At 44.6% G+C, this 71,652-nt stretch overlaps 3 protein-coding genes across 3 annotated transcripts; 2 read left to right on the forward strand and 1 right to left on the reverse strand.

Moving 5' to 3' along the window:
• Positions 1–6,048: 6,048 nt before the first annotated feature.
• Positions 6,049–37,545, forward strand: TSEN2 (tRNA splicing endonuclease subunit 2). The gene is made up of 12 exons (XM_072127089.1): positions 6,049–6,193; positions 9,343–9,541; positions 9,898–9,979; positions 10,533–10,569; positions 12,249–12,720; positions 15,735–15,812; positions 15,898–15,948; positions 17,925–18,063; positions 23,157–23,193; positions 26,394–26,505; positions 36,942–37,035; positions 37,454–37,545. The coding sequence occupies exons 2-12, from the start codon at positions 9,356–9,358 to the stop codon at positions 37,507–37,509; spliced, it is 1,344 nt and encodes a 447-aa protein (XP_071983190.1). The 5' UTR covers positions 6,049–6,193; positions 9,343–9,355; the 3' UTR covers positions 37,510–37,545.
• Positions 37,546–37,881: 336 nt separating this feature from the next.
• On the reverse strand, positions 37,882–48,316 carry MKRN2OS (MKRN2 opposite strand). Its single transcript, XM_072127090.1, has 5 exons — positions 48,154–48,316; positions 43,129–43,662; positions 40,613–40,662; positions 38,438–38,600; positions 37,882–38,101 (listed from the first exon to the last, which is right to left on the reverse strand). The coding sequence occupies exons 2-5, from the start codon at positions 43,617–43,619 to the stop codon at positions 37,882–37,884; spliced, it is 924 nt and encodes a 307-aa protein (XP_071983191.1). The 5' UTR covers positions 43,620–43,662; positions 48,154–48,316.
• Positions 48,317–51,575: 3,259 nt separating this feature from the next.
• Positions 51,576–59,691, forward strand: MKRN2 (makorin ring finger protein 2). Its single transcript, XM_072127011.1, has 8 exons — positions 51,576–51,772; positions 53,562–53,690; positions 53,975–54,147; positions 54,833–55,143; positions 55,473–55,687; positions 56,569–56,679; positions 56,776–56,920; positions 58,136–59,691. Exons 1-8 carry the CDS (start codon positions 51,747–51,749, stop codon positions 58,280–58,282), a joined length of 1,257 nt encoding a protein of 418 aa, XP_071983112.1. The 5' UTR covers positions 51,576–51,746; the 3' UTR covers positions 58,283–59,691.
• Positions 59,692–71,652: the final 11,961 nt, after the last annotated feature.

Below are 71,652 nucleotides of genomic sequence, written 5' to 3' on the forward strand. Positions count from 1 at the left end.
CCATTTCGAAAGGAGGTGGCAGGCGATTCTATGCTATTAGTGACATCTTGTCATCCTCGACAAATAGTGGGCAACATCCCACCTGGAGAACAAATTAGAATAACATGGATTAGTACAGAAGATGTCACTTTTGAAAACAAACCCATTCTAGTATATAATAGATTGAAGAAAAGAAAATATAAACAAAAAGATTCAGATAGAGCAATGGGAAAAGTGAAAAACATGTGCAGGGAAGATCTATTGGCACCACGGAGAACTATAAATGACAATAAAACTAACAGAGATTCCAGCCCAATAGTATTGGTAACAACATACAGTGAACTATTTAAAAAAATTAACAATATCATAAAAAAATACCTACCCATTCTAGAACAAGATAAGGAAGTAACAAAATGCATGGAGGTAGGCATAAGATACAGTACAAGACGGGCACCAACTATAGGCAACCAAATATATCCAGGTTAATTTTGTAGTACGGACAACAGTCAAAATGTCGATTACACATGGCTACAATTTCCTGGAAATCATAAATGTAGGCATTCTGTATGCAAAGCGTGCAGATCTTTGGATATTGGGGACACTTTTTTGTCCTTTGTGACAAATAACAGCAATAATATTACATCATATATTAACTGTAACAGCTCGTATGTGGTGTAATTCATAGCACTACATGCAGATGGCAATACGTAGTTTGTACAACTTGTCCACTTAAAACAAGAATACGGAGACATTTATTAGATGTATCTAGCACTACTGTTAATGTATCTGCCGCCTCCAGACATTTCCGAGAAACGCATGATAAGGATGTATCTACTTTCAAATGGAAAGGTATAGAAAAGGTCTCTGGGCTGCCTAAAGGAGGAAATCATGTCAAGAAACTTCAGAAAAAAGGGAAGAACCCTCATGAGAGAGAATCATATAGGCCTATATCGCTGTTAAAGACCGATATTAAGATTTTGGCTACGGCACTGTCGCTGAGGCTCCAGGGAGTAGTGAATGGATCAATCACTCCTGTTGTTTAATTTGGAACGACTCTTTATGAATATTCAATTCAACCAAGGGGTTGGGAGCCGCTCCATCCTGCCACTGGCAGGGTGGAGTGGCCTTTTTTATGGACAGTTATGCACTGGATGGGTTTTGGTGATAATTTTATTTCTTGGGTTAAATTACTTTACAGTGACCTATGGCAAGAGTTATGGTAAATGGTAATGTTTCGGTGGGTTTTCAACTTAATAGAGGAACACGTCAAGGATGTCCACTTCTATTTGATTTATTTATTGAACATCTGGCTTGCTTAATTAGGTCAGATCCTGACATAGTAGGCTGTGATGGGAAGGTGGACAAAATCTTACTTTATGCTGACGACATTCTACTATGATTGGGAGAATCCAATAAATCTATTCCTAGGGCCATTAAAGTAATACAGGATTTTGGAACCAATTCAGGGCTAGAAATTAATTGGGGTAAGACAGTGTTGCTCCCGTTAGATGGAACTAAGGTCGATGAGAGAAATGATCTTTTAGTATTGGACCCACAGCAGAGTATGAATTATCTTGGGTTGCAGATATCGGCGCATATTGAAGAATTCACTGAGCTTAATCTCATTCCCCTTAGAAAATATCTATCTGGACTAAACTACCTCCATCAAAAATGAATAGAATTGGCTTAATTAAAATGGTGATTTTGCCCCAATTATTGTACGTTCTTTGTGCATCCCCAGTGTGGATAGAAGATAAGCTCTTTCGATTGATAGAGAGATTATTAAATGAATATCACAGGAGGGCATAAAATGTCCCTTTTTGAGATATTAGAAGCTGGGCTATTGGGAATGAGAGGATCTAGGAGGACACCAATGTACTATCTAATAAATGAGAGCTGGAAATGTATCAGGAAGATCAGTATTAGAGCAAGTGCATTAATCTGTACACCGATTTGGTATAATTGTAATTTAGAGGAATTTTTTAAACTCACAGATACACAGATATGGGAGTCGTTGTGTATCACCAAAGTAGAACACTTATTTAAGAATGGGGCACTGATTCCCCTGCATGAACTACAAAGTAGCTATCCTATGGGGATTAGGTTTGTTTTTCACTGCATGCAAGTATCGGATGCTTATAAAAAGTCCAAAGATAAAACACGATTTATTGTTTCCTACAATACTCCGGAGGACCTGGAGGAAACCCACGCAAACATGGAGAGAACATACAAACTCTTTGCAGATGTTGACCTGGATAGGATTTGAACCCAAGACCCCAGCGCTGCAAGGCTGTTCTGCTAACCACAAAGCCACCGTGCCACCCTAATGTTTAGATCCATTACCCCTTGAATGCCTCTGTTGTTTGAGGATCCCTATCAGGGATAGGTTAATGTTGAGGGTGAAACAGTTTGCCCGTAAATGTTTGTACTGGTGCAGAGGAGAGCAACCAAGATTATTAGGGGATTGGGGGGATTAGAATACAATGACAGATTATACAATTTGGGATTAGTCAGTTTAGAAAAAAGACGACTGAGGGGAGACCTCATTACAATGTACAAATACCTGAACGGACAGTACAAGGATCTCTCCAAAGATCTTTTTATACCTCGGCCTGTGACCAGGACAAGGGGGCATCCTCTACGCCTACAGGAGAGGCGATTCTACCATCACCATAGACAAAGGTTCTTTACTGTACGAGCAGTGAGACTGTGGAACTCTCTGCCGCAGGAGGTTGTTATGGCGGACTCTATGTACATGTTCTGGAGAGAAAAAATATCACGGGTTATGGGGATAAAACATTTATTTAATTCTTAAAGGTTGGACTTGATGGACTTGCGTCTTTTTCCGGTCTTATGTACTATGATGATACTGTATTGTATTGTATTTCATTTTCCTGTATGGTAATTTTACCTGTTACAACTAATAACAATAAAATCGAATATGGAAAAATGATTTGTCCCATTCACTCACATGTGTTAACTTGCTTCTTTTCTATCATAAGTTTTATATGGATAGGAATGATTTTATTATTTCTATGTTTTTATATGTATTTTTCTGGGTTAACATTTATTTTTAGAATGTGGGAGCTATGTTCTAGTATTAATCACTGCTGAGTGAATAGCGAGCAGTGTTCATGAATTGGATACGTAAAGCAGGCAGGGCATTTTCTTCACCTGCACACTTGATCAGAAGGCTGCACACTGAGTATAAGTTAGCTGAGCATCTGATCGTTCATATGTAACCATGATTAAGTCTTTTGGGACGAAACGCGTTGGTTTTACTGTGTCCATACCCACAAGATTTTATTGATGACTGAATAAAGTTAGATTTGTTTTAATACACCCTTGTGGACGTGCTAGAGTTCCTGCTTTTCTACATCCATTAAGTGGATGAAGGAAACATGCTGTTTTTAACTAATAATAAATATTGTTTTATTTATATAGCGCAAACAGATTACGGAGCGTGGCACAGAGCTTACCAAATCAGTCCCTGTCCCCAATGGGGCTCACAATTTAATGAACCTGCCAGTATGTTTTGGAGTTGTGGGAGGAAACCGATGGACCCGGAGGAAATCCACGCAAACAAGGAGAGAACTTACAAGCTCTTTGCAGATGTTGACACTGGGACTACACTGTTTCCCCGAAAATAAGACAGTGCGGCCACATTTCTGTAAGATTTTCTGACTTTTCGGGGATTACGCTGCTGGGACAGGCATTTAAAAGGGCATTGTGTCGCACATGATCGGATTTTGTCGCAATCGCGCTGGATTTCATGCAACACAAATCGGGGGGCGGGCCGTTGGACGATCCAACGGATTCAGACAAACCGCAGGATTTAACTTTAAAATTGTGTCGCAAGCCAAGCACTAACATGCACCAGGAAGAAGGTGAACTCTGGTGGACCTGAGCGGAGAGTGACACATGCAGGATATCGGGCGCACAATCTATGTGAAACGCGGCAGAGTTCATCCTCGTTGGACATTCCGAATCGGGGAACGCGCAGAGACCGGCTAAGTAAATGTGCCCCAGTGTCTTATTCTGTGTTATTTTCCATGAACAGAAATTCACAATTATTCTTGAACAAAAAAACAACAACATGTATTACTATCCTGCTATCACAGACATGAGCATATACTTCTGAATTCCATCATGAAAGTCTTGTTACTCTCTGCCCATGTACAACAATCTCTGGTACATTTTCAATCCTGGTATTTACGCACAAAAAAGAAGATTTTTAATTTAAGGACCATTATGTCAACAACTTCTCTAATATTCTTATAACTTTAAAAACATTTCAAAAAAAAATTTCATGCTAAATTTCTTGTGACTCCATTTCTTTTTGAATCATTGGCCCCAATCTCCCATGTTTAGCACTTTCCAGTAATGACCCCTTCGTGTCCGAGTAGCAGCTTGCGGCATTAATTTTATTATATGAATTCTACACCCAGGTCCCAAACCCTTGTAGTATCTAAAAGATCTACAAATAATAACGTATGGAGTGGGAGGAGAAGTAGAAATGACTGCCGCTAGGTCTTATTTTAAGTGTAGTCCTAATTTTTCCAAGCTTGAAAAAAATTGCCCTAGGTCAGTGGTGGCGAACCTATTGCACGGGTGCCAGAGGTGGCACTCAAAGCCATTTCTGTGGGCACCCAGGTTGTCACCCCAACACAGAGTTTGCCAGATACGACTCGTGATCCATTACAGCCCAGGACACGGCATGCTCACCGCCATTTTAAATTGACATCCTTCACTGCCAGGACTACAGGAGGAGCAAGAAAGTGTGGATAGAGATGGATTGTTATTTGAGCTCCTGTTCTGGGTCCCCTGATTCTTCTTCTTCAGGGGACCCTGGAGGGAAGCTACAATCCAAATTTCTCCATCTTTCTATTGTATTGGTGAACTCTGGTCACCAATATGATTAAAACCTGCGATAGAGAAGGGAGCAATAAGTTACTGCTTAAATTGTCTTGTTGGCACTTTGTGACATATAAGTGGGTTTTGGTTGTAGCTCGGGCACTCTGACTCCAAAAGGTTCACCATCACTGTCATAGGTCTTATTTTCAGGGAAACAGGATAGATAAAAACTAGATTTTAAATAGAATAAAAGACAATTCCAACTGCTCCATTAGTCTGACGGAGCGACAAGGGGTCCGCACTGAGACCCCCACTGATCAGCAAGTTAGGCCCTAACCCCTTTAATGACCGCTGTATTTGATCGCTTGGTGCCAGAGGCCTAATAGATAACTCACAGGGACATATAACGTACTACATAAGTAATGATCTCAAGTAAGTGTCCCCTGTGGGACAAAGTGGTATTTAAAAAAAAAAAAAAAAAATAACTGTAGTCTAAAAAAAAAAGAATTTGCTCTCTCCTAGAAAAGTATGTATCCCATACAAAAAAAAACTGGAAAACAAAAAAAAAAAAGATGTCTAAATTGACATTTTGTAATTACCCATCACTCAAAAAAATTATATTCATAGCGACCAAACAGTCTGTACAAATAAAATCTACAGGTCTTGACAACTTGACAAAGGTTATAAAAATGACGGCGCTTGGAAGGTGACGACGCAAAATGTTCTTTTTTCCTTAAAAAAATATATTTGGTGTCATTGTATGCGTGCGGACCCAGAGAAAAAGTTTTTTTGTGTAATTATTGAGGTTCGATAATAGAAGGGTGAAAATTTTTATTGCCGCATTTGTAATTTTTTTTTTTTAATGTTTCACAGAAAGGGTTAATGAAAGTCCACCTGTGTAGGGTATATGAGACCCCCAAAATTGTGCTACAAAACAAAAAAACCAAGATTGCATACAACCATTAGCGACAGAAAAATACAAATTTAAGGCATTGATGGAAATAAAATGAAAATATCCTGAGCGTGAACGTGGAATAACAAGTGCTAGGGTTGTGTAGTGGGAGCTTTCCAGGCACATACAGAGGTGTGAACATGGGTCAATACTTTGGAAAAGACTTTTGTTCCCCTCAGTCTCTCACACTGGACACGTGAGCAGGTGAAGATCACTTCATATATAAGTCATAAAATAATAGTATATGCTGAGGATTACACCAGCGCACAGGGCAGGAGAGGCTGCACATGTGCTACAAGAGGAAGCGGCTGCGTCTCTGCACAGGACACACGTCATAGTCACATGACGGCTGTGGGCGTGGCTCCACCGGCTGCACGTGGTGCGGAGCTTCCTGACTGCCGTCTATTGGTGAGTGATACAGCGCCGCCCGTGTCCACATGTGTAATGGTAGTGTGGGGAGAGATCGGTGGTCAGACGTGCACTGTGACCCGCTAGCCAGTGTCTATGGGGCTGACAGAGAGCGGCGCGGAGTACAGCTATTCCCCTCAGCCCCAGAGACATTGCATGGAGCCACAGTGATGATCGTGCAGCCGCTGAGCGATTGTCGCCTCCAGGTCGGACAGTCTGAATGGACAGAATCCTGCCAGGGATCATTTCCTATAGCAGTGATGGCGAACCTTTTAGAGACCGAGTGCCCAAACTACAACCAAAGTCCACTTATTTACCCTGATGTGCCAATGTGCCATTTTAAGCAGTAACTTATTGCTACCTGTTCTTCCACTTCTTTAATTGTATCGGCCACCAATACAGTTGAAAAAAGGAGGGCAAATTCAGACTATCATTGAAGCTTCCCTCCTGGGTATCTCTGTACAGGAAGAATGTTAGGTCCAGCAGGATAAGCTCCAAAGATAATGCAGTTCTGTCAGCACCTTCTCACTTTTCAAGTAGTTCCAAACAGCCAATGAAGTGTCGCTGTAAAATAGTGCTGAGAGCAACATCTTATAAGTTGCCTGTGACTGTGGGAAAATTTAATGGATTTGGTCCTGTTTGGTGAACTCTGTCCTGGGCTGATGGCCTGAGTGCCCACAGAAAGGGCTCTGAGTGCCACCTCTGGCACCAGTGCCATAGGTTCGCCATCACTGTCCTATAGGATCTGGCTATGTCACATTAGGACACATTGTAATGTCATATCATCTAGAATAAAGTCATTACATTATGGATTAATTGTGGGGTGAAAACGTGCATAAGACGTATGGAGAGAAAGGAGAAATAAATATAATTTGTCTCACTAATGATGTTTGGTGACTATTAATTACATATTCCTCCTATACATTAGTAAGTCAGCCAGTCGTCCACACGTTAAGTTTTGCAGATGCAGTTTTTTGATGTCCAAACCAGGAATGAAGTGAGAATGGAAGAGGAGCAGCTTCTCCCAATGATATGTTCACCTGTTATGATCCACACCTGCTTTTGGCTTTAAAAATTGCATCTGAATGTGTGGACCCATCCTGCGCGTTCACACGTTCCGCTAGCGTCATGTGCATAACGCGACGCTATCGCACAGGGGGCAGGGCTCGGGCCAATCGCATATGCGTTTACCAGGAAACGCATGTGATTGACAACCCGATCGCCCAGAGCGTTTTAGTCGTGTTTTCCCAATTATCTTAATTAAAAACGGATGCGATTTTTTTTTAAAAAAAGTTTTATCCCGGGGATCGCCGGCGGCTTTAAAAAAAATGGCGGCACAGTGACGTCATTGGGGAGCGGCGATCCGTCACCATGACAGCCTCCGGTCTTCCGAAGACCCGAGGCTGTCTCGTTTTAACCCTTTCATTACAATGTGCTATAATATGGCAGTATAAAGTACCCTAGGGAGTCTGAAAAATAGTAAAAATTTAAAAAAAAAGTTTAAAAAATTATAATAAATAAACAGTAAAAATCATAAACACATTAGGTATTGCCGCATCCGAAAATGCCCGATCTATCAAAATATAATAACGATTTTTCACTGCACTTAACCCCGTAATGGAAAATAGCGCCCAAAGTAAAAAATGGCACTTTTTTGCCATTCTGAAAAAATCAATAAAAAGTGATCAAAAGGTCGTACAGTCCTAAAAATAATACAATTGCAAACGTCATTAAAAGTTGCAAATAAACACCCACAGCTCCGTACAACAAAGTATGAAAAAGTTATTGGCGCCAGAAGATGGCAAAAAAAAAAAAATGTACAGGTTTTAATTTTTGTAAATGTATGAAAACATTATAAGACCTTTACAAATTTGGTATCCCCATAATCGCACGACCCAAAGAATGAAGTAGACATGTCATTAGGGATGCACAGTGAAAGCCTTAAAATCCAAGCCCACAAGAAAATGGCGCACATGCGTTTTTCACCAATTTCACTGCAATTTTTTTCCTGCTTCCCAGTACACGGGATGGAATATTCAATACCATCACTATGAAGTGCAATTTGTTGCAAGCCGTCACACAGCTCTTTGCGTGTAAAAAATTAAAAAGTTTTAGATTTTTGAAGGTGCGGAGTGAAAAATGGAAATGAAAAAATAAAAAAGGGCCTGGTCCTTAACTGGTTAAAGAAAAATCCAGCTCTTATTTATGCAAGATGTTTTATCCAAAAAGTGTAACATTTCGATCCACTGAGGGATCTTCATCAGGCACAGATTTTTGGGATGTTGTGTGGAGGAATTTGTGTTCTCCCCCTAGGGAGTGTCTTTTAGCGGTACTATTCTCACTCTGTGTCTGCATCACTGGTTGAATCATCTTATGTTACTCCTTTTATACTAATGCCTGATATTTATGATTGATGTACTTGTGGATGTCGCCTTGTGTATGTTGTTATATTTTTGAAAATGAATTCTTTATAAAAAGCATAGAAGTATCCACCGATTTTAGTTTGAGAAACTCGCTCCATTAGTTTGTGGATTTTTGTAGTGGACTGAACTAAGAATCGCTGAGCTCAGCATGTCCATTCTGTTCAGTCTGTTAAAAGTCTGCCTGGGAAATCCTTCAAATGCATGGAGCCAGTTTCTCAGACCGAACTCACTTGTGGGCATTGGGCATAAAGATTTTGGCTGAGACCATGCAGAGATTGTTTGATTGCGGGTGTAAAGGAGGTCACTGATCGGCAGCAATAGCCGCAGACCACCAACACATTTTTCTGACTCAGCAATTGCCACGGCACTGGAACTGGGAGATGAGGCAGGGTTGGAATAGTTTAATTTTTTACTTTTGCACTTCCCCCAAAAAGGGTTTTTCTGAGGGTGGCTTCACACGGGGCTGGGTTTGACTGCATCAGCATTTCCAGTGAAACACATACGATTGGTAACCAGCACCCAGTGTTTTCCATGTACACAATGCAAAACACCAGTTGCTTGTTGGCTATCGCATGCGTCCCATCCCAAATTTTCTCCAGATACCGAAATTTGCATTGGTCCTAACAGGGGGACATGTTTGTAGATATATTTCCAGCCCTGTGTCCATTCATCTAATTCTTTATTGTATAGTTTTATATAGTAATGTTTCATATTCTCTTCTTTCAGCAGGGGGAAGACAATGTCTCAGGCCACATTTCACGCTCCCAGGAGGAAAAGGAAGGTCTACGAGTCTTACGAGTCTCCCTTTCCCATCCCTCTATCTCATGATTGTTTTATGAAGGATTTCAGGATCTGTAAAGGAGAAGTTATTAACAATAATGTCATTGTGAGGGATATGGAGGACATAGAGCTCCTGTATGGGAAGGTGAGTATATTCTTGTTATAGGGGTGGTACTTATCTATGGATAGGTTATTTAATAGTATTAGTACTTGAAAACCCCCTTAAAGGAGTTATTGGTCATTTAGAAGGTGATTAGCACTCCTCAGCCTATACCTATGGGAGCTGTGTCCGCATTGGGGTCCTGCAGCTGATACAATACAGGCAGGGCTCTGTGCTTCCAGCTATGTCCTCAGTGTGGTGGCGCACCTACACCACTGCATGCAGCTGATGGTGGGTCTTTTGAACCCCACCAATAAATTATTCTATATATTCTAAAGTCAAAACAAGCTGCATGACTTGGAAAATCCATGTAACAGTAAAACTGCCATTTGTATCTCCAGGGATATTTTGGGAAGGGGATTTTGTCCCGTAGCAGACCGGAGTACAACATTACACAGGAGGAGATAAGGGGGCGGTGGAAAGGTAAGCGGACCTGTACTGTATTTTTGAACAAAAATTCTAAGGGCAATCAGGGGCGCACCTGCCATGAGACAAGTTGAGAACTTCGCCTCAGGCGGCGCGCCTCCTGCTGGGCGAGGGGGGCGGTATCGTGTGGCAGCAGCTGCTACAGGGCTGCCCGCCGGCACAAGAACCCGGCCAGCTGCCAGAAGGTCAGCCATCAATGCAGCCGCCTGCCGGCACAAGAAACTGGCCGCCCACAGCCACCCGGACACCAAAAGAGCAAGTAACTTTCTGTATTAACGTTATATATATGTGTGTATGGTGGTACGCTGTATGCAATTTGCGTTGCTTTATTCTCACACCAAACCAATATGATGGATCTGGTCCTGACACTCCCTAATATATTACATATATGAAGTGGGGGGGGCGTCTCTCTATAGCTCGCCTCGGGCAGCAGAAAGGCTTGGTACACCCCTGAGGGCAATGTATAAAATACATACGCAAAAACTGCCGTTATGATTTGCCCCAATAGAAATTGTTATTGGTATTCTCACACAGATCTTCTCTTTTACAGATCCCAAAATTAAACTTCCAATCATTTCATCCAGCAAGTAAGTATTTGCTAGAGAATATTTTATTACATTATTTTATAATTTGGTTATGTTGGGTGCTGTCCTGGGTGCATGTTAGCGGTTGTCAAGCGACACATTTTTTTTAAAAAAAATCCCACGTTTTTTCCGAATCCGTCGGTTTTTCCGAATCCGTCGGGTTTTCCGATGGCCACGCCCTTCGATTTCCGTCTGCATTCAGAACAGACTATAATATTGCAGACCCCAGTGCAGATAATAATACTAGAGACTCCCAGTGCAAACAAAAATATAAATCCTCTCCCTTTCTAACTCCTCTTCTCCTCCCTGCACCATACTGCAGCTTCTTCTCTCCTGCTCTGTGTCCTGACGCCGGCACATAAAACCAGCATCAAGAGTCAGGAGAGGACCCAGGAATAGTGAGGACTTCTCAGCTACACTCGCCAGCTTCCTGCACCAATGAACACTTCCATCAGTTGTGGAAGCGCTCTTTGGGTGCGGACCACAACTCATGGCTTGACAGGCCACACGTGGGCTATCAGCACAGGTCGTAGAACCCTGTTCCAGGGTTTTAGTTGAGATGAATGTGGTTGCTCTTTATGTACATGCTCAGGAGTGAAGCTCCTCTACTATAGATTAGAGCAGTGATGGTGAACCTTTTAGAGATCGAGTGCCCAAAATAAGACCCAAAACACACTAGCTTTTCCCAAAGTGCCAACACAGCAATTTAGGCAGTAACAAACTTGTGCCGACAGAAAGGTCTCCGAGTGCCATCTCTGGCACCAGTGCCATAGGTTCGCCACCACTGGATTAGAGCAGTAAGGCAATGGGAAGCAACAGCCGCATTTCTCTCAGTACTGCTAGAGTGGCCAAGAAAGCAGGACTGTGGAGCTGAATTTAGAGTCGGAGTTAGGGAAATTGAGAAGTTAGACTTTGAGTTGGAGGTTTGGCTTATTTATTCCACGCCTTCGCTTTTTTTCCTCCCAGTATACTGCATGGAATGTTTAGTGGAATTTATTACGCAGAAAACAATTCCTCATAAGGTCTGTAAACAAAAAAAGTTTTGTGTTTTTGAGATGAGGATACCAAAAGGGAAACAAAATAGTCCAACACTACCAAGCCTTGTACAATAGAAGACATTTTTATGGAGTATTTTTTTCCCGAGTAGGTCACAGATTTGCATTCTCCATCTGCACTCTATTGACTTTTGTGTGGGATGGAGGATAACCTGCAGTCTGTTTACAGGGCGCACTTTAACAGAATTTTTACGGAATCCAAAGGAGAAAAGACGCACTCCGTCTTCAATTCAAGGATTAATTCAAATGTGAATACAAATCAACGTTACATGTAGCTCAATGTAGCTCAAACGCTGCTTTTCTTCTTTGGATTCAGTGGACCTTTGGGCCAGACCCTTCTAAGCTTGCACCCATACTGGATCTAATCCAACCTCTCACGGTGCCGCCCTTTCTGTTTGTTCTCTTAACAGATGTTTAGATATCGTTGTCTTGATCACTGGGGTCCTATTGGGTAGGGGATTGTCCATAATATAATAACCACTTTAAGTCCGAGATGGCTATGCCAAAGCCATGTTGTGGTATAGCCAGGGTTAGATTGCTTATCCATAGAAAATTCTTGCTGTATTGATGGCAAATTTATGTCCTCTTTTTCTTTAATATCTAATCTCTAATTTTATATAACTATAGATATCAGCATCATGTAGAGTGGGCCAGAGAACTTTTACAAGGACAAGGAATGGACTCAAAGTCTATTAACAAAATACTTGAAAATTACACCAGTCCTATCAGTCTGCCAGAAGAAGAAAAGACCATCAATTTGGAGGACTCCATAGACAACCAACAGCCGGAATCTGCTGGTAAATTATCTTCTACTAATAAAGACCACATGGCTCGAGAAGGAAATCCTGAATATGATCCTTTATCCAAATATGGCCCAGAGGATCCTGAGGACAATCAAACATGCACTGAAATAGACCAAGAGGCTCTTGAAAAGATGCATTGCCATAGACATGATGACCTTATCAAACATTGTGGCTGTAAGCCAAAAAAACAGACTGATTCGGAAGGAAGGAGTTTTTTGGAAAAAATGGGGAATGAGTATGTCATGGTAGAAGAGGAAACTGCACCGGAAGCTGAAGAGACGGAACAAGAAAGATGTGTAAGGAGTATTACATCTAAAGTTGTCTAGACACATTTTAGCAGTTCTGACTAAGGTGTATGGGTAAGGGGGGTTGACTTGCCAAATATTGGCAGTAGAGAACGGCTATGGGAATGTGTGTCAGCCAAATTTGACTGAACTGTACTAAGAGACAAATCTGGCCTAGACATGGGTCGAATTTCACTGATCAAACTCTGCTGGACAATTTGGCCCACGAGGTTAGTGTTCTTCACACACCAGTGATGAAGCTGTGATCCAGCCTAAACATGAAGTTGGCAAATATATTGATTACTAAAGCCTTGTAGCTTGGTAATGGCCGTGTGGTTTGCCAAAAACACGTGTCCATTAACAATCAACAAGGAGTTTACAATCCTGCTATGAGCACAGTGCACCAGTCCGGATGTAGTCCCCCTACATCAGCTCAACAGGCTGCTTTGTATCTACCATATTTTTGGACTTTAAGGCGCACCGTATTATAAGGTGCACCATCAATAAATACCTGCTTAAATGTCTAGGTTCATATATAAGGCGCACACGGATTATAAGGATGAATGACCAGTAGGTGGCAGACCTGTGCACAATTCAAGGCAGCTGTTGTCTGTAAGTACGGCTCATATATGAGGCACAATGGACTATAAGGCGCACCTTTGATTTCACCTTATAGTCCGAAAAATACAGGACTTTCTTATGTAGCAGACCAGACACTGTACACTCTTGAACTGAGATTTAAAGAAATACAGTGGTGGAAATAAATGTTTGATCCCGTACCGATTTAGTATGATTTCGTAAGTACAAAGATTGGAGAGGGCTGTCATTTATTTTTTTTTGTTGTTGGTCACTTCAACTGTGAGAGACAGAATCTAAAATACAAATCCAGTAAATAACATTGTATGATTTTTAAATAATTAATTAGCATTTTTTTTGTATGAGATAAGTATTTGATCCTATAGAAAAACAGAATGTAATATTTGGTACTGGAACAATGAAGGTCAGACGTTTCCTGTATTTCTTGACCAAGTTTGCACAGACTGCAGCAAGGATTTTGGCTCGGTCCTCCGTACAGATCTCCAGATCGTTCATGTTTTAAAGCTGTCTCCTGACAACATTGAGTTTCATCTCCCTTCAAATATTTCTGATTGGGTTCACGTCTGGAGACAGGCTGGACCACTCCAGGACCTTGAAATGCTTTATACCAGTGGTTCTCAACCTTTCTAATGCTGTGACCCCGCAATACAGTTCCTCATGTTGCGGTGACCCCAAACCATGTAGAAGAATATTGTATTCGTGCCAAAAAATGCAATAAAATCGTGGCTCCGATGGCTTTAGGCGACCCCTGTGTTTTGATCGTTCGACCCCCGCCAGGGTCGCGACCCACAGGTTGAGAACTACTGCTTTATACGGAGCTGCTCCTTAGTTGCTCTGGCTGTGTGTTTTGGGTTGTTGTTATACTGTAAGACCCACCCACGACCCATCTTCAATGCTCCTACTGAGATAAGGAAGTTTCTGTCCAAAATCCTCTAATGCATGGCCCCACCCATCCGTCGTTGTGTCCCTTTTGCAGAAAACCACCCCCAAAGTGTGATGTTACCATCCCCATGCTTCACGTTTGGGATGGGTTTTCTTAGGGGTGTGCTCATCCTTCTTCCTCCAAACCCAGCAAGTCAAGTTGATACAAAAAATGTTTTATTTTAGTCTCATCTGACCGCATAAACTTCTCCCATGCCTCCTCTGAATAAACCAGATGGACAGTGGGGAGCTTCAAATGGGCCTGGACATGTGCTGGCATGAGCCGGGGGACCTTGTGTGCTCTAAATGATTTTAACCCCTTAAGGACGCAGGGTATTTTCGCTCATTTCTCGCTCTCCATCTTCAAAAATCCATAACTTTTTTCATTTCCGTGTACAGAGCTGTGTGAGGGCTTATTTTGTGCATAACAAATTTTACTTTCCTGATTTGTTATTTATTATTCCATGCCCTGTACTGGGAAGCCCGAAAAAAAATTCCAAATGTGGAAAAATTGAAAAAAAAAAAACGCGTGACATTCTTGTGGGCTCAGTTTTTATGACTTTCACTATGCGCTCCAAATAATACAGCTACTTTATTCTTTGGTTCGGTGCGATCGCAGTGATACCAAATTTATACAGGTTTTACTGCGTTTTAATACATTTTCAAAAATTAAACGAATGTGTACAAAAATAGAAAAAAACATTTCTGCCATCTTCTGACGCTAATAACTTTTTCATACTTTGGTGCACGGAGCTGTGTGAGGGGTCGTTTTTTGCTAAATGAGCCGACGTTTTCATTTCTAACATTTTGAGGACTGTGCAGCATTTTGATCACTTTTCATGACATTTTTATGTCATGTAAAAAGGTGTAAAAGTCGCGTTTCAGACATTTGGGTGCCATTTCCCGCTTCGGACGTCACGCCGCCAATAACCGTTTTTATATTTTGATCAGGCATTTTGGGACGCGGCGATACCTAATGTGTCTGTGATTTTTACTGTTTATTATGTTTTATATCAGTTCTAGGGAATCGGGGGTGTTTTGAACTTTTAATATTTTATAAATTTTTTTAACTTTTTTTTTCTTTTCTTTTTTTTTTTTTTTTTACTTTTTCTTAGACCATCGCAGTATACCATCACCACTGGCTCATTGTAATGAATAGGCAGAAGCCATTCAGCCTCGGGTCAACTAAAGACCCAAGGCTACCATGGCAACCGATCGCCGCCCCCCCAATGACGTTCGGGGGATAGGTTGGCGGCACCCAGGAGTCGAACCACAAACAGAGTGTGGATAGAGTATAACATCAAACTTGGTAGAACTTCTTAAAGTGATGTCATTCTGCTAGGGTATGCCCTATTATCCGTTCACCCTACGGGACAATCTGCAGCTTTTTATCCTTAGGATTGTGGGGGTCCCAGTGGTTGGTCTCCAGAAATAAAAGTTATTGCATTTTAATGTCTTTTTTCCTTTTTTTTTTTTTTTACGTTTTTAACTGTACTTCTATTTTTTAGGAGAGAAAGAAATTAAAATTGGTTTGTCGGCGGAATCCGTTCAGGATCTTTGAGTACTTGCAGCTCAGCCATGAAGAGGTACATTTAATTTTTAATGTTTTATATATAGAAATTCAATACTATTACAAATCAATAATCTTTGCCAAACAATTTGTCTGCTTAGGCCTTCTTCTTGGTGTATGCCTTGGGATGCCTGTCCATAACCTATAAGAAGGTAAGGTACCATATATTCATGTGGGGGAGATTTATCAGAAGTCTCTTAGAGCAGAACTGTTCTAGTTCCATGGCAACCAATCAGAGCTCAGCTTTCATCTTCTCACAGCTGTTTATAAAATTAAAGCTGAGCTCTGTTTGGTTTCCATGGGCAACTAGAACAGTTTTACCTCAGAAACGTATGATAAATCTTCCCCATAGTCTTTAAAACATTGGTTAGGCTACATTCACATGAACGTTTGCTCCTCAAATACCAAGAATCCGGTCAAATAAAGGACTTGTCCTATATTTTGTGACTCGGTCCCGTTGCGGGTAGACTCCGTTTGCTACTTACTGTACTATACCTGTTTGGAGGATGACCACACATGGGTAGCTATTAAAGATTGGTTTGTGGTAGATAAACCCTTAAAGGGATTGTCCACTTCCAGCAAATAATTGATATTGTTTTTGTAATGAGAAGTTATACCATTTTCCAACATACTTTCTGTATCAATTGCTCCACAGTTTTCTAGATCTCTGCTTGCTTTCATTCTATAGAAAGCTTCTGTGTTTAGTTCCAGTGGACAGAAACTTACCCATTGTCATATGATGTCATACACAGATAGGACAGCAAGCAGAGATCTAGAAAACTGTGAGGAATTACTACAGAAAGTATTTGGGAAAAATTTATATTCTTTGTGTAATGAAAAGTTATACAATTATTTGCTGAAAGTGGAGAACCCTTTTAAGGGTTAATCTATCACAAATTTAAGTGGTAAATTTCCTTTAATAGATGTCCATGCATGGCCCCTCTCCAAACAGTGGGAAGACACTGAATAGTTAAAGGGGCATTCCCATGAAGACACGTTTCTTATATGTACTCAGCACAACAAAATAACACTCTAATTCACTGTTATTAACAAACATACAGAATTTAACAGATATAAGTCCAACCTGTCTCTATCAGTTCTGCTGTTCACAATTTCAGTTGCCTCTAGACACAACCCTGTAACTTCTGACTTGGGGTCGGGCGCCATATTGGATTTCTGTGTGAGGCGGTGCTACTGAGATTTCTGTCTCTGCTCTGTAACTGTAGCACTGCCCCCTGTAGTACAGGACAGAGCTCACTCACTTCCTGCCAGCAAACGCATCGATAGGAAAGAGAAGATGCAAACTACAAGCAGATAAGTTATCTGGGGTAAGGGGGGCAGGCACATATCTGTGAGAACAGAGATGTAGCAGGGCTCACAGTGTAAAAGTCTGTCAGCCTCTGTCCGTCAGCCTCTGTTTAATAGCCATCTCATTTATCTCTGATCTGTCTCAGCTCTCCTTCTATGTATTAATACAATGTCAGAAGCCAGATGAAAGTGTAAATACACCTGTGCCCTGATAATCTAACCACACTAATCTAATCTATGTCACCCCACAGAACTAGATGTATCATAATGTGCCTGCTTAGAGAGTCCCCGCTCACACCCTCAAATTTTGCACTGACCAGCCAAGGGAGTGATGGGGATAAAGTACCCTAAGTAGTCTAAAAAAAAAAAAAAAACTTAACAAAAAAATTTTAAAAATAATTTAAAAAACTTCAAATCACTCACTTTCCCTACAACTGATATAAAATTAAACATTAAAAATTCTAAACATTACGATAATATATAGTAAAGTTATTTGTAGTGGTGCATCCTGTAACCAAAAAAAACACCCAATGTCTGAAACACAACTTTATTTGTCATTTTCAAATTCATCGCAATTAAAATAAAAAGAAGTCCAAAGGATGTACCGTCCCGCAAATGGTTCCAGTGTAAAGTATGAAAAAATGAAAAGATCAGAATATGGCCAAAAAAAAAATTTTTGTAATTTTTTTAAAAACATAATAAAACCTATATAAATTTGGTATCCTCGTAATAGCACCAACCCATAGAAAGAAACTGTGCCAGAACCAATTATTCAGACTGATATTTGTATCCTTTTTTTTTTTTTTTTTTTTTTTTTTAGGAACCTTTGACAATATTAAAATTATGGGAAATGTTCAGTGCAGCACAGAAAAACTTCAATACACGCTATATGGCATATCACCACTTCCGAAGCAAGGGCTGGGTGCCTAAAGTGGGTCTGAAGTATGGGACAGACCTCTGTAAGTCAGTACTGCCATTACTACTATCTACTAATATCTCTTTCAGCGGCTCCAAGGACTGCCCTAGACTGATCTGGTGGCAGGGTCTATTCCGAAGCTGTAAATCTAAAATATACTGCAATCCAGTAGTAATGCAGTATATATTGTATGAGTAATCAGATCCCCCTGGGGTTGAAGTCCTCTAGGGCAGCTGGTCCTAGGCCGCGGGGTCCGAAAACTTTAAACTTGGTGAAGAAAAAAAAAACTCTGTACTTTCCTCTAGCACTCCTCTTCACCCCTCAGCTCCGGCTTCTTCTGTCCTCTGCTTCCCGGCACGTCTATGCTGTCTATGCACGGCCACATCATAGCGGGTGCGTGCGTCAGAGAGCATAGACGTGACTCTGCCTACAGTGCCGGGAAGCAGAGGACAGAAGAAGCCGGAGCCGCAGGGTGAAGAAGAGCGCCGGAGGTAAGTGTTTACTTAACCCCTTCCCGACATTTGACGTAATAGTACTGCATCGCGGGAGGTGCGTTCCCGCAAAATGCAGTACTATTACGTCAAGCTTCTGGCCCCGGCTCCTGAACGGAGCCGGGGCCAGAAGCTGCGGGTGTCGGCTATATGTTATAGCTGACACCCGCCTCTAACACCCGCGATCGGAGATTTCTCCGATCGCGGGTGTTAACCCCTAACACGCCGCGGTCATTTAAAGTTAATGTTAGAGGCATTTAAAGTTATTTAAATGTGAATCGGACCCCCCCGCGGCGCTTACCGGGGGGGTCCGCTCCTCCGATCGCAGCCCCGGGACTGCCGGTGCCCGGGGCTGCGCGATCCTCCTCTCGGTGCCGGGTCCCTGCCTCCTGGCAGGACCCGGCTGTAAGACACTGGGCATGCGCAGCATGCTCAGTGTCTTACATTACACAGTGCAATGCATCTGTATTGCACTGTGTAACCTGTAAAAAAGCTTGAACAAGTGATCAGAAGATCACTTGTTCAAGCTAAGATGTCAGTAAATGTAAAAAAAGTAAAAAATAAATAAATAAAGGTTTTTTACAGTAAAAATAAATAATAAAAGAAAGTGAAAGTACCCCCAAACACCACATTTCCCTTTACACAAGTAATAAAGTATAAAAAACACTAAATCACGAAAAAACCCCACTTATTTGGTATCGCCGCGTCCGTAACAATCTGTACAATAAATCCTAATCATAATTGGACCCGCTCAGTGAACGTGGTAAAAAAAAAAAACCAAAAACTTGCCAAAAATTAAAACTTTTTATCAAATTGCTTTACAAAAAATGTTCTAAAAAGTGATCCGAAAAAGTTACAAGCACCAAAATGATACCAATAAAAAGAGCAACTTGTCACGCAAAAAATAAGCTTACAACCAGCTCCGTAAACCAAAAAATACTATAATTATGCCACTATAAAAATGGCAATACTAAAACAAATGCAATTTTTTCTATTCTAGTTTTCCTTCAATAAAATTGGACAAATAAAAATAAAACTATATAAATGAGGTATCACCGTAATCGTAGTGATCCGTAGAATAAAGATAATATATTATTGTTATGCTACAGTGAACAACCCCCCAAAAAAATGCTAAAAATCCAAAACAAGAATTGATGATTTTATTTTCCTCCACACGTAAAAAGTTAATAAAATTTCTTCAATAAGCTAAAAACCCACTAAAATTAAGGTTTTTTTTACAGTGCATCTCGTCTCGCAAAAATAAGCCCTTATTTGTCTAAATTGCTTAAAAAATAAATAAAGATTGTATAGCCTATTCCCAACGAGTGTTGTTATAGAACGGTACGGCGGGTTGTGACTTTCCAACACCGGTCAGGGTAAGACGGCGGCTGTTCACTAATCGGGGTAAGACGGTGGTTGTTCCTGACAGCCATCCATCCTGCCCCATGGACCAGAAGGGTTACGTCCCCCCCACACACCCCCAGTTTATTATCGCTGCTATTGGCTCATCAATTCAGACGAGCCAATAGCAGCGAATTTACTTATGACGTCAGTAATACCGGTCACCATGTCTGTAGACACGGTGATCGGGGCAGGGTGGCGGCTGTTCCTGACAGCCACCAATTTTGCCTTGCGGTCCAGAGGGGTTTTGTTGCCCCCCTCTGTCCATGTTTGCCGCTATTTGCTGGTCGATTTGGTCCAGCCAAAAGCAGCAATATTCGTCACAATGGGCATCGCTAGGGTGAATAAGAGCAACACTTGGTGATAATTTCCCTACTAAAACGAAGATTTGGTACAAAAGTGCGGGCCGTGTACATTGTACAGATTACGCTGTACAACTCTTACGTGCTGTTCCAATGTGCAGGTCCTGCCGTATCATTTCTCCGTTTTCAAGAGGAAGATATTAGGAAACTAATATTGGGACAAGAAGGACGGGCCCCAGTACCTCTGGTTTAGATGTTCCTGTGTTTTGCCAGGACAGCATTTTCCCGGTGAATTCTGCTGCTTCTAAAGGTAGGACTCAATAAAGAGTCTGTTCCAAAAGAGAAGTTAGGATGGACACTACATACTAAGGATGGACACTATATACTAAGGATGGACACTATATACTACTAATAGACCTGCGACACCTCCAGAGTGACAAAAGTTTAGTTGGTCCCCTGGTATATTCTACCTCCTTATACACTAGACATTCACAATTCACGCCCAACCTATTGTGAATTAATTTCGGTAAAATGAATAATTGTAACAACTGTTATGTCCCGTTGCTCCCTATACCCCTCGATTATCTCATAAGGGGCGCCACATAACGGGCACTGAACTCTCCAGAAATAATTGCAATTTCCATCTTGGACTCCGTTGCACATCATATTTGGAAACCACCTGTATGTTCAAAATGCTCATTTCACCACGTGTATTACACTACACCACATATTACACCTTGCTATATTCCCCAAGGGGTGTACATTCAACAATTAGGGTCACTTTTCGGGTTTTCCTCTGTTTTGGTACCACTACGGCTCTCCAAATGTATCCTGACACATGTGAAGGATTTCTTACAAATTTGGCCTCTAAAAGACAAACATCCCTCTTTTCCTCTACTGTGCGCCCATAAAGCATTTTATATGCACATGTGGGGTACTTCTACACTCGGGAGAAATAGGTTTACACCTTTTTTGGGGTTATTTAATATATTATCCCTTGTGGCTTACATAAATTAGGGGTAAAGTGACATTTATAGGAAAATTTTCACCTTTTTAATGATTCGGGCCTAATTGGATCATTCACCTGTAAGGGCAAATACATATATTACACATTGCAAAATTCTCTAAGGGGTGTGCATTCAAAGATTAGGGTCACTTTTCGGATTCTTCTCTGTTTTATACCACTAGGGTTCTCCAAATGCATGTCAAACATTTCTGTCAAATTTGGCTTCTAAAAGGCAAACATTCCCCTTTCCTTTTACTGTGCGCCCATACAACATTTTATATACACATGTGAGGTACTTCTACACTCGAGAGAAATAGGTTTACACATTTTGAGGGGTTATTACATTTTTTTTATCCCTTGTGGCTATCTAAAATTAGGAGTAAAATGACCTTTATAAGAAAATGTTCACCTTTTATCTATTTAAGTCCTAATTAAATCAAACACCTTTACGGACAAATACACATATTACACCTTGCTAAATTCTCTAAGGGGTGTGCTTTCCAAAATGGTGATACTTGTTGGGGTTCCGCTCTGTTTTGGTACCACTATGGCTCTCCAAATGCATCCTGACACATGTAAACTTTTTCAGCCATATTTGCCCTGCAAAAACAAAACAACGCTCTTTCCATTCCAAGTGCCCCACTGTGTCCGTACAGCAGGGTACAGTGACAAAATGGGTATTGGCATACTCAAGAGGAATTGCCCTCAACATTGTAAAATGCATTTTCCTTTTTAACCCATTGTGAAGGTGCAAATTTTAGTGTTCAATGAATCTATAGTAAGATAAAATTACATTTCTCTAATTTCACTTTCATTTATCTTTCACGCTCATGAAACGCTCAAAGGGTTAACAAAATTCCCAAAGGTTGTTTTGAATATTTTGAGGGGTGTCGTTTCTAAAATGGTGTCATTTGTGGGGGGTTTCTGTCATGTGGGCCTTATAAAGTCACTTCTAACTAAATTGACCCTCCAAAAGTAGGTTTTGATGATTTTCGTAAAAATCTGAAAAATTGCACCTAAAGTTACAAGCCTCCTAACATCCAAAATAAAGGAAAAGATGTTTGAAAAATGATGCCAAGTTAAAGCAGACATATGGAAAATGTTAGTTATCAAGTTATTTTAGTGCTATGACCAACTTTCCAAAAAGTAGAAAATTTTGAATTTGGAAAACATTGTTTTTTTCAAAATTTTTGCCAAATTTCCATTTATTTCATAAATAAATACTAAATATATTTATTAAATTTCTCAACCAGCATGAAGTACAATGTGTCACGAAAAAACAATCTCAAAATCAACTGGATATGTTAAAGCGTTCCAAAGTTATAACCACTTAAATAGACACATGTCAGATTTTAAAAAATGGTCCGTGTCAGGAAGGTGAAAAGTGGCTTCAGCGTTAAGGGGTTAAATAAATACTTTAAATTTTTTTAAAAAACTTAAAAACCGTTTAAATCGCCCTTTTTCCCTAGAAAACAAATATATAGATAATAAATTTTATATAAATATAAAAGAAAGTTATGGGCATCAGAATATGCCACATATTTTTTTACATTTTTTTTAATTAATAAAACCAATATACATTTGGTAACCAGGTTACTGATCCAAAGAATAATGGGGAGGTGTCATTAGGACCTCTCAGTAATAGAGACTAAACAGTGAGATTAAATCCGGCAGAGGAGGTGGGACGTGCTGCTTGAGCTGGGAGTAGGGTGAGACAGTGTAACAGCCTGTGAAGCTGCAGCACAGAGGGGTTCTGCAGCCCCTGAGAGCCCTCCAGGCTAATTAGAATCCTTTTAAAATTTGATTTTAGAAGAAGATTCTTTCAACAGTTTCTATTTCTAAAAATACTTTGAGAATATTTGTATCAATATTTTTATCTAGTTTCTTTTCTTAATTTTGAAGAATACCTCCAACTTATTTATTTTTTGTTTTACAGTGCTTTATCGTAAGGGCCCTCCCTTCTACCATGCTAGGTTGGTAAATATCCATACATTTATAGGATACTGCAAGGTATTCAGTGTATGTAAATGTTTTATTATGTCACATAAAGGATAATATGTATTAAGCGTTTTGTTACTGTATACCACCTGATCCACCATCTGACACAGATGAAAGTATATAAGGTCATATCTGGTCAAATAAAAATCAATAAATATCATGAGGAGGTAAGTTGTTGCTTGCCAACATATGGCTTATATTTTGTATAAGTAGCAGTTTGTCCCTTACAGATTCTGTCCCTAACATTATAGAGGTAGTCACGTTTCAGCATGTAAAGGAGATTGTGTAGTGAAGAGTTATACAATTATCCAATATACTTTCTGTATAAATTCCTCATGGTTTTCTAGATCTCTGCTTGCTGTCCTTCTGTAGGAAGCTTCAAAGTTTACTTCCTGTAGATAGGGCATGTGATGTCACTCAGGTGCACAGCTCATTATATCCCTGGTCATATGATGTCACTCAGGTGCACAGTAGTATCACAGAGAACAATCAGAGCCGTGTGTTGTAACGAGCTGTGCACCTGTGGGACATCACATGACCAGGGACCAGTTTACATCCAGTGGAAGTAAACTAAACAATGAAGCTTTCTATAGAAGGACAGCAAGCAGAGATCTAGAAAACCTTGTGGAATTGATACAGAAAGTATATTATACTTTTCATTATACAAACCATATCAATTATTTGCTGAAAGTGGAAAACCCCTTCAAGTTCTTTTTGAGTAGTAAGGTAAGCATATTCCTTCTCCTCTGTACAACCCTGTGTCTGTTTGTAAGGCAACTGGCATGAGCGAAAGGCTCTTTCTTATCCATACCCTGTGTTTAAGCCTTCCACTTTCTCTCATCTGTAGTAGGATAGCCCTTTTTAGGTTAGCCCAAATCTTTTATACATTTTAATATGCAAGTTTACTAAAGAGGCTACTGGGGTAGGCAATAACCGGAGCTGAGGCTACACGGTGCGGCTACTCCATGCCCCAGTAGCATCTTGCGTTCCGCCTAACAATTCTTCTCAGCGCACATTTACCAGGAGCTTCGCGTAGAAGTCAGGTTCTGTGCATGTGCAGTAGCTCCAGCTTCGGAGCCGAGACCACGCAGACAGTGGCCTGCGCATGTGCAGGACCCAGGTTCCTGGACAGCTCCTCGTAGACTTAGTAAACCACTACCAGTATGTCATCAAGCAGCTGAACACCACCTAGATCATGTCTATTTCATGGCCCAGGATGGCTGCATCATCCAGGAGATCAACTTTGAATTGACATGTAATTTGGTTGTATATAAGTCACGAGACTTGAGAGTTTAAAGAGGACCTGTCACCCCCGAAAAATACCTCCACCAAATTAGTTCCCCCTAATCCTGTCCCCAGCCCCTTTTATATTTATAGAATTTTTATTAAAATTTGTGTGTGCACACTTATTTGATAAGAGGTTGGATCATTTAAAACTAAGAGGTCGTATCGTCGTACAGGTCCCCTAGCAGTCGGCTGTAAGAATCGCCGGCAGCAGCGCATGTATTGCACAATCACTGCTGGCTCTATGCGATGCAGCACGCTGACAGCGGCCGCAGAGTGGCTTATTCACAGCGCTGGTAGCATGTTCGGCCAGCTAGGGGACCTGTACGACGATCCAACCTCTTATTTGATAAGAGGTTGGATCATTTAAAACTAAGTGTGCACACACAAATTTTATAAATATAAAGGGGCTGGGGACAGGATTAGGGGGAACTAATTTGGTGGGGGTATTTTTGGGGGATGACAGGTCCTCTTTAACAATGAAGTCAAGCTCTCCTCATCTAGACACATCACTAACCAGATCTCCTTCATTCTGAGGTGGGAAGAGCTTGACTGCAATGCTGAGCTCTCTGAAGTGTTAAGTAAATTGGTTGTATAAAGTCATGGAGGCAAAGTAGATTTTCTGAATGATGCCAACACATTGGGCCATGAAAGAAACATGATCTGAAGGATGTTGATCTGCTTGAAGGAAACCTACCATTTTGACAATTTGATTTGATTCATTATGAAGCAAACATACCTTTAGAATGCTGTAGCTACACTGATGCAGGATCATATCTTGGTTAATCCCTGAGCTGAGTGGTTTTGCTGAAAAAACTATTATAACATTCAGGACCTTGGGAAAGCTGGGTCAGGCTGGCTGCCTACATAAATGCATTACACACAGAGGTTGTCATTACACATGGAGCTTAGTCATGAGTTGGTCAACATGACTAATCAACCTGAGCTGGATCACTCATACACAGCAGCTGGGGGATGGTGCAGCAATTGATTATTCTGCCTTCAGGCACAACCCAGGAATTACATCATCCTGTGAGCAGTGCATAACTAATGTGCTAGGAGAAGTGCTCAACCAGCCATAATAGGGAGACAGCTTCATTATAATTTTCATTGTTTTATTGGCAAAACCACTCAGCTCAGGGATTAACTAAAATATGATCCTGCATCAGTGTAGCTACAGAATTCTCAGGGTATGCTGGTTTCATACTGCTTCAAATCAAATGGTAGGTTTCCTTTAAAGGGAACCTGTCACCAGAGACCTCTTTTTCACTAAAGACAGGTTGCAGAAGCCCATTACACCTGCAGTGCACATCTGCCTTTCTACTTTTTCTTAGCATTTGCATTACAATATAATTGTGTGTTATAACTTACCTTGCACCCTGACAAAATCCTGGGGTAGTTCACAGGGGTGGACTTTGGTTTGGATGCATTTCAAAAAACATGTGGCTTGTCTGTGTTACTCACTCCTCAGCTCTTGGACCCCACCTTTGGGCTCCTGAGGTCACAACCTGGTGAGATGACATCAGTGGGAGAGGGAGGAGCTGAACATGTGCACAAAGGTGGAGGCAGCCTGCAGCTCAGACAAGTCACATGCTGTTTTTTGAAATGCATCCAAACCAAAGCCCAACCCTTGTGACTACCCCAGGATTTTTTCAGGATGCAAGTGTAAGTTATAACACAATTATACAGTAATTCAAATGCTTAGAAAAGACAGGCATTTTTGCACTGCAGGTGTCATGGGCTTTTACAATCTGTCTTTAGTGAAAATGACGTCCCTGGTGACGGGTTCCCTTAAACAACATACCGGTAATGGTTAATTGGGTCAATAACTGATGATGGGCAGGAAGTCCCAGGGCGACTATAATTTTTTGTTTGTCTTCTCTCCTTACAGCTATTCCATTATTGTAGAACTTGTTGATGAAAACTTTGAAGGTCCTGCTCTGCGGCCGCTAACTTGGAGGTCCTTATCTGGGCTCAACAGGACAACCATGAATGTTTCTAAGGTACAAATCAACATGCTGGTATCAGATTCTTTTCTCACACGTTAAAGGACTCTGTTAGCAGCTTTCACCCCACTAAACTACCTGCCCCATCATGAAACATCCTTTTCCTGTGTTTCCTCTATTATGTTAAAACTTGTCTGTTTATCTAAAAATAAAAATCATGTGATAAGATTAACCCCTTAGGGTCGTGGCTAGAGATGAGCGAACACTAAAATGCTCGGGTACTCGTTATTCGAGACGAACTTTTCCCGATGCTCGAGTGCTCGTCTCGAATAACGAACCCCATTGAAGTCAATGGGAGACTCGAGCATTTTTCAAGGGGACCAAGGCTCTGCACAGGGAAGCTTGGCCAAACACCTGGGAACCTCAGAAAAGGATGGAAACACCACGGAAATGGACAGGAAACAGCAGGGGCAGCATGCATGGATGCCTCTGAGGCTGCTTAAACGCACCATTATGCCAAAATTATGGGCAACAGCATGGCCATGACAGAGTGACAGAATGAAGCTAGATAGCATCTAAAACATGCAATAATTGACCCTGACACTATAGGGGACGGCATGCAGAGGCAGCGGCAGCAGGCTAGAGAGTGGCATGGCGACATACCCTAAATGGACTCAGGCTTCAAACCAATGGGTGGCAGAGAGGAACCAAAGGAGGTGAGCAAGAAGCGCTCAAATAATATCGCTACATGATAAAAGTTTGCCAGTATATTTTGTGGATTACACAGCAGGGTGGCGACAAAGTTAACATGGAAGCCATGAAAACAACCCCAAATTCTGCCTGACACAGCTCGTTTGATAAGGGGACCATGTATGCTTACAGTTCATGCCAGTCGCTGCACTTGCTGCCAGTCTCCTTTCGAATAGTTTAAAATAATAATAACCCTCATCCATAAAGCTCTGTATAATGCTGCACCCCCCTACCTCTCCTCTCTTATCTCAGTCTATCGCCCAACCCGTGCTCTTAGATCCGCCAGTGATCTTAGATTAACCTCTACCCTAGTGCGGACCTCCCACTCGCGTCTCCAAGACTTCTCTAGAGCTGCACCAATTCTATGGAATGCTCTGCCCCGGACTATCAGACTAATACCTAACCTCCAAAGTTTCAAACGTGCTCTTAAAACCCATTTCTTTAGGCAAGCCTATAACACTCATTAACTGCATGAAGTTTTAACTCTTCTACTAACCCGTCCTGTGTCGTCCTCCCATCTGTTATCCAGCAACCAACAGGCACCAGACTTCTCTGCAGTCCCATTCACCCTGGACCTGGTATATAAGATGACGGCTGAGTGGTTCAAGCGACAGCAATTCCATTTATTATATTTTTTTCTATTCCCTAAGAAGAATGGCTTGACCATTAAATATTCTTTTACCTCGTGTTACCCCATCATCTTCATAAACCGTAAGCTCTGGCGAGCAGGGACCTCACTCCTGTTGTTCCATACAAATGTTGTGCTCTGTTACATTACATTTGTATTTGTTTCCTATGATTTGTAAAGCGCTGCAGAATATGATGACGCTATATAAATAAAGATTATTATTATTATGGAGGCAGTGAACTAGTAGTAGATTAAAGGTGCTGCAACTATGTTAGTTGGATCTTGTGATGGAGCTGGCGCTCTGCAGCCAGGCGAGCTTTCGCCAATCCAAGCCCCTGTTTCTAGGCTACTCCCCAAACAGCACTTCTAAGAACCTTTTGTATAAGATCAAGTGTAGTAGCGTTCTTATAAGTTTAGGATATGCCGGGTGAGGGGAATGTAAACAGATGCGCAAGAAGCGCTGAAATAATATCCCTAAATGGTAAAAGTTTGCCAGTATATTTTGTGGATTACACAGCAGGGTGGCGACAAAGTTAACAACTTTGATGTGGAATGCCCTGTAATAGCTCTTGGGCGGTGTGCCTTTTATCGCCTAGGCTCAGCAGTTTCAGCACCGCCTGCTGTCGCTTAGCGACGGCACTGCTGCTGTGCCTAGAGCTACCGACTGATGGCGCCATGCCCACGGATGGTAATTCGGAGGTGGAGGAGGGGTGGGAGGAGGTATAGTAGGCCTTTGAGACCTGGACCGAGGTAGGCCCCGCAATTCTCTGCGTCGCCAGTATATGAGCAGCCCCAGGGTCAGACTCGGTCCCAGCCTGCACCAAGTTAAGTGTAGTAGCGTTCTTATAAGTTTGGGATATGGCGGGTGAGGGGAATGTAAACAGATGCGCAAGAAGCGCATGATGCGCATGGAGCTGGCGCTCCGCTGCCAGGCGAGCTTTCGCCAATCCAAGCCCCTGTCTCTAGGCTACTCCCCAAACAGCACTTCTAAGAACCTTTTGTATAAGATCAAGTGTAGTAGCGTTCTTATAAGTTTAGGATATGCCGGGTGAGGGGAATGTAAACAGATGCGCAAGAAGCGCTGAAATAATATCCCTAAATGGTAAAAGTTTGCCAGTATATTTTGTGGATAACACAGCAGGGTGGCGACAAAGTTAACAACTTTGATGTGGAATCCATGAAAACAACCCAAATTTCTGCCTGACACACCTCGTTTGATAAAGGGACGATGTATGGAGGCAGCTATATGGACGACTTTTGGAGGTAGCAATGGAGACAACGTGTGGAGGCTGCTATGGAGACAATTTAATTTGGATAGTGCCTGTATGTGGCAGTCCCAAACATTTTTCAAACCAGAGGAGCAGGTAGGTGGCCCTCCAGTAAAATGGAATAGATTGAGTGCCTGTATGTGGCAGTCCCAAAAATGTTTCAAACCAGAGGAGCAGGTAGGTGGCCCTCCAGTAAAATGGAATAGATTGAGTGCCTGTATGTGGCAGTCCCAAAAATTGTTCAAACCAGAGGAGCAGGTAGGTGGCCCTGCAGTAAAATGGAATAGATTGAGTGCCTGTATGTGGCAGTCCCAAAAATGTTTCAAACCAGAGGAGCAGGTAGGTGGCCCTCCAGTAAAATGGAATAGATTGAGTGCCTGTATGTGGCAGTCCCAAAAATTGTTCAAACCAGAGGAGCAGGTAGGTGGCCCTGCAGTAAAATGTAATAGATTGAGTGCCTGTATGTGGCAGTCCCAAAAATGTTTCAAACCAGAGGACCGGGTAGGTGGCCCTCCAGAAAAATGGAATAGATTGAGTGCCTGTATGTGGCACTCACAAAAATTGTTTCAAACAGAGGACCGGGTAGGTGGCCCTCCAGAAAAATTAAATGCATGAAGTACTATAGCAAGAGCCAGTGGGCCCTGTCAAAAAATAGCCATTTTCCTCTGCTTTACTGTACAAAGAGGAGGAGAAGGAGGAAAATGAGGAGGAGGAGGAGGAGTGGATCAATTATTCAGGTTGAGCTTCCTTCACCTGGTGGAGATTGGAAATTCTGAGAAATCCAGCCTTTATTCATTTTAATAAGCGTCAGCCTGTCAGCGCTGTCAGTCGACAGGCGTGTACGCTTATCGGTGATGATGCCACCAGCTGCACTGAAAACCCGCTCGGACAAGACGCTAGCGGCAGGGCAGGCAAGAACCTCCAAGGCGTACAGCGCCAGTTCGTGCCACATGTCCAGCTTTGAAACCCAGTAGTTGTAGGGAGCTGTGTGATCATTTAGGACGATGGTATGGTCAGCTACGTACTCCCTCACCATCTTTCTGTAAAGATCAGCCCTACTCTGCCGAGACTGGGGACAGGTGACAGTGTCTTGCTGGGGTGACATAAAGCTGGCAAAAGCCTTGTAAAGCGTACCCTTGCCAGTGCTGGACAAGCTGCCTGCTCGCCTACTCTCCCTCGCTACTTGTCCCGCAGAACTACGCACTCTGCCGCTAGCGCTGTCAGAAGGGAAATACTGTTTCAGCTTGTGCACCAGGGCCTGCTGGTATTCATGCATTCTCACACTCCTTTCCTCTGCAGGGATGAGAGTGGGAAGATTTTGCTTGTACCGTGGGTCCAGGAGAGTGAACACCCAGTAATCGGTGCTGGAATAAATTCTTTGAACGCGAGGGTCACGGGATAGGCAGCCTAGCATGAAATCTGCCATATGCGCCAGAGTACCAACGCGTAAGAATTCACTCCCCTCACTGGCCTGACTGTCCATTTCCTCCTCCTCCAACTCCTCCAACTCCTCTTCTTCTGCCCATACACGCTGAACAGTGAAGGACTCAACAATGGTCCCCTCTTGTGTCTCGCCAACATTCTCCTCCTCTTCCTCCTCATCCTCCTCCACCTCCACCTCCTCCGATATGCGCTGAGAAACAGACCTCAGGGTGCTTTGGCTATCAACAAGGGAATATTCTTCCCCCGTCTCTTGTGACGAGCGCAAAGCTTCCGACTTCATGCTGACCAGAGAGTTTTTCAACAGGCCAAGCAGCGGGATGGTGAGGCTGATGATGGCGGCATCGCCACTGACCATCTGTGTTGACTCCTCAAAGTTACTCAGCACCTGACAGATATCAGACATCCACATCCACTCCTCATTGTAGACTTGAGGAAGCTGACTGACCTGACTACCAGTTCTGGTGGAAGTTGACATCTGGCAGTCTACAATCGCTCTGCGCTGCTGGTAAACTCTGGATAACATGGTCAGTGTTGAATTCCACCTCGTGGGCACGTCGCACAACAGTCGGTGAGCGGGCAGTTGGAGGCGGCGCTGCGCTGCCCTGAGAGTGGCAGCATCTGGGCTGGACTTCCTGAAATGCGCACAGATGCGGCGCACCTTCGTGAGCAAATCAGACAGATTGGGGTATGTCTTGAGGAAACGCTGCACTATCAGATTTAACACATGGGCCAGGCATGGCACATGTGTCAGTCTGCCGAGTTGCAGAGCCGCCACCAGGTTACGGCCGTTGTCACACACAACCATTCCCGGCTTGAGGTTCAGCGGTGCCAGCCACAGATCAGTCTGCGCCGTGATGCCCTGTAATAGCTCTTGGGCGGTGTGCCTTTTGTCGCCTAGGCTCAGCAGTTTGAGCACCGCCTGCTGTCGCTTAGCGACGGCACTGCTGCTGTGCCTAGAGCTACCGACTGATGGCGCCGTGCCCACGGATGGTAGTTCGGAGGAGGAGGTGGAGGAGGGGTGGGAGGAGGAGGAGGCATAGTAGGCCTGAAACACCTGGACCGAGGTAGGCCCCGCAATCCTCGGCGTCGGCAGTATATGAGCAGCCCCAGGGTCAGACTCGGTCCCAGCCTCCACCAAGTTAACCCAATGTGCCGTCAGCGATATATAGTGGCCCTGCCCGGCAGCACTCGTCCACGTGTCCGTGGTCAGGTGGACCTTGTCAGAAACGGCGTTGGTCAGGGCACGGATGATGTTGTCTGACACGTGCTGGTGCAGGGCTGGGACGGCACATCGGGAAAAGTAGTGGCGGCTGGGGACCGAATACCGAGGGGCGGCCGCCGCCATGAGGTTGCGAAAGGCCTCGGTCTCTACTAGCCTATAGGGCAGCATCTCCAGGCTAAGCAATCTGGAGATGTGCACATTAAGGGCTTGGGCGTGCGGGTGGGTTGCACTATATTTGCGTTTCCGCTCCAGCGTCTGGGGTATGGAGAGCTGAACGCTGGTGGATGCTGTGGAGGATCGTGGAGGCGACGATGGGGTTTTTGTGCCAGGGTCCTGGGCAGGGGGCTGACTAGCAGCTGACACAGGGGAAGGAGCAGTGGTGTGCACGGCCGGAGGTGAACGGGCTTGTTGCCACTGAGTGGGGTGCTTAGCATTCATATGCCTGCGCATACTGGTGGTAGTTAAGCTAGTAGTGGTGGAACCCCTGCTGAGCCTGGTTTGGCAAATGTTGCACACCACAGTCCGTCGGTCATCCGGTGTTTCCTTAAAGAACCTCCACACTTCTGAAGATCTAGCCCTCGCCGCAAGAGCCCTCACCACGGGAGCTTCACTAGTTGACACATTTGGCGCTGATGCACCAGCTCTGGCCCTGCCTCTCCGTCTGGCCCCACCACTGCCTCTTCCAACCTGTTCAGGTCGAGGACTCTCCTCCGTCTCAGAAGCACTGTGTTCACCCGGCCTCTCAACCCAGCTTGGGTCTGTCACCTCATCATCCTCCGATCCCTCAGTCTGCTCCCCCCTCGGACTTCCTGCCCTGACAACAACTTCCCCACTGTCTGACAACCGTGTCTCCTCATCGTCGGACACCTCTTTACACACTTCCACTACGTCAAGAAGGTCATCATCACCCACAGACTGTGACTGGTGGAAAACCTGGGCATCGGAAAATTGCTCAGCAGCAACCGGACAAGTGGTTTGTGACTGTGGGAAGGGTCCAGAAAACAGTTCCTCAGAGTATGCCGGTTCAAATGGCAAATTTTCCTGGGAGGGGGCAGACTGGGGGGGAGGAGGCTGAGGTGCAGGAGCTGGAGGAGTGGGGATTTCGGTGACATGGGTGGACTGCGTGGAAGACTGACTGGTGGTGGACAAATTGCTCGAAGCATTGTCAGCAATCCACGACATCACCTGTTCGCACTGTTCTGGCCTCAACAGTGCTCTACCACGAGTCCCAGTAACTTCAGACATGAACCTAGGGAGTGTAGCTCTGCGGCGTTCCCCTGCTCCCTCATCAGCAGGTGGTGTCTCACCCCGCCCAGGACCACGGCCTCTGACCCCTGCAGTAGTTGGACGCCCACGTCCCCGCCCTCGTCCTCTACCCCTAGCCCTCGGGTTAAACATTTTTAAAATGAGAGTTATAACTTTTTTTTTTTTTTTACTTCTTTTTGTTTTTTTTTTGTGTGTTTTTGTGTTTTTTTTTTTTTTTTGTGTTTTTTTTTTTTTTTTGTGTTTTTTTTTTTTTTTTTGAGTTTTTAAAACCAAACAATCCTATCCTATTGCTATGGCTATTTTCTAGCCAAGTATCAAAGCACACTACTATGCCAGATGAGATGACACTGAGTTATTGCCTAATAGAAATCCAACCCCTACTGAATTTTGCCACTTCGGCCTTTGCTATGGATATGTGCGCCACTAAGCGCAGAACACAGCGGTCGCAAGTCTCACTACAAATTGCTCAGAATTGGCAAGTACATGCACTGCAGAAACTACAGCCACCAGCAGATCAACCAGAAATCAAATATATAGAACGCTACTGTAGGCTTCAAGAAGCTGTTTGTATTCTCCTATGGCTATTTTCTAGCCAAGTATCAAAGGAAGCACACTACTATGCCAGATGAGATGACACTGAGTTATTGCCTAATAGAAATCCAACCCCTACTGAATTTTCCCACTTCGGTCTTTGCTATGGATATGTGTGCCACTAAGAGCTAAACACAACGGTAGCAAGTCCCCCTGCTAATTCCTCACAAAATGGTACTAGATGCAAATAAAAAAAAAAAAAGTAGAACGTTATTGTAGCCCTAAGAAGGGCTGTTGGGTTCTTTGAGAATCACTCCTGCCTAACAGTAAGCTAATAGAACACCCTAACGCTTTCCCTGACCAGCAGCAGCTCTCTCCCTAGCGGCATCCAGAGACAGAATGATCCGAGCAGCGCGGCCAGCGGCTAGTCTATCCCAGGGTCACCTGATCTGGCCAGCCAACCACTGCTATCGACGTGTAAGGGTACCACGTCATGCTGGGTGGAGTGCAGAGTCTCCTGGCTTGTGATTGGCTCTGTTTCTGGCCGCCAAAAAGCAAAACGGCGGGAGCTGCCATTTTCTCGAGCGGGCGAAGTATTCGTCCGAGTAACGAGCAGTTTCGAGTACCCTAATGCTCGACCGAGCATCAAGCTCGGACGAGCATGTTCGCTCATCTCTAGTCGTGGCCTTTTTTTGTTTTTGCATTTTCATTTTTCACTCCCCACCTTCAAAGATCTGTAACTTTTTTTATTTTTCCATGTAAAGAGCTCTGTTTGGGCTTGTTTTCTACGTAACAAATTGAACTTCATAGTGATGGTATTTATTATTCCATGTCATGTACTGGGAAGCAGGAAAAAAATTCAGAATGCAGTGAAAATGATGAAAAACCGCATTTGCACCGTTACATTTTACAGTTTTCACTAAGTGCCCCAAATCATACATTTAAAAAATGTATGTTTTCATACATTTAAAAAAATTAAAACCTTCTGTACAAAAAAAATTTCTTCATTTTGCCATGTTCTGGCACTAATAACTTTTTCATTCTTCAGTGCACGGAGCTGTGGGAGGTGTCATTTTTTGCGACTTTTGATGTCGTTTTTAATGCTTTCATTTTTATGACTGTATGGGCTTTTGATCACTTTTTATAGAATTTTTTATGTTTTTCAAAATGGCAAAAAAGTGGCATTTTCGACTTTGGGCGCCAATTTCCGTTACGGGGTTAAACGCTGGGAAAAATCGCTAATATATTTTGATAGATCAGACATTTTGGGACGCGTTGATACCTAATGTGTTGATGATTTTACTGTTTATTTATATTTATATCAGTTCTAGGGGAAGGGGGGTGATTTAAACTTTTACTTTTTTTACTATTTTTTCATTAAAAAAATTTTTCCATTATTTTAGATCCTCCAGGGTAATTTAACCCTGCAGGGTCCGATTGCTAATACTATATACTGCAATACTACTTTATTGCAGTATATAGCTATTTTACAATGATTTTTAATAGCCTGCCCTCTGGTGGCTATTAGAAATCATTGCACATGGCAAGCCTACGAGTCTCAATGAGACTCTAGGCTGCCATAGCAACCGATCACCGCCCTCTGATGACGTTCCAGGGGGCGGCGATCGGCAATCCAAGATGGCGGACGCATTTAACTGTAAGTTAGGTGCCGTGGTTGGGTTCGCGGCAGTGACAGGCGGGTGTTGGCTGTTTTATACTCGTGAGCTCTCTCCATACACCCCTTGGCACGAGGACAATAAACTCATTAAAGCATCAATGCTTGATAAATGTGTAACGGTACACCAAAACGTCGCTTTTTATGGAATAAAGCTTCACCCCTTTCACCACTACACACTGAACCTATATTGGAGACCCTGGCCAAGGGATCACCGGCTTCTGCACCCACCGCTAGCTGTGCTGCTCTGGATCTTCTACTTTTTGTCTAAATATCTGTATATCTATCTTTCTCTCATATCTATCTCTCCAGCACAGCACATGAGGGCACAGCATGACTTGGAGATTGTCTCCTGCCATTTCCTGTGTGTGTGAGGTGATTTGGGGGGGGGGCTGTAGTTTGTCTGTGTGGATTATGTCTGTATAAGTGTAGGGAAAGCTGAGGAGAGAGAAGATGAAGGTGCTTGGTTATTACATTAGTGAGGGCTTCTCCCTGCACATGACTGCTGCAGCACTGAGCCATGAGGTAATCAGCTGTGTGCAGGGAGGAGGATGGGGGCGTGTCTTATGAATACGGAATGTCAATAGTAACGGCTATCTGAGCAGTCACTGCCATCTAGGGGAAGTCTGCAGAATACAAGAGGAAGGAGCAAGATTCGGGTAACTAATCCAATTGCAAAAGGGCTTAAAATTACCTGCCCTACAACATATCAAAAGTTTTTTGAAATGACTGTTACACTTTAAAGAAAACCTACCACCACGGATCTACCTATAAAACGTATCTAACGTATGTTAGGATTAGGGCTAATCTTTTGCTCAACTCTATGTTTTATAATCTTTTATCAGAGTAATATGCAAATTTTCTAAAGAGGCTACTGGGGTGTGGAGTAGCCGGATCTAAAGCTACACGGCGCAGCTTCTCCAAACCTCAGTAGCCTCTTGGTCCTCCTACCCAGATATCTTCAGGGCTTAGCTACGAGGAGCTGCATGCACTCATCTGCTAAGCCGGAGTACTGCACATGTGCGATCTTGAATTCGAAGCCTGGGCTACTGCGCTCCTTAGGGCTGTTGCAGTGGCTTTAAATAGGACCTGTCACCTAAATTATGGGCACTAGGAGCTGCTTACTGAAGTAAGCAGCTCCTAGTACTTGAACAAACGCTCCACTGTTAGAGTGATAGCGTTACCGGAGGTTTCCGTTAAGGCTATCAAACACTCCGGCGGAGTAAAATGTAATCATCGGACAGCTCCCAAAGCGGTCCGATGTATTCATGAGGGGGCGGTCCGAGGCGTTGCCTCTTCCCCAGACCGCCCCGCTCCCGCCATAGGCCGGCAGTGACTGCCGCGCGCTAGGCGGCAGTCACCGCCCCAACCCCGCCCCCTCATGAATACGTTGGACAGCTTTGCAAGCTGTCCGACAATTACATTGTACTCCGCCGCAGTGTTTGATAGCGTTACCGGAGGTTTCCGGTAACGCTATCAAACTAACACTGCGGCGTTTGATCAAGTAAACTTTAGTACTTTAGTAAGCAGCTCCTAGTGCCGATAAATTGGGTGACATGTCCTCTTTAACCCATTCTCATCAAACATTGCCAGGAATGTGCATAAACAATGCATTAGAGCTGTGCAGGATACTTGTTTGCTGTTTTGGTATAATATATAGATATATATATCAGTGAGATTATTGGTAACCTACAGTATTTGCCTCTACAGGAGCTGCTGATCTGTTATTTGATTAAGCCTCCAGGCTTCACGGAAAAGGACATGGGCACTCCCGAATGCATAAAAAAGTTCAAAGTTCAGGCAAGTTTGATTTAACTTATTTACTATAGATTTTCAAGAAAAGATGACGCCAATGTACTTGACCCCACAAAAAACCTGTAAAATGGCAACTGATCTGACAAGCGCAGCACTGCGTAATCTGCGTATAAATAGAGAAATCAGTTAATAAAAATTAATAATTCCTTTAAGGCCAGGGTCTCAGGGGCGTAACTTGATGGGTGCAGAGGTTGCGGTCGCACCCGGGCCCAAGAGGTTTAAGGGGCCCTTATGGTGTCACTTTCCCATATTACTATAAACCAGTCGGGGGGCCAGGCACAGACTTTGCACTGGGGCCATCACCTTCTAGTTACACCACTGCGGGGTCTTATAGTCAATAGTGAACTGTATGGAAGGTCCGTTGTGTCTTATAACTGTCTTTTACTCTGGTGTTGTCTTGTAGGAAGTCATTGTAAACCGATGGATCTCGTCCCGAGAGAGAATGGAACACGAGGAGCTGTAACTTTTTTTTTTAACAATAAAATGGTTATCAAACCTGTCTATTGTTTTGATGTCTGGGGAGACCATATCTGTGCCATTTGTTGGTTCCTCTTTGTGGCCAACTACATCTCACAGTGATGCCATGAGAACAACCAGGTCTCTATTATTTAGTATTGCTTGACGCTGTGAGGACCAAACATGGACCCATAGTAGTTCTGGACCCCACAGTATCATAAATCATTGTGCGTTAAGTTCTGAAAGCCAAGGTCAGGTCTTGGATTGTCGATTTGTTGGGTGCTGACATTTGCATATGCATTCGTGACACCCAGCATGCAGTTGTATCTCTCCATGTGTCATCTCTGGATTGTTTAGTGAATGGAATAAAGACCTTTCATCAAGCTCGTCTATCTGATCTTGGGTGGTCTACAATATAGAAGTAGTGCTGGGACACCTCATGGCACAGAGTGATATACTTAGATGCCCGTCGCGTTCTCGGTAATACAAATCTCTCCGTAAATTCCTCTTTGGTGAAGGTTTTCTTCTCCTGTAGATGCAAGAGGCTGTTGATGAACATCAGGGCGTACATGTAGCAGTTGTGATCTTTCTCATTATATCTGTAAGAAATAAAAAATCTGTAGCCTTTAAAGGGAATCTGTCAGCAGTTTGACCACTGTAAATAGTATTAGGTGGCAGCCCTGGAGAGCTGTGTAGTCTCTGCAGGTCATGGGTGGGTCTTTCAACCTGAAGAGCTTTCTGCTCTCTGCACTGCACAGCCCATCCCCTCTGCTATGAATAAATTATGTATCTCAATTTTGGTTGGATACTTACAGCAGTCTGAGGGGAGGGGCTGTGGAGCAGCTCATTGAAAAGAGCAGAAAGCTCTTCAGGGCCCATAACTAGCACTGCTTCCCTTTAAGGTGTCTGCAGTAAAAGCTTGTATATGGTTATACCTGTGAGGCAGCCATTTTTCATTACGGGAAAACTCTTCTATGTATGAATCCCACTGGTGAATGAGGGCATATTGGTCTGGTGGCACTAGCGGTACGCTCACACATTGCTCCCAGCCGGTGACATCTTTGTGGGTGCCAGTTTCATTGAAATGATGCACAATACCTGAAGAGGGGAAGTAAAGTAGATGATTCCTCGTGGAAAACAAAGGGGACTTCAATTGAAGACGTTTTAAAAAAAAATATATACACAATGGCACCGGACCTGAGGGGATTTTATGTGTTATAAAGTCCATACAATATAATCTGTAGCTTGAATTTATCTACAGTCCTGCATTAACACCTGTGAAGTATACAAAAGAAGAAGATCTCCTGGAAAAAAATAATTAATTAAAGGAAATCTACCATTTGTTTTTATGCATTGTGAACCAAACATACCTTAAGAATTCTGTAGCGACACTGATGCAGAAACATATCTTGTTTTAATCCCTGAACTGAGTGGTTTTGCTCAAAAAAACAATTTTAAGATTCAGGACCTTGGGAAAGCTGGTGCCCTGGCTGCCATACATAAACACATTACTTCCACATACACAGAAGCTGCCTGAACTGTCCAGAGCGGGATGACTCATACACAGCAGCTGGGGGATGGTGCAGTGATTTATTACTTCTGCCTGTCCAGGACAACACAGTGATTTTATTCTCAGCTTATGCTGGGCAGGACAAGGCTGGAGCAGTGCATAATTTTGGGTGAGGGGAAGCGCCCTGGCAGCCACAGGAGCGACAGAGACTCATTATCATAATTTTATAATAGGTTTTTTTCAGCAACACCACTCAGCTCAGTGATTAAACAAGATATGTTTCTGCATCCATGTAGCTACAGCATTCTCAAGGTATGTTTAGGTCATAATGCATCAAATCAAAAGGTAGAATTCCCTTAAGTGAAACTGTTTTATTATAGAGCACTTGTGGAAAACGCAAAAGTGAAAATGCTTAACAATCATTTAAAACAAAAAAACATTGTAAGGGAAAAATAGAAAAAACATAAAGCTGTACAAAACATAATACAACAAATGAGGAGATTTGCCTAATTACACTTAGAGTTAACAGCACTTACAAAACACAAATGGTTTCATAATGTTAACCCCATTTTGACCAGGCCTTGAAGGTCATCTTCTATTAGTTTGACTGATGGTTAAGGCCAACGATGCCTAAAAACCTCTTGGCATCGTCAGGTTTTGATTTGTGCACGTCCCCCGCTGTAATCCTTCCTCCTATTCCCGGCCGAGGAGCTAGGAGGCGACCGGTGACGTCAAGAGGGCCAGGGTGTGTGGTCGGCCAGGAACAGGAGGTAGGATTACAGCGGGGGGCGTGCAGAACTTAAAACCCGGGCATGCCAAGATGCTCTCAAGTGACGACAGCCTGAGCGCCTCCGTCTCATTTACATTTTTTTTTTGTATGGGTATGGAGAAGGCTGACCCGTGAGCCCTCTCCAAATACCCGCAGGCCACGTGTAACCTAACTATACATGTCGTTAAGGGTATAAAATGGCCGGCAAACTCTTTGCGATGAGCTGCAAACATTCTAGAGCTTATAGGACATCTACCACCAGGATGAAAAACTGTATGCAAATCAGCCTGAGGGGCTCCAGGCTCCATTAACAACTATGGATCCTGGAGCCCCTCAGGCTCATTTGCATACAGGCTTTCATCCTGGTGGCAGATGCCCTAAACTGCAATGACATACTGTGAGAAAATCCTTGCTGAGAAGCTTACAGTTGGCTACAAGAAACGTTTGGAGGCTTCATCAGTGCCAAAGGGTGGGCAACCAAGTAGTTATTAGGGACCTTTATTGCTGCACATGCTGTTTATTGTTTGAAATTGCAACATGTAAGTTGAAAACCAATGTTTTAGGGTTCTATTACTTTGGACCACTACTTAAAAATTCCTGAGGTTCTAACCTTTCCATTAATTTAGATATTTATTAAGATATTGCACAGTCTATAAAAAAAAAACCCTGAAGGAGTGCCAACAATGGTGAGCAGCAACGTATTGGACATCATGCGCCTGGGAAGTGACATCAGAGACTACTCTGTGCTAAGTTATGGGAACAGAGCCAAATGCTAAAATTCATATTAGGCATTAGTGTCATCATCACATTTCTAGAACACATATTCTTCACCTTTAGAACTGGTGATGCCAACATGGAGATCAGAGCGGCCGTCATATCCCCTAGAGAAAAAAACGGAGAGAATGCGCTGGTCATCAATAAAGACACTGGAATAAAAGTACAGAAGACATTGTGGCACTTGTTTCATTTGTTTTCCTTTGCGCCTATTTAAAGTTGTCCGAGGTCGTGATACTTTAGCGTTGCTATGTAAATTTCTCAATTTGCTGTTGTGATACATGTCTTTTTTTTTCTTTGTCTCTGATTTGTGGGTTTTTGTGTGTTTTTTGTGACTTTTTAGGTGCATGTATGGAAAGCATGTGGTCAGTTGTACTTCATTTTGCACCTTAAAAGTCTCTAATTTGCACCTAAAAAGTTGCAAAACAAAGAGAACATCTGTCTTAGGCCCCGCCACACATACCGCTAAGCGTCCGTTCATAACGCGACACTAGAGCACAGGGGGCGGTCCTCGGCCCGAACGCACATGCGTTTCCAGAGAAACGCATGCGATCGGGCCGAGGACCTCTCCCTGTGCGCTAGCGTCGCGTTATGACACCTAGCGGTACGTGTGACCGCGGCCTCATAAAGCGACATTTAGGAACACTGCAAAAGACACAACCACCAGCTAACTTCTTTCGACATTAGCATAGTCACAAAAATGCACCTAAAAAGTCCCCAAAAAACAGTCCCTGGACAGCATTAAGGCCGCGGTCACACGTACCGCTAGACGTCCGTTCATAACGCGACGCTAGCGCACAGGGGGAGGTCCTCGGCCCGAATGCACATGCGCTTCCCTGGAAACGCATGTGCGTTCAGGCCGAGGACCTCCCCCTGTGCGCTAGCATCGCGTTATGACGGACGCCTAGCGGTACGTGTCACCGCGGCCTAAGAAGCAAACGTGGCATAGCATGGTGGTGATTTTTTTTTATTGGAACCAGATTTACTAGGCACAGATGTGCTATGGGCGCTAATGAAGCAATGGTTAGGCTCCACCCCCTTCTGTAGTTAAATGGTGGCATAACTCATCAGAATCCAGACGATTTTGTTTGCGTCAATCCGTCTTGAAACGCATTACAACAGCTGAGAGGTGATTTGCCTAATTACATTACTGTTAACATTTGCAGTTACAAAACGCATCTTAAACACAATTCTAACGTGTTTCAATAGTTTGTTAATACATGTGTTAACATTGCATCAACAAATGTAAACAGTAATGTAATTAGGCAAATCACCTCTCCTCACTGTTGTAATGTGTTTCAAAACGCAACGTGTGAACGTACCCTCAGGACGCATTCATGCGTTACGTTTTTAATTGCGTTTGAAACGCATTACAACAGCTGATGAGAGGTGATTTGCCTAATTACATTCCTGTTTAACATCGCGTTTACAATGCGTTTTGTAAGCGGAAATGTTAACAGTGATGTAATTAGGCAAATGGCCTCTCCTCAATCAAAACGCAGCGTGTGAACGCGCCCTCAGGCCGCGGTCACACGTACCGCTAAGTGTCCATCATAACGCGACGCTAGCGCACAGGGGGAGGTCCTCGGCCCGAACGCACATGCGTTGTTTCTCTGGAAACGCATGTGCGTTCGGGCCGAGGACCTCCCCCTGTGCGTTAGCGTCGCGTTATGAACGGACGTCTAGCGGTACGTGTGACCGCGGCCTCAGAGTTTCTGTAGTTGCTTTCTTTCAGCTGCAATCTTCCTGCATTGAGTGTTTTCGGCACCCTAAGGGCGCGTTCACACGTTCCGCTAGCGCCGCGTTCATAACGCGACGCTAGCGCACAGGGGGCGGAGTTTGGGGCGATCGCATATGCGTTTCCAGAGAAACGCATGCGATCGGGTTATCAATCGCATGCGTTTCCCGGGAAACGCATATGCGATCGGCCCGAGCCCCGCCCACTGTGCGCTAGCGTCGCGTTATGAACGCGACGATAGCGCAACGTGTGAACGCGCCCTCAGGGTGAAGACACACGTGGCGTTTTTAGGCCGTTTTTGGGCCGTTTTTAGTTAGTGCGTTTTCAGATTGTTAAAAAACACAGCCGTTTTTTGAAAACACATCCGTTTTTGTCCGTTTTTAATTGCGCAAATTCGAAAAACCGGACAAAAACGCATGCGTTTTCAAAACTAAAAACGGCCTAAAAACGCCACGTGTGTCTTCACCCTAAGGTCAACTGTGCAGCCGATGGAAATGGGCACAGAGAAATTGTGTCAGCACTGCTGTCCGGGTGGCGTCCTTGCAACTTATTTCTATATGATGCAAGGACTCCCGTCCAGTGCGAATGGTCCTGTTATTATGTCCTTCAGCTGGACTAAATAATTAAGATACTGTTGGGTCTGCAAGTTTTTAGCGCAGCATGTGGATGGGCTACTTTCCCTGTAAGCAGTTGCAGGTAACCAACCATTTGCTTTGTGTTTTACCTGCAGCGATGGGCCATGGGTCACAGACACGGTTATCATGACGTATATAGTGCATTGCTTTATTCTGTATAATTACAGCAGGAGTCTGCAGCTTGTTGATTATTAACTTACCCCAGAAAGCGTCCTTTTGTTGGTCTCACTACAAAAGAGCATTTTTCCCTGTGTGCGTTCACAAAAGGGTTGGGAATGCTGACAGGTGCCTTCTCCAGCTCCCAGGAGCTCACTGGGATCTGCCCACAGAGGGGGCATTGCTGAGGGACGGAGCAGCTGTAAATATCCCGGTCACAGTGAGTGAACATGACCAGGCTGGGAGCCAGAGGCTGCGGAGCCTCCGCTTCTTCCTGATCTCTGAACATGGCCATAGCAGCTGTGTGACTGTCACATGAACCAGGAAGCGGTGCGACACCTGAGCAGAGCCCCGCAGGAGGAGAAACAGTGCACCATAGCACCTGCCGCATCAGCTCTAACGTATCCATAGCAGGAGGATAAGGCCGCGTCTGTCCTGTGACTGCTATCATGTCACGAGCGCTACCTACCACTTTTTGAGTCTTCTTTTTGTTACAGGTGATATTTACAATATGAGGGTCTCCCCACCACCACATTCTTGCGTCACTCAGTTAATGGTCCGACCTGTTCTAGAAGATTCTGGGTAGAAGAACATCACAATAAAAATGATTGGACACTTTTGTGGCTTGATCTATTTTGTAACTTCAGATGTTACAGGTTAAGGAACTCAGGGGTGAACCTGCCTGAAGCCATATACAGGCAGTCCCCGGGTTACATACAAGATAGGATCTGTAGGTTTGTTCTTAAGTTGAATTTGTATGTAAATCGGAACTGTATATTTTATCATTGTAATCCCAGACAGAATTCTTTTGGTCTCTATGACAATTGGATTTTAAAAATGTTGGATTGTCATAAGAATCAGGGTGAAGACACACATGGCGTTTTTGGGCCGTTTTTACTAAGTGCGTTTTCACATCGTTAAAAACGCATGTGTTAAAAACCGCATCCGTTTTTTTTTAAACGCATGCGTTTTTGTCCGTTTTTCCGAAATTGCGCAATGAAAAACGGACAAAAACACATGCGTTTTCAAAAAACGCATGCGTTTTTAAAAACCGGATGCGTTTTTTAACGCATGCGTTTTTAACGATCTGAAAACGCACTTAGTAAAAACGGCCCAAAAACGCCATGTGTGTCTTCACCCTCAGGATTAACACTAAAGCTTCATTACAGGCACCTGTGATAACTGTTACATCTGATCATTGTAGCCTAGGACCAAAGTACAATAAATTACCAATATCCAGAGGTCCGTTTGTCACTAGGGGTCGTATGTAAGTCGAGTGTTCTTAAGTAGGGGACCGCATATATAGAAAAGTGTACCATTCACCCTCAGGGCACATTCACATGAAAGCTTTTTGGCGCATTCCAAAGGCTTCAGCCTTGATCACATGCTAAGGTTACCTTGCGTTTCCACTGCATTTACTAAAACGCAATGAACGAGCCGCCAGTGTTTTGCGTTACTTTAATGCAAAACACCGGCAGCTTGTTCCCGAACGCAGGCGTTTCCATAGAAACGCCGATGCGATCGGGCCGAGGCCCGCCCCGGTGGGCGCGACTTTGTCTGCGTTTGCGTGCAAGCGCAGACAAAGCGCCACGTGTGGCGCTGGCCTTAGGGTGATGCCACACATGGCGTTTTTGGTCAGTTTTTGGCAGTTTACCATGCGTTTGGCTGCTTACAACCTGACAATTAAGATAATTGGGAAAAACAGACTAAAAACGGACCAAATGCGCAATGTGTGGCATCACCCTCATAAACACTGCAGCGCTGTACAATTGAAAACGCCAGACCGCGCTGTAAGCAGTCCAAGGCGCTGCCTCTCCCCAGGACCGCCCTTCTACGCGTTTTTAGGCCGTTTTTAAGCAGTCCGTTAAAAAAGGCATTTGTTTTTGACCAGTTTGAAACGATAATTGGTCAAACCTGTCAAAAACGCATCCGTTTTTTTTAACAGGCTGCTTAAAAACAGCCCTAAAACGTTTTCACAACGCCACATGTGCCATCACCCTAATGAATAATGAACCCTCATGAATACGCCCGACCTCTTACAGAAGGTCCGGCGTTTTCAATTGTAAAGCACTAATAACGGTTTCCGATAACGCTAACAGTGTAACACTGAGGCATATGCTGTAGCAGTAGGAGCTGCTTACTTTAGTTAGCAGCTTCTAGTGCAGTTTTTACAGGTGACAGGTCCCGGCACAACTAGCATCAACATTGTATTCAGAGATATTTTTTTTTTTCAAATAACTTGGATGGGTAAACCCAATGTTACAGCGTCTTCTCTAGCGTCACATTATTATTATCAGCTCGGCTGTATTCAGAGCTCCTGTAGTAGATAACAGAGTGATATATTCACCTCTCCAGCCACAGCAGCTGCAACTACAGACAGGGAAAGAACATTCCTACTTTTCAATACAGTTGTCAGTCATCAGCCACCAGTCCCATAGAAGAGAATAATAACGTGGTCACACATGCAAAGTACTGCACATAGGAGACTTGTTACAGTGATGTAAAGTTCTATTTTTACAAATGCAATTAGCATTTTTGTTTTATTATTTAAAAAACATCGGAAAATGCCTAACAATAGGTCAAGGCGCAAGGTGTACCCACGCAGGGGGATTAGTAATGAAAACAGAATTTTTTTGATACATAGCCAGCTTCAGTATCATTCAAAACAATAAAACATAGGAGAACCAGGGTGGGGAAGGGGACACAGGGGGAAAGAGAAAAGCATACAGGTAACAAGATCACAAGAAGAAATGCAATTAGCATTTTTAACAGTTTCCTTTTCTAATCAATTTTACCATAGATATGTGCTTATTATTTATAGTGTGGGGACGCAAAGGTCTTTATTACAACTTTATATGTGAAACAAGAATTCATGTATTCAAGAGATACAAAAATAAAATACAAAGACATACACTCACTGGCCACTTTATTAGGTACACCTGTCCAACTGCTCGTTAACACTTAATTTCTAATCAGCCAATCACATGGCGGCAACTCAGTGCATTTAGGCATGTAGACATGGTCAAGACAATCTCCTGCAGTTCAAACCGAGCATCAGTATGGGGAAGAAAGGTGATTTGAGTGCCTTTGAATGTGGCATGGTTGTTGGTGCCAGAAGGGCTGGTCTGAGTATTTCAGAAACTGCTGATCTACTGGGATTTTCACGCGCAACCATCTCTAGGGTTTACAGAGAATGGTCCGAAAAAGAAAAAACATCCAGTGAGCGGCAGTTCTGTGGGCGGAAATGCCTTGTTGATGCCAGAGGTCAGAGGAGAATGGGCAGAAGGGTTCGCGCTGATAGAAAGGCAACAGTGACTCAAATCGCCACCTGTTACAACCAAGGTAGGCAGAAGAGCATCTCTGAACGCACAGTACGTCGAACGTTGAGGCAGATGGGCTACAGCAGCAGAAGACCACACCGGGTGCCACTTTCAGCTAAGAACAGGAAACTGAGGCTACAATTTGCACAAGTTTATCGAAATTGGACAGTAGAAGATTGGAAAAACGTTGCCTGGTCTAATGAGTCTCGATTTCTGCTGCGACATTCGGATGGTAGGGTCAGAATTTGGCGTCAACAACATGAAAGCATGGATCCATCCTGCCTTGTATCAACGGTTCAGGCTGGTGGTGGTGGTGTCATGGTGTGGGGAATATTTTCTTGGCACTCTTTGGGCCCCTTGGTACCAATTGAGCATCGTTGCAACGCCACAGCCTACCTGAGTATTGTTGCTGACCATGTCCATCCCTTTATGACCACAATGTACCCTGTAACATCTGATGGCTACTTTCAGCAGGATAATGCGCCATGTCATAAAGCTGGAATCATCTCAGACTGGTTTCTTGAACATGACAATGAGTTCACTGGACTCAAATGGCCTCCACAGTCACCAGATCTCAATCCAATAGAGCATCTTTGGGATATGGTGGAACGGGAGATTCGCATCATGGATGTGCAGCCGACAAATCTGCGGCAACTGTGTGATGCCATCATGTCAATATGGACCAAAATCTCTGAGGAATGCTTCCAGCATCTTGTTGAATCTATGCCACGAAGAATTGAGGCAGTTCTGAAGGCAAAAGGGGGTCCAACCCGTTACTAGCATGGTGTACCTAATAAAGTGGCTGGTGAGTGTACATTGCCTATAAATGACAGATCCGCTTTAACCCCTATGGGACTCGGCCTATTTTGGCCTTAAGGACGCGGCCCCATTTTTTTTTCTAGATCTGCCCTGTGTCACTATAACTGCTCATAGCTTTGGGACGCTATAAGATATCCAGGGGATTGTGAGGGTGGTGACACACGTGGAGTTTTTGGGCCGTTTTTAGTAGTGCGTTTTCAAATCGGGAAAAAACGCATGCGTTTTTGACCAGTTTAAATTAAGATAATTGGTCAAACCTGTCAAAAACGCATGCGTTTTCAAAAAACATGCGTTTTTCAAAAACGCATGCATTTTTTACGATCTGAAAACGGCCCAAAAACGCCACGCGTGTCACCACCCTGAGATTGTGTTCTTGTGACACATTAAATTAGTTTAAGGGGTTACACCTGCGAAAGGAGTCGGTTCCGATCGCGGGTGTTAGGCCGCGGTCACACGTACCGCTAGGCGTCGGTTCATAACGCGACGCTGGCACACAGGGGGAGGTCCTCGGCCCGAACGCACATGCGTTTCCAGAGAAACGCATGCGATCGGCTTAACAATCGCATGCGTTTCCCTGGAAACGCATGTGCGTTCGGGCCGAGGACCCCCTCCTGTGCGCTAGCGTCGCATTATGAACGGACGCCTAGCGGTACGTGTGACTGCGGCCTTAGTGCGCGGTGTCAGCTGTGATAGACAGGGCTTAAAGGCATTTTTTACATACAAATGGATACATGTAAGAAAGAGTCATTTGGGGAGAAACTAGAAATAAACTATTGGCCTAAGTCCTGGAGACATCCATTCTCCATGTCCAGATATCTCCTGCTGTGCACTATTAGTTATATTGTGCTATAGAGTCAGTACAGAAACCCCCTTTATACACAGCCTGACCTCATGTTACATGGACTGCCCCCCACTTTGCAGGATACTCACAGGACACCAGTGATGATGGGAAATGGATAAGGTTGTGGATACATCCCTCGGCTTCAGGTCTGTCCACTCCATGATGCATCAAAGTTTCCATCTGTCAATTGTAAATCTTTACCACTGTAAGTCTATATTCACACACACGTGTGCCAAGCGTACCCTAGCACGTCAGGCACACGTCGGTGCTGGGGAGAGGACAAGTGGAAAGATAGGACATGTCCTATCTTTATCCCGGGTATGCAATGGTACAGTCCCGCACGCATACCTCCCAACATTTCTGGAAGGGAAAGAGGGACAAAATGGCGGCACGCAGAGCCACACCCCCAATCACTCCCTGGCCACGCCCCAAATTTTTACTATATTATAATAATAAAAATCATCTTCTCAATAATAATATTATTTTTTAAATTTAGCTAGGTTGAGATTTGAACCCAGAACCTGCACAGCGCATGTGCCATAAAGACACAGAGCCTCTATCCACTAGGCTACAAGCTTGGCAGATAGCAATTGGATGATGTTTGGTAACTAAGAGCTGTTAACTGCTACTGTTACACTGTGACACAGACAATGTAAAAAAAGAAAGGATTTTTTTAAATGTCTGCTCACTCCCGTGAATCCCAGGAGCCAAGGCAAAATATACTCTGTGTTGTCCGGTGCACGAGTCCTGGAGACAGATCATGAGTAAGAACAAAATTCGAAATGTTCGAAACACGTAGGTCCCTATGAAATATGCATCCTGTTTTAAGATTTTTTAAGCAATTTGGAGTGCCGGCCTGAAACTTTTCTTTCTCTACAGATTTAATGTACTGATATATAGAGAGGGATCTTCTCAGAGATTATTATTGTAATTATTGAAACAATTATTATTATTTTTATTATTATTATTATGGAGGCAATTATTATTATTTTTACTACTATTAATAATCGTCTCCATAATAATAAAAATAATAATAAAATTTATAATAATAATTGTCTGAATAATTACAATAATAATCTCTGAGAAGATCCCTCTCTATATATCCGTGTATTAAGCCTGTGTCACAGTGTAACAGTAGCAGTTACCAGCTCCTAGTTACCGAAAATCCCCCAAAAGATAATCATTGAGCTCATAGCTTAGTGGATAGAGGCTCTGTGTTGCTAGGGCAGTTGGACTATAGGGGGTCTGGGTTTGAGTCCTGGGCTAGGCAAAAATTGATTTAATTCCACCTTGTGTCTGGGGGGAACCCTAGAAGATGTAGTGACCATATATGGACAGATGGTGATCTGATCCTGATGACATGGTCCCTGCTCTCCACTAACCTGATGTATTTGCTTGGCGGGAAACAGAGCCAGGACAACCCCAGCCAGCGCGGGACCTGGAGGGAATATCCAGGACTATCTAGCAGTTGTGATATGCATGTGTTTTTCAAATGTGCTCATGTAAATTATGCAAACCACAAACCATGTTATATTACACTTGTATATGTCCCCTATGATTTGTAAAGTGCTAGGGAATTTGATGGCGCTAAATCAATAAAGTTTATTATTATTATATAGTGGAAATGCATATGTATTCTGGTAAAGCCCTACCTGGTTGCGTTTCCAATGCAGTCAAAACACATTAAAAACCGTGTGTGAACGTGGCCTAAGCCTTTAAAGGAAACCTACCACTTGAAGTGGCAGGTTTCAGATGGAAATACCGAGCACCAGCTCAGGGTGAGCTGGTGCCGGAGCTTATTTTTGTTAGTGTTTTAAACCGCGGTATCGCGGTTTAAAACACTTTTTAAACTTTATAGCCGGCGCAGGGAGGTACGCACTCGGCGCTTACCATGCGCAGGGCTCTCCTTCACTTCCTATGTAGCCGCTCACGCAAGGTCGTGAGCATGGTAAGCGCCGAGCGCGTACCTCCCTGCTATAAAGTTTAAAAAGTGTTTTAAACCGCGATACCGTGGTTTAAAACACTAACAAAAATAAGCTCCGGCACCAGCTCACCCTGAGCTGGTGCTCGGTATTTCCATCTGAAACCTGCCACTTCAAGTGGTAGGTTTCCTTTAACACATGTACCAAGTGCTTGCATACTGGGTACTGAAAAATATGCATATTAGGGTGATGCCACACATAGCGTTTTTGGTCCGTTTTTCCCAATTATCTTAATAGATAAACAGGTTGTAAGCAGCCAAATGCATGGTAAACTGCCAAAAACTGACTGAAAACGGATGTTTAAAAACGGACCAAAAATGCCATGTGTGACATCACCCTGAGGGCGCATTCATACGTTGCGTTTTGGTTGCGTTTTCATTGCATTTGAAACGCATTACAACAGCTGATGAGAGGTAATTTGCCTAATTACATTACCGTTTACGTTTGTTAACTCTATGTTAACGCATGCGTTAACAAAACACATGCTTTAGCGCGTATTACCCATGTTTATGGCCCGCACCTAGCCACATCTGTTTGCTACAATGGCCTGTACAAAATTGGTGCTTATCATGTTTTTACCCTAATGCCGGGTATTTTATTCATTGCGTTTTTGCATCTTTGTAAAAAGTTTCTTAACTTTGTCATGCTATGTGTGTCACCGGCCTGAATATATTTTTGCCTACAGCCCACAAATGCAGCGCTAGCGACTGGGATCGGGCTTGGCCCAAATGCATATGCAATTCTATGCAAACGCAAGAAATTGGTAACCAGAACAGTTCTGGGTACCATTTTCTTGTGTTTTCATTGAAATGTTTACGAGATCAGGCGAGTCCTGTTGCTGTACGTTAGCACAGCATTTGTAAAACAAGTGCTAGCGCTACACGTGACCACATCCTCAGACCGCGGTCACACGTTCCGCTAGTGTTGCATTCATAACGCGACGCTAGCGCACAGGGGGCGGGCCTCGGCCCGATCGCATATGCGTTTCTCTGGAAATGCATATGCGATCGGGCCGAGGACCGCCGTCTATGCGCTAGCGTCACTTTATGAACGCAACACTAGTGGAATGTGTTACCGCACCCTCAGGGCGCGTTCACATGTTGCGTTTTGGCCTGCGTTTTCATCGCGTTTGAAACGCATTACAACAGCTGATGAGAGGTGATTTGCCTAATTACATGACTGTTTACATTTGTTAACACAATGTTAATGCATGCCAAAATGCAACGTGTGAACACGACCTCAGGTAAGCATACGATACGAGTAAATAGCATCAGACTCGCTTGTAGGCAATAGGCCTTTGCTCTGCCAACCATCCAACTGCTGGAAAGTTTAGTAGCGTTAGGCGTTAGTTAATTTTCTTTGGACATAGAAAAACAAGAGTGTGTACATACACTACTAACTCCAAATGTATATTTAGCTAGAATTGACTGACATATGCTAGATCTCTATGTCTTTCTCTCCCGCAGATATGTGTAAAGTTAAATTTTGGCAAATGAAATGACTATAAAATGTAGCTGTCAGTGGGCCCGGAACTAATGCAAAGCTGCCGCATTCTCGCGGAAAACTTTCTGTGCTGCGCCGCTATTGACGTCAGAGCGCGACGGCGGCTAGGGGCGTGACGAGGTAGAAGAAGGGGAGGAGTCAGCCGAGGACCTCTGAACGACAATAAGACGCGTGTGGCCGGTGCAGGGGTCGGGACCATGAGCACCAAACACGTGACTTGCCGGTGAGCTAGGCCGGTACCGGGGGAGGCCAGGCATGTCCTGTGTAGACAGGCGGGTGCTGGGGACGGTGGTGTTGGTGGGCGGGACTCTGCTGAGTGTAAGTGGGTGGGTGCAGTACAGTGAGGACATGTGTGCACGGAGTATACGGGTCCTCACTACTGTCCTCAGGGGGTGCGGTACAGTGTGCCAGGGGAGGACTTCTTCCTCATAGTAAAAGCAGTACTGAGGGTATGGTACCAGATCCAGCGGACCTGTACATGAGGCCCACTCCCTGGTCTGTGCTCCTATACCCACCTCTGCCCTCTCCTTCCCCGTCTGGGCCAACCCCAACTGATCCATAAAGTCTCCTCCTTACAACAAATTCTCCTGTGTGGACACTGCAGAGTTTGTGTGACCTGTGGCACAATACTAAACAGATGAAATCCCCCAAAATATTAGATTTTGTTGCAGTTTTTGTTAAGGATGTCATATCATGTATTACAGTCCTGTGTATATACAATCTGTGCAGATTATTTCCCTAGGGGGTGGATGAGCTTCTTCAATAAAGGGTTTACCCATGGAAAAAAAGTTCTCAATATAAGCCCCTAGTGATGTGTACACAATAAAGATAATTTTTCATCTGCTTAGTTTACAATTTTACTGTTTTATTGCTGTTTTAGCTCCCATCACTTGGTAATGGTCAGTGTAAGCTTCTAGTGTGGGCGGGGACTCTCTAAGCAGACACTTCATGATTCCTCTATTCTGTGAGATGCTGTGTGCTGACAATGTGCTTAGATTATCAAGGTACAGGTGTATCTACACATTAAAGGGGTATTCCCATTTCCTCAAATAAATGTTATTGTTTTAATAATGAAAAGTTATACATTTTTCCAATATACTTTCTGTATCAATTCCTAACAGTTTTCTAGAGCTCTGCTTGCTGTCATTCTATAGAAAGCTTCATGGTTTATTTCCAGGGGACAGTAATCTGACCGTGGTCACAGGTGCACGGCTCGTTATATCACACGGCTCTGATTACTCTCTATGATATTAATGAGCGGTGCACCTGTGTGACCATGGTCATATTTCTATCCACTGGAAGTAACATAGAAGTTTTCTATAGAATGACAGCAAGCAGAGATCTAGAAAACTATGAGGAATTGATACAGAAAGTATATTGTAAATTTGTATTATTTTTAATACAAGCAATAACACTTACCAAAATGGGACAACCCCTTTTATTATTTAGCTTCTGATCATTCTACTAGTATGTGACATATAGAGATGAAATGGATATAACCCAAAATGACACTTTGCTGACTCGGCTATAACACACACCTCTGCTACATGCCTCCTTCCCCTGCTATAAATATCTTATCTTAACTGTAGCTTGTAGAATAATCAGAAAGTCATCTGCTGGAGAAATGTATAATAGGGCCAATCACCCATGACCCACATCTGCATCTTCTGACCTGCTCCTGATTGTTTTACTCCATCCATATGTGCCTTGTATAGTTACCTTATGGCCATTCTGGAATTCAGACCTACCGTAGTACTTACTTAGTACATGGCTACTTTCTGTTATGAACAGCACCACACCTGGACAATCCCTAAAACCTACACTTCCCCCTGCTTAGATAATATATGTATCTAATAGGCCTCCTTTAAACCACACTTGCCCTGTGTGATGTGAGACCCAAAAACCAGTGTTTTAAGGATGTCCGCATTTTATCTGAGTTTTGTAACCCAACATCCATCACAAACTTCTAATTTCTTCCCGCTTCTCTAAATCTTTGTTCTGTTTGTGTTCAGGTATTTTATACACGGAGTGTGCAGAGAAGGGAATCGCTGTTTGTTCTCACATGATTTGGCGAATAGTAAACCTTCTAACATTTGCCGCTTCTTCCAAAAAGGACAGTGCGCCTATGGATCCCGCTGCAGGTATGGAGCAAAGTTATACTGTATTTAAGGTTAATGTCACAAATTGCCTAGAGTTGGGGAGGGGACTTGCAGGGTTGTCCACTGTGACAAAACTAGGACATCTGTATTCAGTAATGGCTGCACACCCTGCTCCACCCACCAGAAGGCAGCAGGACACAGGAGGTCTTGTATCCTGCTTCCCAGGGATTATGTGGCCCACCTGGCAGCTTTACATTTTCCAGGTACATGAGTGAAATCTGCCTTCATATGGATTGTATGGACCCATATCTAATTGTGTTTTACAGATATGATCATGTTAAGACTTCCAGCTCTCCTGTTGTTTATTACAACCAAGATGTCCCAGCGGCTACAGTAGAGACCCCTCAAGCGTCATCCTCTGCAGTGGAAACCCCTCCAGTTGTCACCAAGAGCACCCCACACCGACGTGAGAAGAAGTCTATTGTTCTGAGAGATCGTGGTACGTGTTCTAGTTTATGTATCGCTGATAAAAGTACATTCAGCACTAGAATGTATCTTATTACAGCCTGTGAGCCCTCTCCATGCACCCGGCATATTATTACATCACATATCGGGATGGGCTTAATAGATCATGTAGATAATGAAAGAGGTTGTGACATGGAGGAAGAATTCATGGGATAAAATACCTGACGGCTGAACTTTAAAATATGCTATGAGCAGCTACCCAGACCAGAAGTCCTCTTTGAAGGAAAGTGCTATTGCTAAACATGAGATTGGGGTCAATGATCTTAATAGAAATTGAGTCGCAAGAAATTCAGCATGAAACTCTAGAGTTATAAAGATGTTTGTGTTCATAAATACCCGCATCATTAAATGTTACATAGATTGTTGGACATGGAATTCAGATTATTATGCAGATGTATAATATATAGAGATATGACTATAGTATAATAATACATGTACTAAACAATATCTAGAGGTAATATGCACACATACAGCTATAGTAAATCACTGTATAAGAATAGATGTTCTAGAAGGATTATTTAAAGGAAATTGCTATATAAAAAATACTCAAAGGTGTCTGATCATGTTTTATCTGCTGCTCAAGGAGTTGGTTCGCTTTCTTTTCTGTTTACCTTCAACTGAAGGAAAATGTCTGTTGTTAAGTTCTGTCATATTTTCAGATTTATGCGGATTATCTGAAGAAAAGGGCAGAGCCAATCCAGACCACGGCTCGAATCCTTGCAGTGATGCACAGGGTGGGGATCAGGGAGCAAAGCCACATTCTTACCTGGCAGCCATCTGCACTGGATTAGAAGAAGTGGAAACAGCCGCCCCTTACCCTGAAGGCCCACACCAGCTTTGTCCCTATGCAGCTGCAGGGACGTGTCACTATGGAGAAAGCTGTGTCTATATCCATGGAGAAGTGTGCGAGATCTGCAGCCTACAAGTACTTCATCCATATGACCAGGAACAGAGGAAATCCCATGAAAAGGTGCGGCATTCTGCTCCACATCTGTTTAGTTTAATGCAACCCTTCACCCCTAGACAATGGAGGTCAGAGCATTCTTTGTAATAGGAGTTGGTATCCCAGGGATGGACTCTACATAGGGAGAGTATAGTTGAAAGGTTTTCAACCCTTAGACCTGTAATTGATGCAACAATTACCATGTGAACACACTCTCAAATATGAAAGGGCTTGTTTCGTAGGTGAGCTGTAGCTTTTAACTGTTTGATTTTGGAAAGGTGAAGTTAATAATATAATAGCTGTATAGGTTCATCGCCTTGTATATACACGAGCTTAACATTTGCTTCCTCCTCCAGATGTGTATGGCAAACTTTGAACACGAGATGGAAAAGGCCTTTGCTTTCCAGGCCAGTCAGGATAAAGTATGCAGTATCTGCATGGAGGTCGTGTACGACAAATCTTCTCCCTCTGAGCGGAGGTTTGGGATCCTGTCGAACTGCTGTCATACATATTGCCTCTCCTGTATCAGACAGTGGCGGTGTGCCAAACAGTTTGAGAATCCGGTTATCAAGTAAGTGTCGCACATTATCATTGCTGTTCTATGTTTTTGTCAGGGAACAAACTGTGCTGAGTACTGCCTCTCTCTGGTGAAACCGTATACTGCAGTAGACATTTAAAAGGAACCTTTCACCAAGGTTTTACTTCACTAAACTACCAGCCTCCTCAGATTGGGTATGAAATGTCTTTTCTTGAATTTCTCTTTTCTGTTCAATTTCCAGCAGTTTACCCCAAGGTCAGGCAAATATGACTCTTCTCATCCCATTTTCACATGAGATAAGTCAAGTTTATTGGTTGAGGGGAAGGTGGTGTCACTTCAGAAGTCCCTCTTCTATAGTGCCTAGCAACCATGCTTTTTGTGTCACATTAAAGCTAACAATCTCATCTTTCAAATCCCATCTGTTTTGTGATCTACAGACCCGGAGATACTGAAAGTTAAATTTAGTCGGGAACTGGATCATTATCTGCAGATCACATTTCCAACTATGTCTTTAGCTGTCTGTATCTCCAGTTCTGTAGCTCACATAGCTGTAAACCTGATGTGATCTGAAAGATGACATCTGTATCTTTTTAATATGACCATATTTTTCGAGATAGAGGCTTCTGCAGTGACACTACCCCTTCAACCACTACTCATCAGGGGGCTGGTAGTTTATTGGGGTCAAACCTGGACACAGGTTCTCTTTCATTCACAGTAAAAAAAATTTAAAAATGCACTGTATGAAGACAAAACGCTCTATAATTTAAGTTGCTCTCGCACCATAGTTCTTGAGGCTTGCACCCGTGTCTAAGAGGTCCCCCAACCTCCTATTATAAAGAGTATTCTTTGCCTGTATGCAGTTATAGACTTTTGATTTGCTCATTTATATATTCTGTTCCATGTTTCCTCTTCAGGTCATGTCCAGAATGTCGCGTCATATCGGAGTTTGTTATCCCCAGTGTATACTGGGTAGAGGATCAGTCCAAGAAGGATGAACTTATCGAGGCTTTTAAGCAAGGAATGGGGTGAGTGTAACATGTTGTAATGTGTTTGTGCAGTATGTAAGAAATTTGTGAATCTAATTGCTTAAAAAAAAAAAACTCCAATTATTCTGTTTTTAGTAAAAAAGCTTGCAAGTATTTTGATCAGGGACGTGGTACCTGCCCATTTGGGGGTAAGTGCCTGTACCTGCATGCGTATCCTGACGGAACCAGAGCAGATCCAGAAAAGCCACGGAAACAGCTGGGATCAGAAGGCACAGTGAGGGTAAGGGGCTCTGCTTATTCATTACTTTTACTGTAACTCTAATAGATTTGTGTTTCTCAGAATTTTTTTTTTTCCCCTCAAAAAAATGGGTAATTTCTATACACACACGTACGCTGTGCAGCGTTGTGTAATCTGTTTGAGCTATATAAATAAATAAATAAAAAAAAAAAATCATATCACAACTACAACTACAACTACATTTGATCAAATATAATCCCATCTTCATCTTCTGGAGTATCATCATAACTCTCCTGAAGTTCCAGTGTGCACTTTTCTAGCATGAGCCCCAATCTTTTATGTAGCTGCTCCCTACAGCTCCCTCTTCATTGCAGCTTACCCCTACTTCTCATGCTGCTTGCTCATCTGTATGCAGTTCTGGTCACCCTTCTATTTTCGCATCAGGATTGTGTTTCAAGGCTCCACAAAGAGATTCACAAAAAGTTTCAGTCAGTCAGGAGTGTAATTTTTATATACAATTCCTACTCCTGACTGGAACTTTTTGTGAATCTCTCTGACGCCTTGAAACAATAACCTGATATGAATCCAATCCAAACAAAGGCAGGCAGAGCAGCCAGGAAAATGGCTGCAGGTAGCTAATGAGAGAAAATTAGAGATGTGCTTATTTCAGCTAATTTTACTCTCGTTAGCTATCTGCAGCCATTTTCCTGGCTGCTCTCCCTGCCTGTTTGAAGAACTACTGTAAAATATTGAAACTGTGCAACCAATCCAAAGTTAGAGTCAGGAGTGAAATTTTTATATACTACTCCTGACTGGAACTTTGTGAATCTCTATGGCACCTAGAAACACAATCCTTGTGTAAAATTACACCAGAACCTAGCTGGTACCATATAAAAGATATAGCTGTTGGAGGTGTGCCCCTGTAATTGGTGTGTATTTTTGGAGCAGGGCTCTCTACTGTGAAGGCCGAAACCTTGAGCTACAGCTTATTATTTTTGGGGAAAGGCACATAACGCTTAGTATTGGAACAGTTTTTTGTGCTGCATTATATCCTCCTAGAACCAGTGTTAAGTCTCCATACACACTTCACAGTGGAAAACTGCTCTCCTTCTTGACTTCCTCAGCTCAGGATTTACCTCTCATGCATGTACAGTCAATAGAGAGGTGTTAAGGTGATGCCCATTGTAATGAGAAATATCTTTTCTATGTGTGATCAGAAAGTGGTGTCACCTGATGCATGTTTGGATTTCATTGCAGTTCTTCAATGCAGTCAGGCTATGGGACTTTATCGAGGATCGGGAGAATCGCAGTGTCCCCGCTTCGGATGCAGAAGTATCGGAGCTCGGCGACCTGTTCATGCAATTGTCTGGAGCCGACCAGCCGGATGCAACGACTTCTAACTAAACCGTATTTGTTAGGAAGTAGAGAATAGAGACTGATGTAGTGCGGTGGTGGCTGAACCAAGTGTCCTTCCCCTGAGAAAATAAAAAGTGATGTTGTCCTGACTCCAGGACTCCAAGTGCTCAGCCCCCGCCCTGTCGGCTCCTTGCATCACCGCTTGTTATTTTGTATTGCGTAGAAATGTAATGTACATTCTCATAAAGTATGTAATCACATCATGCGCTATTCTACAGACTGTTCAGATTTAGTACTCGAGATGAGATCTGTGTCCCAGCGGCTAGGATTAGCTCTGGCCTTAAAGGGGTATTCTCATCTTGGATGTCTACGGATATGCCACGAATGTCTGTCTGATTTTTAGGTTTAAAAAAATTTCCCCCTTGAAGTGAATAGCAGGGGGTGGCTGTTGGTTCCACCTCTTCTATAGAAATGCCAAGAATGTCTAAGATGAGAATATGCCAGTAAATTGCTATCAATTGTGGATAATGAATGTTTTTAATCAATTTTTTTCATAAATGTGGGTTTTTTTTCTTGCATTAGTTTTGATGGGCGAAAACCAGGTGCAGGACTTTCCATTTTACCCAATCTGTCCCTGAACCTAGTTTTGGCTGACGATAGACAATGCAAAAAAAAAAAGAGATGTGAACTGGGCCTGGAGTCGTACACGTTTAGCACAATCTTCTTTGTGTCTGGGTGGGTGAGTGCACAGTGGAAGATTTTTTTTTTTTTTTTTTTGTGGATTTGATTTTTTTTTTCTTTTTTTTTTTTCCTCCCTCAGTTACTCATCTCTCTGTGATGTTGACGTGGAACTTTTTAGTAAATGGTTTTTCAATGTTTTATAACTTGTAAGGCTATGGTCATGTGTGACACTGCACCAACATCAGAGAGTTGAATGCCTCAATGGCAGAAATCACTCATAGGAATATATGATGCAAGGACTCTCTGTCTGCCAGACTGCAGCACCGGTTCTGTGACGGTTCTTACAACATTGACGTTGCAGTTTGGCCAGCAGTCTGTTTTCACAGGCTAAACACTTTTTTTCTGCAGCCATCCTTAGGCTAGATTTCACACAGTTCATCTTAGTGATGTGTTGGGAGTCCCTGCAGAACAGCAGCACCGATACTGTATTACAGGGACTCCTTGCATCATATAATCTCTGCACTGTGGTAGGTCCTTTTTGAAATCTGGCTAATGCATGATCCGATTCATGGACTGTCCAGTTGTGTGCAGCCTTGTCACCTTGTGTGACCTCAGCCTTACCACATTGTGTTTGCTCTTTCCAGGAACAAAGAAGAATTGCAGAGCCCAACACAATGCGGTTTCCTCTATGATCGGGGTCTTCTCTATCCCATCCAGTTGGTTAAAAAAAAAAAAAGCTGTAGCAGGGATAGGATATACACTGGTTTTTAAAAACTTGAACCACTGTGTGAAAATGCTTCTGGAAGCTGGGAAATGTAATTAGTTTTTTTTTCACTGTCTCCTAGTCCTGTTCTATTAGATGTGTAAAAGCAATAGATGAGTAACACTGCTCTGATACATCACCAGCATGAAAGGGTCGGCACAAGTCTAGAAGATCTTCAGTCACCATTCATCCTGATTGTGTGCTCCTATCTGAATGTAGTTGCAGGTATGTTACCCCTGTCTATAGGACTCTCCCATAGGCAGCGAATGAAGCGGTAACACCCAACCTGGGGCTCCAGTCTGATAGGGGACTAGACCCCCCACATTGTCACTTCATGTTCCTGATGCTGCAGGAGATGCTTCCTACAGATAAATGTGTATTTTACAGTATTCTTGTATATTTTGTGTACAGACCACACACTGTAAGGTTCAGTAACCTGCAAAGGCTACATCTGTCTACTCTATATCTTTGTCATAGGGGAGAACCTGTCCACATAGGCTCTAAATGTTTGGAGCTCATCCTCTGCTCACATTAGTCACCATTCTTGGGCAGAGCATCCCTTCCACTCTGTAGTGTCCTGTAGGAGGTTGTGGGATTGTATTATTAACCAGTCGGTCACAATGTTGATATGTAATGCGGTGCTTCAATGTGTATGGTTTATTCCACCCCAAAATCTTCTGTATTAGGACATAGCAGGATGTATTCACATAGTAATGGAGAAATGGAGCAGAAGCGTGTGTACAGTGTACACCAATCACATGTATCCGGGAGGCTGTGTGCATTAATAAACTATATCAAGGCCTGACCCTTCTCTTATTATACTTGTCACTTATACCTCATAGGATTAACATCACATTAGACTTTACAGGAGACTTCTGTATGGCATAGAATCAAGGACGGTTTCAGTAGGCCCCTGGGCGACAGACCCTCAGAGGGCCCCTCTGCAGTGAATTCTCATGGTAGTATTAAAATGTAAGAAAACAGTCTCCTGTTCCCTAGTTTTTCACACCAAACAGCCCCTTGTGGTTATTTTATATGCAGCCCTCCTCACCCCCTATAGATGCCTTATGTGGGCCCCCCAGCAGCTTTGGGCCCCGGCACTTGCCCAAGTATGCCCAGTGCTGGTGCGGACCCTGCATAGAATGACGATACCATGAACTTTACTCATAGGAGTCCATGGGGCACATGTATCTTAGGCTTTGTGTTTCTGCTGCCTTCTCTTTTTAGTCGTCCGCTCCTCAGATGTGTTTTAGGAGTTTTTCCCCTTAATACATCCGTGTTGGGGCTCATCCAGAAGGGTGTTTTTGACATCATCATGACCCATCTGGGTCTGTTCATGTATTTTATTTTTGTCCACTGATGTGCAGATAGTGTGAAATAATTACAGCATGCGCTATTTTGTTTCCTGACATACATTGCCACAGACCACCATAGAAGTCAATGGATCACCAAAAATGGGCAGGGCAATAAGAAGTAGATTAGAAGCCCATCAACTTTTTTATGTGGCCGTGAAAAAAAAGAAAGTATGTGGATACAATACAGACTGCGCACAGATATAACACATCTGCATTTCTTTTTGCGGACACATCTGTATGAATGAGCCCTTAGAGGGTTTTCCCTCCAAGCAAGTTACGGCCTGTGGATAGGGCCTCACTTTAAGATCTTTAGTTAGTTAGTTTAGTAGTTGGTAGTTATGTTTTAAAATGTGTAACTTTTGGGGGAAAAAATTACAGCTTTCATATCTGGAATCGGGTGATAACTCCAGGAACACAGCAGGAAACATTGAAGGGAGAATTGCATAGATGCAAAAAGTCGAATTATACATATGTGGGATGCCCGGGGAGGTATACAGATACACTATCAAATTAAATGAACATACTCTGAATGACAACCCTGTCATCATCATCACTAGTTTTTGTATTACAGTATTTTTCAAACTATAAGGTGCACCGGACTATAAATGCCTGGTAAAATGTCTAGGTTCATATATAAGGCACACCTGATTATAAGGCACACCTGATTATAAGGCGCACCTGATTATAAGGATGAATGACCAGCATGGGGCAGACCTGTGCACAGTACAAGGCAGCTGTTGTCTGTAAGTACGGTTCATATATAAGGCGCACCTTTGATTTCTGAGAAAATCAAAGGGTTTTTTGGACGCCTTATAGTCTGAAAAATACTGTATATCAGGCCTCGTATGTTTGAGCCTTATACAGCTGCCGTCTGGCTCTTCACTCAGGTATATTGCTCAGTCACATCCAGGATTGTTAGGACTCCTCAGAGGCGTCACCTAGGACAGAGGACAGTGATGGAGGACCCTGGACACCAAAACCATTGAAAAAGGAAGGGGGAATTCAGATTATCATTGTAGCTTTCCCTCCAGTCCTCACTGGGGCGATGTCTGTGTGTAGAGACAGGTCTCCGAGCTGTAACCTCTCCGTAGTTTCACCACCAAGTCTGTGACCTCCCCACGTATCCTTACAACAAAGGGCTAAATGGTGATGTGAACGTGGCCTAATATACCAGTTCAGTGTATGGTACGGATGCTATTGGCATAGGCTGTGAGTTATTTGTTGGGGAATACGAATTACACCTAGACCAGTGGTGGCGAACCTATGGCATGGGTGCCAAGGGGGCACTCAGAGTGCTCTCTGTGGGCACTCAAGCTCAACACAGAGTTCACCAGACAGGACAAGAAAGAATCGGATGGCAGTTCCACACAAGTCAAGATTTGCTGATCTCGGTGCTATTTTAACCCTTTAATCGCCATATGTCCTAATAGTGTGGCACCTCAGTGGCCAAGCATGTATGAGATGCGTCCTGGATTATAGAAGCCATAACTTTGCATCCCCGGCACCTAAAATCTCTTGGCAGCTTGGGACTGAAGGAAAAGGGGAAATAAAAGTGTGGAGAGGACCGGATTATCTTTGTAGGTCCTCCTGCTGTCCCCACGACTCTTCCTGTTCAGCAGGACCCTGAAGAGAAGCTACAGTGATAGCGCGGATTTGACCTCCTGCTTTCAATTGTATTGGTGTCCTCAGGAGGCAGGTATCATTGAAAGTTGTGGGCAGAGGTCGCATTAACGCCTCACCACGCGTCATAGACGCGTGATGAGGCGCCATTACCCCCCAAAATAATTGCCATGCGTAAAGATACGCTTGGCAATTATTCCGTGTAGCGCGCACGCTGCAAAGGAGGGGAATGTCAGTAGCGATCGCAGCGCGCGCCGGGCCGCTCAGCAGGATGCGGAGATGTGTGGGATTTGTGAGCGCCGGCCCCGCGATGCTGCTGCTCCAGGTCTCAATGCCCGCGGTTATGTGATCCCGGCGGGACCTGAGAGAAGTGCCGGGTGAGTGTGAGCCGCGGCCGGGGGTACACTGCACTCTGTGTATACGCTGGGTGAGTGTGTGCTGCGTGTGTCTGCCATGTGCTGTGAGTGTGTGGTGTGCGAGTGAGTGAATGCTGTGCACTGTGAGTGTGCCATGCGCTGTGTGAGTGTGTGTGGTGAGTTTGTGCTCTGCACTGTGTGAGTGTGTGCTATGCACTGTGAGTGTGTGCTGTGCGCTGTGTGTGTGTGTGTGCTGTGAGTGTGTGCTGTGAGTGTGTACCGTGAGTGTGTACCATGCGCTGTGTGTGTGTGCAGTGGTGTGTGCTATGTGCTGTGTGAGGCTGCTGTGTGTGAGTGTGCGAGGGAGTGAGTGTGTACCGTGCGCTGTGTGTGGTGTGTGTGCGCTGTGCGAGGGAGGGAGTGAGCGTGCGCTGTGCGAGGGAGGGAGGGAGTGAGCGTGCGCTGTGCGAGGGAGGGAGTGAGCGTGCGCTGTGCGAGGGAGGGAGTGAGCGTGCGCTGTGCGAGGGAGGGAGTGAGCGTGCGCTGTGCGAGGGAGGGAGTGAGCGTGCGCTGTGCGAGGGAGGGAGTGAGCGTGCGCTGTGCGAGGGAGGGAGTGAGCGTGCGCTGAGGGAGTGTGCGTGCGCTGTGCGAGGGAGGGAGTGAGCGTGCGCTGTGCGAGGGAGGGAGTGAGCGTGCGCTGTGCGAGGGAGGGAGTGAGCGTGCGCTGTGCGAGGGAGGGAGTGTGCGTGCGCTGTGCGAGGGAGGGAGTGAGCGTGCGCTGTGCGAGGGAGGGAGTGAGCGTGCGCTGTGCGAGGGAGGGAGTGAGCGTGCGCTGTGCGAGGGAGGGAGTGTGCGTGCGCTGTGCGAGGGAGGGAGTGAGCGTGCGCTGTGCGAGGGAGGGAGTGAGCGTGCGCTGTGCGAGGGAGGGAGTGAGCGTGCGCTGTGCGAGGGAGGGAGTGAGCGTGCGCTGTGCGAGGGAGGGAGTGAGCGTGCGCTGTGCGAGGGAGGGAGTGAGCGTGCGCTGTGCGAGGGAGGGAGTGAGCGTGCGCTGAGGGAGTGTGCGTGCGCTGTGCGAGGGAGGGAGTGTGCGTGCGCTGTGCGAGGGAGGGAGTGAGCGTGCGCTGTGCGAGGGAGGGAGTGAGCGTGCGCTGTGCGAGGGAGGGAGTGAGCGTGCGCTGTGCGAGGGAGGGAGTGAGCGTGCGCTGTGCGAGGGAGGGAGTGAGCGTGCGCTGTGCGAGGGAGGGAGTGAGCGTGCGCTGTGCGAGGGAGGGAGTGAGCGTGCGCTGAGGGAGTGTGCGTGCGCTGTGCGAGGGAGGGAGTGTGCGTGCGCTGTGCGAGGGAGGGAGTGAGCGTGCGCTGTGCGAGGGAGGGAGGGAGTGAGCGTGCGCTGTGCGAGGGAGGGAGGGAGGGAGTGTGCGTGCGCTGTGCGAGGGAGGGAGTGTGCGTGCGCTGTGCGAGGGAGTGTGCGTGCGCTGTGCGAGGGAGGGAGTGAGCGTGCGCTGTGCGAGGGAGGGAGTGAGCGTGCGCTGTGCGAGGGAGGGAGTGAGCGTGCGCTGTGCGAGGGAGGGAGTGAGCGTGCGCTGTGCGAGGGAGGGAGTGAGCGTGCGCTGTGCGAGGGAGGGAGTGAGCGTGCGCTGTGCGAGGGAGGGAGTGAGCGTGCGCTGAGGGAGTGTGCGTGCGCTGTGCGAGGGAGGGAGTGTGCGTGCGCTGTGCGAGGGAGGGAGTGAGCGTGCGCTGTGCGAGGGAGGGAGTGTGCGTGCGCTGTGCGAGGGAGGGAGTGAGCGTGCGCTGTGCGAGGGAGGGAGTGAGCGTGCGCTGTGCGAGGGAGGGAGGGAGTGAGCGTGCGCTGTGCGAGGGAGGGAGTGAGCGTGCGCTGTGCGAGGGAGGGAGTGAGCGTGCGCTGTGCGAGGGAGGGAGTGAGCGTGCGCTGTGCGAGGGAGGGAGTGAGCGTGCGCTGTGCGAGGGAGGGAGTGAGCGTGCGCTGTGCGAGGGAGGGAGTGAGCGTGCGCTGTGCGAGGGAGGGAGTGAGCGTGCGCTGTGCGAGGGAGGGAGTGAGCGTGCGCTGTGCGAGGGAGGGAGTGAGCGTGCGCTGAGGGAGTGTGCGTGCGCTGTGCGAGGGAGGGAGTGAGCGTGCGCTGTGCGAGGGAGGGAGTGAGCGTGCGCTGTGCGAGGGAGGGAGTGTGCGTGCGCTGTGCGAGGGAGGGAGTGAGCGTGCGCTGTGCGAGGGAGGGAGTGAGCGTGCGCTGTGCGAGGGAGGGAGTGAGCGTGCGCTGTGCGAGGGAGGGAGTGTGCGTGCGCTGTGCGAGGGAGGGAGTGAGCGTGCGCTGTGCGAGGGAGGGAGTGAGCGTGCGCTGTGCGAGGGAGGGAGTGAGCGTGCGCTGTGCGAGGGAGGGAGTGAGCGTGCGCTGTGCGAGGGAGGGAGTGAGCGTGCGCTGTGCGAGGGAGGGAGTGAGCGTGCGCTGTGCGAGGGAGGGAGTGAGCGTGCGCTGTGCGAGGGAGGGAGTGAGCGTGCGCTGTGCGAGGGAGGGAGTGAGCGTGCGCTGTGCGAGGGAGGGAGTGAGCGTGCGCTGTGCGAGGGAGGGAGTGAGCGTGCGCTGAGGGAGTGTGCGTGCGCTGTGCGAGGGAGGGAGTGAGCGTGCGCTGTGCGAGGGAGGGAGTGAGCGTGCGCTGTGCGAGGGAGGGAGTGTGCGTGCGCTGTGCGAGGGAGGGAGTGTGCGTGCGCTGTGCGAGGGAGGGAGTGTGCGTGCGCTGTGCGAGGGAGGGAGTGTGCGTGCGCTGTGCGAGGGAGGGAGTGAGCGTGCGCTGTGCGAGGGAGGGAGTGTGCGTGCGCTGTGCGAGGGAGGGAGTGTGCGTGCGCTGTGCGAGGGAGGGAGTGTGCGTGCGCTGTGCGAGGGAGGGAGTGAGCGTGCGCTGTGCGAGGGAGGGAGTGAGCGTGCGCTGTGCGAGGGAGGGAGTGAGCGTGCGCTGTGCGAGGGAGGGAGTGAGCGTGCGCTGTGCGAGGGAGGGAGCGTGCGCTGTGCGAGGGAGGGAGCGTGCGCTGTGCGAGGGAGGGAGGGAGTGTGTGTGTTGTGCGTGGTGATTTTTTTTTTTTATAAATAGCATCTATTAACATTATATACGGCTATTATATATTATTTAGTTATATGTATTACCGAATTTTTCATACTCCTCCTCGAGTCAAAATACTCCTCAAAAATAGTAAGAGGAGTATTTTTACCCTTTGGGAAAAATGTTAGTGCGACCTCTGGTTGTGGGAGAACAGCTTAGAAATTAAATAACTGCTTATATTGGCACTCTGTGATAAATGATTGGGTTTTGGTTGTAGTCTGGACACTCAGTCTCTAAAAGGTTCGCCATCACTGACCTGGACTCTCAGTGTGACCGTGTTGTGGTCGCCCACAGTGCTGACGCCATTACCTCTCCCGTAGTCGGGCTACAGGAGGACAGGTTTGGTGGGGTCCCACATGTGGATGTAATGCTGTGAGGGGGGATCACAGGACTGTGCGGAGAGGTACAGGACGCTCTACAATAACTCGCTGCTGGTCTCCACGCCTGACATGGAGCCGCTCAGCGTTTAGCTGCATGTGTGTAATACTATCTTGTCCTTGTCAGTGTTTTCAGGAGCTGCTCTCAGGATTTTCCTTTTAGTCAGAGCAGAGAACATATTTAGTATTCACTGTATCTAAAACAAATATATTGGACGCCATGTGTCCTACACAATTCGCAGGTTTATATATAGATTAAAATGTAACATTTAACCCCTTCCCGCCGCAGCCCCTTTTTCATTTTTGCGTTTTCATCTTTCACTCTCCACCTTCAAAAATCAATTTTTCCATGTAGAGAGCTGTGTGGGGGCTTGTTTTCTGCGTGAGATATTGCACTTCATTGCGGCAGTATTTAATATTCCATCCTGTGTACAGAGAAGCAGGAAAAACTTTTTTAAATGCAGTGAAATTGGTGAAAAAATGCATTTGCACTATTTTCTTGTGGGCGTGGATTTTACGGCTTTTACTGTGCTGGCTTATCCATATGTCTCAATTTTTTTTGAGAAACAGGTCTCTATCATTTGACATTAATAACTTGATCAATATCGGTCAAGGAAATCCTCCAGGAATCGGGGCTTTACCAGGAATAGGATGGATCCTTTCAATAAATAAAGGGAGAACTGTAAATCCTTCTCCCATAATACCCTTTAGCCAGTGCTCCATAATGATCACTGTATCATCCCTTCTGCTCCTTCAGGGAAACCAATACATCAAAAATTAGAATGTCTAGAACCATTTTCCAAATCAATTAACTTGATATTGATATCTAGTTCATTGATATTAGCCAGAGGCCCACCATAGACCTAGTGACATCATCAGACCCTGAGGATGAGGTCAAACGCTGTGTCGGGTCTTTCAGAAGATACGCCATAGCCTTAGAATTGTATCCCATAGCTAATGTGTATATGGTCAGGTAGTCAGTAAGAAAGGATGTAATAGGTGTTAATCTGTAAACCACTAGATCTGACCAATAGCAGTGAGACCTTCAAAGGGCCAAGTATAGAAGGTCTCCTGTAGGTAGAGAGCAATGACACCGTGCTCCACCGAAACTGAGTAGTGTTGTGGTGTGACCGGCAGAGACCATGCAGGGAGAGCCTCAGGCGGCACAGATACTATATAGAGAAGCGAACTTTTGTGTTCGGCAATAAAACCTGCTACCACTAGATGACAGTCTCTACCTGACTTAGGCAAAAAATATCATGGGGACATAAGATAAAAATAATAATACCATATATACTCGAGTATAAGCCGACCCAAGTATAAGCAGAGACCCCTAATTTTACCACCAAAAACTAGGAAAACCTATTGACTCGAGTATAAGCCGAGGGTGGGAAATGCATTGATCACAGTATAATATACAGCCCAGCTTTCCCCCAGCAGTATACAGCCAGCCCAGCCTGCCCCCAGCATTAAAAAAAAAAAAAAAAAAAACTTATATACTCACCCTCCAGTGGCCCCGGTGTGCAGCGCTGCTCCCCCGATGTCCGCGCGTCTCGTCTTCAGGCTTCCACGCCCGTCTTCTTTCTTCTGCTGGGCACGGCATTGCTCTCTCCCGGACGGCGCCTAGTATGATGCGCCGCTGCTGACGTCATACTAGGCGCCGCACGGGGAAAGAACATGGCGGCGCCCAGCAGAAGACAGGCGCGCGGAAGCCTGAAGACAAGTCGCGCGGACATCGGGGGAGCAGCGCTGCACACCAGGGCCACCGGAGGGTGAGTATATAAGTTTATTATTTTTTAAGTATTTTTTAACTCGTGTATAAGCCGAGGGGATGTTTTTCAGCACATTTTTTGTGCTGAAAAACTTAGCTTATACACAAGTATATACGGTAATTATTTATATAGTGCACACAGATTACGCAGCACTGCACAAAGCTTGCCAAATCAGTCCCTGTCCCCAATGGGGCTCACAATCTAAACAACCTACCAGTATGTTTTGGAGTGTGGCAGAAAACCAGAGGACACAGTGGAAACCCACGCAAACACGGAGAAAACATTCAAACTCTTTGCAGATGTTGACCTGGGTGGGATTTGAACCCAGGACCCCAGCGCTGCAAGGCAGAAGTGCTACCCACTCAGTCACCGTGCCGCCCTAAACTAGGGCAGAATCTCTTCTTTCAAAGGAATCTTGAATTTTGTTTCTAGGTGCCATGGATCCAGAGATATTCAGGTTTAAAGTGAGAATATCGAAAAACGTCAGTTTAACAGTTAATATCTCCGTTTTCCTGACACTTAGAAACAAATTTAACAAACAAGAGACAAATTTAGATTCATATAAAAGATGAGACCCTCTTCTTTCATAGAAAAAAAGAAGTGAGGTTCTACGTGACACAGAGCCAGAGATACAGGCCCCTGAATTCTGCCCCCCCTCCCCCTCCAGATTCTTAGCCGGCAGCTACAGGAGCTGCTGCACCTCACAGATAATGGAAATATTTACTTTATATGTCACTACTTTCTGATAAGGGATAATAGCAACTAATATTCATGTTTTTAGCCTTTCTCTATGCAGAACTTTCTCTCTTATTGCCTTTTATTTTTTCATTTTTGCAAAAAATGATCCGATGAACATTCGATCCTCTTCGCCTAATGTCGCTATTATATATTAGGATTGCGACCCAGAACGTGTCCATAAAGTTATATGTAACACCAAAAACACTAATTCAACATGTTCTGGAATAAAGTTTTTATTTCACACCATCCTCCATTATTTACACTGTGGGGAATTGCTCTGGTAGTTGACTGGTAGCAGTGCAGGAAGCAGTGACACACGCAGGTTTAAAGTCCACCTTAAGTGTTTATTCACACTTGCAAAACAGAACACAAATTCAGCCTTGGCTTAGGGACATGCAAAAACGTTACAAAAGTAATTCCTGCCCGGCTAGGCGCTGTCTAACACATTTGAGGACCCTAGCTATCCGGGTAACGGGCTGCCTGGCACCCGCTCTTGGCCAGCAGTAAGACAGGAGACCCTCAGTTACCTTTGCTGTGAGAATGCAATCTCGCTTTCAGCTCTCCAGGTAGGGCCTCTCCTACTGCTTCTGGCCTGCAGACTAAATCAGACCCTAACGAGGCCTGTGACCCGCACCTGTGGGCAATTCACAAACCCAGGACCGAAGCCCGGGTGGAGTAGGAGTCCCACTACCAGCCTACCCCTACTCCATAATAAGCAGGCCCAGTACGGACATTACCAATGTGTCTGTGTTAGCTAGGCCAACACAGACAAAACAGACTATTCCTGCTTATCATATCTGCATTAACCCTTGGGTTACTGCAGACAAACCCAGGGCTTTTACCACCTGCATTTCATCTGCCTGTAGGACATATAGCGGTTTTCCCAAATGACACCTCTCACTTTCTCACAATACCTATGTTATGACGTTCTCACTAAAATTCAAACAAAGCACTGAGGGTTCTGTTATTGTGCGGCTAATACAATGGCGCACATCTAAAAGTGACTTTTGTTATGTCATTAGCTTGGTTTATGGATATATAGTTATTTATTTGGGTGACCATCTCCTGTCTAAATATCTATCTGTCTAGTTATCGATCTCCTATAATCTGACCATTTATATATCTAACTTTTTCTCTATGTATTTATCAATCAATCTTCTCTCTCACTTCTACTGTATTTATCTCTCATATCCATCTCCTGTATATATCATCTACTTTATATTCTGCATCTAGAAATCTCTATCATCTTTCATATTTATCTTCTATCATAATAATTATAATTACCGTATATACTCGTGTATAAGTCGAGTTTTTCAGCACAAAAAATGTGCTGAAAAACGTCCCCTCGGCTTATACACGAGTCAATACTGACTAAAATTGACTAAAAAAATAATAAACTTATATACTCACCCTCCGGTGGCCCCGATGCGCAGCGCTGCTCCCCCGATGTCATCGCGGCTCCTCTTCTGGCTTCCCGGCTGTTCTTCTTCCTTCAGCGTGCTGGGCGCCGCCATGCTCTTCTCGCGGGCGGCGCCTAGTATGACGTCAGCAGCGGCGCGTCATACTAGGCGCCGCCCGCGAGAAGAACATGACGGCGCCCAGCAAGCTGAAGCAAGAAGAGGAGCCGCAATGCCATCGGGGGAGCAGCGCTGCGCATCGGGGCGCACGGTGAGTATATAACTTTATTTTTTTATTCTGCTGGGGGCACGGCTGTATACTACTGGGGGCAGGCTGTGCTGTATACTACTGGGGGCCGGCTGTGCTGTATACTACTGGGGGCCGGCTGTGCTGTATACTACTGGGGGCAGGCTGTGCTGTATACTACTGGGGGCAGGCTGTGCTGTATACTACTGGGGGCAGGCTGTGCTGTATACTACTGGGGGCAGGCTGTGCTGTATACTACTGGGGGCCGGCTGTGCTGTATACTACTGGGGGCAGGCTGTGCTGTATACTACTGGGGGCAGGCTGTGCTGTATACTACTGGGGGCAGGCTGTGCTGTATACTACTGGGGGCACGGCTGTGCTGTACACTACTGTGGGCAGGCTGGGCTGTATACTACTGTGGGCAGGCTGGGCTGTATACTACTGGGGGCTGGCTGGCTATATACTGGGGGGTCTGTGACCAATGCATTTCCCACCCTCGGCTTATACTCGAGTCAATAGGTTTTCCCAGTTTTTTGTGGTAAAATTAGGGGTCTCGGCTTATACTCGGGTCGGCTTATACTCGAGTATATACGGTAATAATTCTTTATTTATATAGTGCACACAGATTACACAGCGCTGCACAGAGCTTGCCAAATCAGTCCTTGTCCCCAATGGGGCTCACAATCTAATCAACCTACCAGTAATTTTTTGGAGTGTGGGAGGAAACCGGAGGACCCAGAGGAAACCCACGCAAACACGGAGAGAACATAAAAACTCTTTGCAGATGTTGACCAGCGCTGCAAGGCTGTAGTGCTAACCACTGAGCCACCGTGCTGCCCATCAATCTCCCTATCATCTATCTATCTCCTATAAAATTCTCCCATCTTACATTTTGTTTTACCAAACCAAAGGGTGCCTCTATCTGACTGTGACTGATTATAAAATAGTTTTATTTTGGGGCCGCACTTTGTCTAGAACCGGCCCTGACTAGAGACTTAGTATAT

Source organism: Engystomops pustulosus, chromosome 10 (genome assembly GCF_040894005.1).
Source record: "Engystomops pustulosus chromosome 10, aEngPut4.maternal, whole genome shotgun sequence".
In the NCBI taxonomy this organism is placed as follows: domain Eukaryota; kingdom Metazoa; phylum Chordata; class Amphibia; order Anura; family Leptodactylidae; genus Engystomops; species Engystomops pustulosus.

Coding starts and splice junctions, on each gene's coding strand:
- TSEN2 (XM_072127089.1), top strand. CDS start 9,356: ATGTCTCAGGCCACATTTCACGCTCCCAGGAGGAAAAGGAAGGTCTAC. Junction 15,813..15,897: donor TGCAGCTCAGCCATGAAGAG/GTACATTTAATT, acceptor TTGTCTGCTTAG/GCCTTCTTCTTGGTGTATGC. Junction 26,506..36,941: donor CAACCATGAATGTTTCTAAG/GTACAAATCAAC, acceptor TTGCCTCTACAG/GAGCTGCTGATCTGTTATTT.
- MKRN2OS (XM_072127090.1), bottom strand. CDS start 43,619: ATGTGGTGGTGGGGAGACCCTCATATTGTAAATATCACCTGTAACAAA. Junction 38,601..40,612: donor TGGCATCACCAGTTCTAAAG/GTGAAGAATATG, acceptor TCCCCTCTTCAG/GTATTGTGCATCATTTCAAT. Junction 38,102..38,437: donor GAAAAATGGCTGCCTCACAG/GTATAACCATAT, acceptor TATTTCTTACAG/ATATAATGAGAAAGATCACA.
- MKRN2 (XM_072127011.1), top strand. CDS start 51,747: ATGAGCACCAAACACGTGACTTGCCG. Junction 51,773..53,561: donor ACCAAACACGTGACTTGCCG/GTGAGCTAGGCC, acceptor GTTTGTGTTCAG/GTATTTTATACACGGAGTGT. Junction 54,148..54,832: donor TATTGTTCTGAGAGATCGTG/GTACGTGTTCTA, acceptor TCATATTTTCAG/ATTTATGCGGATTATCTGAA.